Source organism: Hippopotamus amphibius, chromosome 14 (assembly GCF_030028045.1).
Source record: "Hippopotamus amphibius kiboko isolate mHipAmp2 chromosome 14, mHipAmp2.hap2, whole genome shotgun sequence".
NCBI classification, from domain to species: domain Eukaryota; kingdom Metazoa; phylum Chordata; class Mammalia; order Artiodactyla; family Hippopotamidae; genus Hippopotamus; species Hippopotamus amphibius.
Window position 1 is genome coordinate 6,307,274 of NC_080199.1, and position 72,089 is coordinate 6,379,362.

The window sequence follows — 72,089 nt, forward strand, 5'->3', positions numbered from 1 at the left end:
GTTGAGAAAGAAAATAAAAAGTGAGAAATTCCAGTGCCTGGATATTCCCAGGCTAATTTCTAGACAAGTGAGTTTTGATAAGTTCAAGTTTCAGATAAGAACATTGTTTTTTCTTCTCTTGGTTTCTCTAAATGGTGAGTAAAAATATCCCTGGAAGGGCCGGAAAAAATTAGTAATAGATTATATCATTGTGGAGAATTATTGAGATAAGGTTTTAGTAAATTGGCATAAGGGTGAGAACCTCCAATGATTATTATTTAGGGTTGTTTTAATTTAAAAAAAAAGTGCATGTATATATTTGTATGTGTTTCTAAAAGATTAGTGCAGAGTTCTTAGTTTTTCTTTATGGGAGATACACGAAATGTGAATAATTGAGGCCATTATACAGACACTTTTCCATCAAGATTCAACAAGTAGATATTCCAATAAAAACAAAACGGATATCCTACCTTCTGCCTTAAACATAATAGACAGTATCTACAAATTTAAACTTTTTTTAAATGAAAAATGTTTGGATTTCAAAATGTCTTAAAGGTTTATGATGTAACATTTTTTAGCTTAAATTACCCAGGTAATTTCTAAATCAATTCTTCTCTACTTTGCTTATATAAATACTGCTTTTTTATTAATATAATTTAGCTGTTGATAAATCTGAAACACTTTAACCTCCCTGCATTAGAGCATGCCATGGAATGAAAATTTACATTATAGTTCTCAAATGTACCAAACAGAGTTTCTGTCTCTTTTCGAACTTGGTTGGGAGGACCGCAGAGGACATAAGTCTCTGACAAGGGGACCATTTTAGCACCAACATTACAAAAGCTCTTCTGTTCATAAGGGAAATATCTTCCCCTGCATTAAATTTAACCTCTTTAGTACCTCCATTTAGCCACCTGATAAATCCACTTGAGCTATCTTCTGGGGAGAGAGAGGTACATGGGAACAATTACACTTCCTTTTTGAGCAGTTTAATAAAGCTTTGTGCGGGTTCAAGATGAAAGATAAGGTGTAACGCTGATAGCACCCTCCACAGCTCCGCGTTCATGGATCCAATTACTTTTTTTGTCTTGGTAAAAGCCACAGTGGACATATTACATAGGAGTGTGGCTTAGGAATTAAGGCCCTGGAGTCTGAGTATCCGGTTTCTGAGGTTGACTTAACTTCTGCTTTCTTATCTAACTGTGGGTGTGCAGCTTAACTTCTTTGCCTCAGTGTCTCCTTCCATGAAATGCTTAGCAAATATCTAAGAAATGCTTTTAAAATGACAGTACAAATTGCCACGTAGACTCACACTGGAATTGTCCAGAAAAAAAATGAGGTGAGTGTTAGTGAAGGGAAATATTATCTTCTGCTTAATTTTAGATTTATCATAACTTTTCCTTTTTAAAAGTCATGAGATTTCTAGAAGAGGAATGACATTTTCAAAGCCTTAAAGACACTTGTAAAAGAATGCTCTTTCAACTCTTCTTTCTTTCTCACCGAAGTTTTGACTCTGGCGTTTCTCCAACTTCCTCTCCTCCCCACCTCCCCACTCCAAGTTGAAGAGAGTAATTACAGTGTTAACTTTTCCAACTCAGGAATATTTTCTTGGGGCTGATTCTTTCATATATTTTTTATAAGTGGATGCATAACAGATTTCATGACAGTATATTTGTATATGTGGTTACAGACTTTAGATATTCAAGTCTAAAACCCTCAGATTGATTCACTTAACTGTGAAACAATTGATTAGAAATTTGTAGAAATATCTAATTCTACTTTATAAAATTTGAGTGCATAGGCCATTGTCATGCATTGATTAATCTCTCACCCACTGTCTTGAGACCATCTTGACAGCTGAAAGGGGGCCCGTAAGACAAGACTTCTGAACTGTTAAAGATAAACTGAGACATATTACACATTGTAAGTGTTTATTTGGGCAAATTAATTCCAGTTGGGGGGCATCACACAGGAAGTACTTAGGAGCACACCACCGATGGGAGCTGGGGGAGAGACTTTTAGAGAGAAGAGGTGGAAGCAAAGCACGGAAATGATTTAATTGGCTGTAGCACAGGGAGTTGCCTCATTTAGGGAGATCTAGCTGGCTCTTTGTGATTGATTGTCCTTAGATTTTTCTTTCTTAACTTTGAGGCATTTACAGGTTTAGGTTTGGGTTTCCTTATGGAGCTACTAAGGCATTAAATCCACCCCTGTCTAACGGCCTCATTGTTTAATTAATTTAACAGTAAATATGACCATGCTCTTAAAATACGCATGGCAAGTGTATGTTTTGCTAGTAATAAGCAGTGTTCTGAGTATGCATTTTCTAAAAGACATCTAGACCACTAAAACAAGTTCTTTCTATAGGGTGCCTGTGATTGTGTCGTTTAGGTATTTTGGAGGGGCTGTTGTGAATCATCACATGGACTATTTTCTCAATGAATCAAAGATACAGAGGATAAGTATTTGGCAACAACACATTTATTCAGTATTTCTAAGTACTTTTCATTATCTATAGTGAATTAAATGTTACCATGCAGTATTCAATACAGGCAAATTAAATATAAATATTTTAAAATTAGGCTAGCTGTTCTAGAATTGAGAATTGTAAGTTGGACTCTTCCTGCCAAGTAAATTTCTAGCATGTGAATGATTTTCACAGGGTTGTTATGTACAATGTGTTTTTGCCTAATGCCTTGTTCCAGAGGAAATTTTGGTAAGAAAATTGGAGAAATTAGCTTCATTTTGGAGCTATGAGAATTTATTTAATTCATTTTCCTGTAGTGCAAAGATTAGGTAGCTCTGATTAGAACTGTAGACTGAGAATGAGGAGAAATAACCTCTTACAGAACTCATCTAAATTTAACTTTGCTTCAAGCCAATAAACTATAGCCTCACTCCTTTGTAGACAGATTATAGCTCATCAGTATGACTAAAAAATCACTGTGGAATTGCTCTGTAATAGTTCTGTTGCTGTGCCTATAAATATAATTTCACTGAGTGACTCTTCCATTTTCTAGCTGCTCAGCTACACTTTGCTGTGGCAAACTAAAGGGCCTCAGGAATATTGTAAATGATGAATTAAAATAGCCACAGATAAAACAAGAAATGTCAACACTAAATTATCAGTAGTTCAAAGAAGAAAAACAAAAGCAGATCAGTGAATTTCAGAACTATTTTTAAAAATCTTATTTTGCCATTGATTCTGGCTTACTCACTTTTTTGTACAAGTCTAGAAAGACAAAATGAAATTATTTAAACTTTGCTCATAATCTACTATTACTAACATAGAAAATTAAAAAAAAAAAAAAAAGTTAGGCAGAAAACAGCCCCTATTTCCTAACTAAGGAATTAGTAAAAATCAGCCATAAAGGAGAAGGGAAAGATTGAATCAGATATGAAAAAGAATCTAAAAAAAATGTTTTAAGTATCTTCTATTAAAACAAACAAAAAAAGGGCCAGAGTGGGCAGCCTGAAATTCACACTTCTCTTCCGTATTAGCACTGTGATTTGCATTTTCTACTTATTTTCCTCTTCCTCTGTAGCCTTGTTGCTTTCAAAGTGTAACTCAGCATTAAAATCACCCAGGGTGTTTGATAAAGATGTTATTTTATAGAGGACCCAAATTTACTGCTGATATAGGGCCTGGCCATCTGCAAATTTAACAAAGTTTCCAAGTAATTCTCTGAAGGAATACAGTTTAAGAACAATGACTAGAGAGAGTGTGATGAGAAAGATACAAGGAAGTCAATGAACACCTTCTTTTTTTTAACTGACTTTAAAAAAAATTTATTAAAAGTATGAAATTTTTATAAACACACAATAAATTTTAAAATAAATTCTTAAATAAATGTTTTAAAATTTTCTCAGTTCTAATATGGCAAATATGAACAGATACCACCCACATAAACAAAAGCTCTTTGACATCCTCAATAATTTTTAAGAATTTTTGTGAGCCTGGGTACCAAAAGGACTGAAAGTCACTACTATAGATAAACCAGCATGTAGTGTTATAGGTATTTATTTAAAGGCATGGCAGTGATTACTAAAGAGCTAAAACCAGGAGCATTTAAAAGTGGTTTTCTCAAGGGGAGTAAGATTGGAGGTGGGGAAAGATAAAATAAAGGATTGTTTCATTTTATTTTTAGCCTTTGCATGCCTTTTATTTTTTATTTATTTTTTAGCTCTTTATTGGAATATAATGCCTTACACTGGTTTTTTTGTTTTGTTTTGTTTTGTTTGTTTGTTTGTGTAGAGCAGTTTTCGGCTCTCAGCAAAATCAGAGGGAAGGTACAGAGATTTCCCATGTATTTCCTCCCACCCTACATGGATAGCTTCTCTCATTATCAACATAACACACCAGAATGGTACTTTTTTTTTTTTTTTTTTTTTTACCAAGAATAAACCTACGTAGACACATTGAAATCACCCTAAGTCCATCGTTTCTGTGAAAGTTCACTCTTGGGGATGTACATTTCATGGGTTTGGACACGTGTGTAATGCCATGTGTCCATCATTATGCTAGCATACAGGGCATCTCCACTCTCCTGCAAGTGATCTGTGCTCTACCTGCTCATCTCTCCCTGTTCCCAACCTCTGACAGCCACTTATCACCTTATTACCTACGTAGTTTTCCTTTTCCAGAATGTCACATGGTTGGAATCCTACACTGTGTAGTCTTTTTAGACTGGCTTCTTTTACTCAGTTATCTGCATCGAAGTTGCCTCCGTACTTTTCCATGGTTTGAGAGTCTTTTTTCTTTCTTTTTTTTTTTTTGGCCCTGAATAATATTCCATTTTCTGGGTGCACCAATTTATCTATTCTTTCACCTATTGAGGGACGTCTTGGTTGCATCCAGGTCTTGGCAATCATGCATAAAGCTGCTATAAACACCCACGTGTGGGTTTTTGTACGGACATAAGTTTTCACCTCCTTTGGGTGAATACCAACAAGCATGGTTGCTAGATCGTACGGTAAGAGTGTGTTTTGTAAGAAACTGACCAATTGTCCTCCAAAGCGGCTACCCCATTTTGTATTCTCACTGGAAATGACTAAGAGTTTCTGTTGCTCTACATCCTCACCAGCATTTGTCCGTGTTCCAGATTTCTGCCATTCTGTTAGGTGTGTACTGGTAGCTCAGAGTTTTCAGTTGCGTTTCCCTGATGACACACGATGTGGCGCGTCTTTCATATGCTTATTTGCCAGCTGTATATCTTCCTTGGTGAGGTGTCTGGGTCTTTGGCCCCTTTTTTTAGTTTGGTCATTTGTTTTCTCACTGTTGAGTTTTAAAACTTCTTTGTGTACTTTAGATAATAGTCCTTTAACAGATAGATATGCTTTTTGGAAATAGTCTCTCCTAATCTGTACCTTATTTTCTCATTTTCTTGACATTTTCTTTCACAGAGCAGACATTTTTAATTTTAATTAATCCAGCTTATCAACTATTTCTTTCACAGATTGTGTCTTTGGTGTTGTATCTAAAAAAAAAGAAAAATCACCATACTGAAGGCCATATGGGTTTTCCCTGTGTTATCGTCTCATAGTTTTAAAATTTTTAAATGTTGTGTTTTATATTTAGGTGTGTGATCTATTTTGACTTAATTTTCTTAAAGGATGAAAGGTTTGTGTCTCATTCATTTTCTTACATATGGACTTCCAGGTTGTCCCAACACCATTTAGACTCTCTTCTCAATTGTATTGCCTTTGTTCTTTTGTCAGCGACCAGCTTACTGCACACATGGGTCTAGTTCTGGGCCCCCTAGTCTGTTCCATTCCTTATTTGTCTATTGTTTCATCATAATACTCTGTCTTGATTATTATAGCTTTATAATGTCTTGATGTACGGTGGTGTCAGTACTCCAACTTTGTTCTCCTTCAATATTGTATTGGTTCTTCTGGGTCTTTTTCCTCTCCATATAAACTGCAGCATCAGTTTTTCAATATTCACAAAATACCTTATTGGAATTTTGATTGGGACTGCATTGAGTCTATAGAGCGTGTTAGGAGAACTGACATCTTGACAATATTGAGTCTTCCTACCCATGATTATGGGCTATCTCCCTATTTATCTTTATCTTGTTCTTCCTTGATTTTATTCGTCATAGTTTTGTAAATACTTATTTTAAAAAAGAGTTTTAAAAATGGATATTGTATTATAGGGAAATCAAGAACTTTTGAGCTAGAAAGTAATTAAAAATAGTTTATTCTGATATAAAAAAAAATCCTTAGAAGTTGCTTTCATAAAGTCCAGGATAAGCAATTAGTTTTCTTATGCTTCAGTTTAAAATGAAGTAGGTTTGTTTTCTGTGCAGGGCTGGTATATATGGAATCCAAAAAATGGTACCGATGAACCCAGTGACAGGGCAAGAATAAAGATGCAGATATAGAGAATATACTTGAGGACATGGGGTGGGGGGGTGAAGGGGAAGCTGGGACGAAGTGAGAGAGTAGCATAGACATAGATACACTACCAAATGTAAAATAGATAGCTAGTGGGAAGCTGCTGCATCACACAGGGAGATCAACTCGATGATGGGTGATGACTTAGAGGTGTGGGATAGGGAGGGTGGGAGGGAGTCGCAGGAGGGAGGGGATATGGGGATATATGTATAAATACAGCTGATTCACTTTGTTGTACAGCAAAAACTGGCACAACAGTGTAAAGCAATTAAATTCCAATAAAAAGCTTTGAAAAAAAAGAGTAAGTGATTCAAATACATAATCTTCTCTGTAAATGTTTCTGTGGCATTTTGGAAATAAGTGTCTGGATGTCCTTCCTTCTTTCCTTCCTTCCTTCCTTCCCCCCTTCTTCCCTCCCTTCCCCTCCTTCCTTCCCCCCTTCTTCCCAGCTTCCCTCCTTCCTTCCTTCCCCCCTTCTTCCCAGCTTCCCTTCTTCCCTTCCTTCCTTCCCTCCTTCTTTTCTTCTTTTCCTCCTTCTTTCCTTCCTTCCCCTCCTTCCCTCCTCCTTCCATCCTTCCATCCCTCCCTCCTCCTCTCTTCCTCCCCTCTTCCCCTCCTCCCTCCCTCCTTCTTTTCTTCCTTCCCTCCCTCCCTCCTTCTTCCTCCCTTCCTTCTTCCACCCTACTCCTTCCCTGTCTTCTTTCCTACAGCACTACTTAAATTGACAAATATGGATATTAGCTATATCATCTTTCAACATACATGCCATTTTAGTGATTGTGCAAAGATTATAGGAATTCTGTAGTTCACTTAATTTTGCAGAAGTTGTTCATTACAATAAAATTTCTACAAATAAAGACTTTAATCAATGCAGCGTGTTGCTTAAGATCCCCTTTTTGGAGGTGATCTTTGGTAATCTGGGTATAAATAATTCTTTTAACTTTGATGCATAAAGGAAATGAAGTATGATATATGTAGGGACAAATTTAGGAAAATTGAAATGGACTTAAAAGGTTAGTAAATGACCTGTCCAGCACAATCCTCCAAGATATCTCTGCTTTTCTGCTTTTCATAGTTTTTGAGCTATCCTATAAGTTTGTAAATCATAAGAACATAATATTGATGCAAATGAGTGTCTTTAAAGATTATAAAGTTATTGTGTCCAGTGAAATGCACTTGATCGTTGCCCTGTGAATAGACCTGTTTTACCTAAAATGTGACTTTCAATTCCCCTTTGAAATGGTTGTAACATCTCATTGCTTCTCCCATTAATTAATGATTTAAGTAAAATGTTTATTATGTGTTCATTTCACATCTATATGAACTTATGATTAAACATTTTAATGTTATCATTTATCATTAATTTACCTTCCAGATAATAAACACTCTCTACTTTTTAGTAAGTGGCAAAAACATTTGAAATTCTGCCGCATTGACTTGTTTTTCATAACAAAGCATGAACACCTCCTAGAAGTCTGCTTGACAATATCATATCCAATCTGCACTAACATCCTTGTTGCTCTAGGACTGGCACCTGCCCCAATCTGTGTACCATTTTATCCAGGCTCATAGTCTTCACCTTGGTAGATACAAAGTCCACTGCCACACATTTGATATGGCCACTCTTATTCTTGATGTAGTTGCTCTAATTCACGTATCAAATAGAATAATTTTATGGTAGAAGGGATTCTGGCTGATTTTATGTTTGTACGCTTTATTATCTCCATGTAGATAGCATTTCCTCATGAATTTTACTTTTAAAAATCTAGTCTTCATAATTCACAAACATCTAATAAATAGTATAGTCAATATTAATGAATGTGCCTTTTGGTATTTTGTTGGTTGATTTAAAAATGAGAACAATAAAAAGGCATGAAATTAAAAGCAACTTTTATTTATTAGTCATGGTGATTAAAAAAAAAGAACATAACTGAGATAAGTTACCAGAATTGCTGCAAATACAAATGTTAATTTCCTAAAAATCTAGAAAGTAAGAACACTCTAGTCTGCTTAAAGATACTGGCTTTATATTTAGAGATCATTTTTGGTAAAATTCTTAAGAGATTATTTTTCCTCTCCGTAGTTTTCTCTGATTATGGACAACCCCAGCTCCTCTCCCCCAACAAAAATTTTTAAATGAAGAAGAGGATTAATTCAGTAAAGAAAGATGTCAAGCCTGCAGACAAGAAAATGGATCAAATTATGGTTAGATTAACCAACTAAAAATCCAACAGTTGGAATTTATTATAAAAGCAAATAATAAGAGATTATCCAAGAAATAGAAAACTTAAAAATAGTTTTTAATGTGGGAGAAAAGGGACATGGAGAGATTTTCTTTGCATTCAACAGAAACTGGGAAAACACAACTGTCAGAAGATTAAATGTTACTTGTGAATGCTTAGAAATGGGATGAAAATAAATTAGGTAATTACAGAAAATTTTCTTCAGTTGGTTCCCCTGTACATCCCAGAAAAACAGCGTGATATTTCTTTTTTCTTTTTTTCTTTACAAATTTAGGGCTTTCTTTTTTTAAAAGCTATGACAGAGAAAGAAGGAATGTCACCCAAAAGTCAATTTGAATCTATTTTTGAGTAGTGAAACCATAATAGGAGAGTAATTTATAACCTTGAGTTTGTAAAATCTGTTACTTCTCACTCATTGTCAACATTAGAACATAAGGCCCTAATAAAAATATGAGATAAAAGAATTAGCTTTAGTGCAGGGAAAGTTTGTAAGATAAAGCAGAGGAAATGCAGCCGGAGCACACAGCAGGATGCACCTAGAAGGTTAAGACTGTGTAAATGATAAGAGAACTTCAAAGAAAATTCCGCCCTTCAGGTATTTTGGCTTCAGGATTCTGTCTGGCACTAATATTATTGAACTATATGGTATAGTTCTTAACTATCTAAACAGAATGATCAATCTCTCCTGCCTGTAGATAATTGAGATGTCTTCCCTACTTCTTTCTATAGGTACTAAAGCATATTGACTTATACTTGTTTTTAACGTGAGGCTTGATTGGATGAAAATATACATTTGGAAAAAAATTTCTCCATTATCCCAACATTCCTTATTCATGAATTTGTGCAGTGGTCAAGATTAGCGTGAAAGAGGTATTTATTCCAAGATCTTGCTTCCTTTCATGTCTGGCTTCCCTCTGTTTATTCACAATTATTTTCATAATATTTTATTGTGATGGCACAAACTAGGGAAAACTCTCTGGAGGGAATAGTGTTCCAAGGCATGGCCACCATTAGAAGACAATAAGCTTGTTTCCATTCCAACAGTCTTAGCTTTGCCAAAGGCTAAGTGGAAGAAATTAACATACTGCATGCCTTACAAAGAAAATTGTGTCTCATTATTTTGCTTCTCAAATTATCCCGTGAGGCACTGATTGGACTATAAATATGTTTCATTTCACTTACCCTCAGCTAACATTTATAATTCTCATTGTGGTTAAAGATAGTCTGTTAATTGAAATAAGATTATTCTACTAAATAAAAGTAAATAAAATTACTTGAGGCCAGGATATTCAAGTAACCGTTCATTTTGGTCAGAAATTAAAAGAAGGATGAACCAACTATCAAAACAACATCGAAAACATAGCTACCAAATATCGATTGCACCTCTCAGAAAAATAAAATTCAATTTACAAAAATCTTAAGAAAACCTGTGTTGATTATGCTATCAAGGGCTGTGGCAGGCAGTATAATAGCCCTCAAAGATGGTGAGGTCTCAGTCTCTGTAACCTGTGGATATACTACCTCACACAGCATAAGGGTTTGGCGGGTGTGATGAATGCTAAAGACCTCAAGGTGGGATGAGTAGGCTCCTTTATCCAGGTGGGGCCAATCACATGCTTCCTTGAAAGCAGAGAGCTTTTCTCACCTGTAGTAAGAGAGAAAAGATGGTGCAGGGGTGTTGAGAGACTCGTCATTTGTTGACTTTCAAGATGATGAAAGGGGCTGGGAGCCAAGGGGTGCAGGCAGCCCTGAGAAGCCGGGAAGTAAGTGAATAAATTCTCTCCTAGAGCCTCGGGGAGGAACGAGCCCTGGCCACACCTTCCTTTTATTTGGCGAGACCTATGTCGAAATTCTGATGTATCGCATTGTGACATAATGAATACGTGTGTTTTTTTAACCACTAAATTTATGGTAGTTTGCTCTGACAGTGATAGAAAATTAAAAACAAGGCCTTATCTTGGCACATAGTAAGTTAACTATGGGAGTTTAGAAAAGCCCTATGAAGCGGCTATGATTAACTTATGTCTTTTTGAAAAAATTATAACTCTCCAGGGATTTAACCAAATTAAACATTGACAGATAATTAAATGAGGAACTACAGACCTAGGATTGGGTTTGGGCATGCAGGTATTTACCAGGTGCTCTTTTCCACATTTTCGTGTGAAAGCGAAATCACTGCCTTAAGTTCCTTACATTCTCTGCTTTTAAGGACGGGCGATTAGATTGGCCCCACCTGGAAATCCAGGTTACTCTCCCCACCTCAAGAGTCTTAAAAATCATCACACCTGCAAAGTCCCTCTTGCTGTGTAAGGTAATATTTTGCAAATATTGAGAGAAAGGATTTAAATTTTGGCTTTTCATATTTGTTTATAAACTTTGAAAAATCTTCTATGTTTCACAAGGTGCGTTTCCTGAATGGTGACTGTGAGTGGTTTTTAACACTCCAGCAACCAAAAGTTATATTTTAAGTGGAAAAATTGGAGCCTGTATCTTGCAAATTAATTGAAGTCTCTCTACTTTTGATTGTAAGTCAAAAGTATTGTGCAGTTTTACCACAGTTTAATTTCTTCAAGAATCTAAATATAAAGATTCAAAGTAGCATAGCAATGGCATTTAAAGAGTTTTTAGATTTTTGCAGAAGACTATGGCTTTGGAAATCTACGAAGTACTTTGTTCAATTTGCATATGAATTAAAAATTAAAGAAAAACTTGTGCAGGTTACTTGTCCTGAAAAAGGGAATAAAAATAAAAAACACTAATGGCATACATAACATGTATGAGGTATGTCACATAGAATGTTTCTAACCTTCTTTACACGTCCAACCAGGTAAGTATTACGTTTCCCTATTTTTACAGATGAGAATATTGAGGTTCACATTTAGTTATAACTGGCGCCATCACAGAGTTGGTAACAACAGGAGAATTCACTGCAGGTTCTACTGACTCCCAAACTTTTGCTTTTTAAAAATCTCCAACCTAGCGCCTCTCCCTTTTAACTGAAAAAGAAGCACAAAGCTCACCCCCATGTCTACACGATGCTACACGAGTCCCTGTGAACAATTAGTACAGGCAGGCAGAGTGAGAGTCTATAGCATGGAACTCCCCCTGCCTGCTGTGGATCAACATCACAGACTCTTTGAGGCTCCTCCCAGGGAGATGTGAGGGGCTAGGTCTCCTCTCCTGATCCTGGGTCATCCTTGGGCAGGTTCCGTGATGATTAACAGACTATGGCAGAAGTGAGGCTACGTCAGTCTGGGCCCAGGCTTCCCACTGTGACAGCGTCTACAGCTCGTCTCCTGGGACTCTTGCTCTGGGAGCCCTGGGCTCCTGTGGGAGATGGTTTACACTGAGGCCACCATGCTGTGAGAAACCCCAACTTAATGTCCTACAGATGTTCAAGGGCGAGAGGAGGGGAGAAGCCCAGCAGCCTTGCACTTTTCCAGCCGTCTGTGTTGTGAACAGAAAGGAACCTCCCCTGCTACATCCTGTCCAGATTCCTGACCCTCAGAATCACGACATATAATAATTACCTTTGACTTTAAGCCACTAGATTGGGGCACAGTTTGTTATGCAGCAAAAGCTAATCAGAGCACTGACTATGTAATAGCTGAAAATTGTGTTCTATGTCTATATGCAATAATCACACACACATTACATAATTCACTCTACTTTCTGGTTTCCTGGTAAATTTTAAGAAAAGGAAATGTTGTCCATGGCTTCATCGTCTTCTCTTCATTCAAACTGATATTAATTCAAATGTCAATGGCCTTAATACTTGGAATCTTTTGAGCCAAGCATTGGTCACTTAGGAATCACCAGGCAATTAATGGCTTTCATTTTCATCCCAATGACTTGCAGTTGCAGACACACATTTTAGGATGATTTTAGGCACACTGACTGTCAGCTTGGTGAAAATAATGTAGTATTTGATACATCCAAAATCCTCCCTGAATTGGGAAACTAACTCAAATCCAGTACCATCGTGGTTCATACCTTTGTAAATGGTAAAATATTAAATGAGTATTAACCATTTTCATTTAAAGCCATTTGGTTATTTTATTCAGTCCCTACATGTAGACATTCAAGACTGTGGTGATGTGTCTTGTCCAGGTTTCTAGATTTTTAAAGTGATAGCTTGCTACACCTGATGCCAACTTTTAGGATATAAATCTGTGAGAAATAAGGAAAAATCAGGAATGATTAAGCCTGAAGATTTTGTAAGCAGGAGGGATTGTTTGCAGACTGGATGAGTTTATATTCTTCACAACATAGAATTTAGTAGGAATTGCAGACATAGCAGGGACACATCTATGCAGGTTTCCGTTCCTGCTCTGGGCTGATGACAAACATCTCAGTTAGTGTCTTGCTAGACCCAGAAGGCCAGCTGCGGGTGGCATCAGTTAACAGCTGGCTACAAGCCAGAATTAAGAGCACCAATGTATTCTCTTAGCAGGCCCACCGAAGAGACCCTCATGAGGCATGCGGATGCTTTGGGACTCCCAGGGCGTGGGATACACTCCCTTAGTTGGCATGTGGGAAGCTCATTCACCTCTAGAGACTGGCCTTGGTGGAGCTCATTCACAAAGCTCTGTGGCAAAGGTACAGCACCAGTTAGTGATGGAGGACCAAGGAAAGCACAGTGGCCAGAGAGACTCTAAAAGTGGTAGACCTGGGCGGGGAGGGAAAAAACCAAGGAAAACAAAAAAACAGATGTGGAAAACCAACCAGGTATTCATGTGGACTGGGGCCTTATCCAGCAACCTGAGGATCTTATTCTAAGTTTCACAGAATGTGGAACTGGTTAGCAGAGTGTCTTTTGTAGGCTCTAAGTCTCACACCCATGATAGGAGCGATGGCCAGTCTCTCGTTCAGCAGCATCATAAGACATGACTACGACGAGGGAAAAATAACTCTCGAACCACACTGTCCATTATGGCAGCTCCTAAATTAAAATAAATCATTCAGCTCCTGAGCAGTACTGGCCACGTTTCCAGCCCCCAACAGCCACACGTGCCCAGGTACCATACTAGACAGCCCATGTAGACTGTTTCCATCACTGTAGAAAGCTCTGCTTCACAGTACTTTTCTAGAACTAAGTCGGGCTTTTTTTGGAACCTGGAGGATGGAATACTACATCTCAACGTGATACTCTGCTAAATGCTTTTAGTTGAAAGGCCTGCCTGCCTGTATAATTGTTCCAGAGAATCCTAAAAGTGGCCCAACAGATGTGCTGGACCTTGAGAATGGACAGCAGACAACTCAAGAGTGTTCTTGTGGTGACCCTTCATCCACTGCTTTGTTCAAACTTATCCTGGGACTCATCCCTCCATCCACAAATGTTTCCTGAGACCCAACTCAGGCACCAAGATTCTATGGCGAACAAAACATGGGCTCTGCTTCTATGGCGATCACATTCTATGTGGTTGATGTGGTTAAAAAATCAAACACATTAAGATAATTTCACACTGTATTAAGTTCTATGAAGAATATCTTTAAAAGGTGATGAAGTGGGGAAGGCTGATGTTCAGGTGACCAGAAAAGTCTTTGTTGAGAAGGAGCTGGTCATGCAAAGCACCAGTGACTCATTTGTTCCATAAATACATATAAATATAGCCCCTGTTATTAGCCCTAGCTATTGTACTAGATGACCAGTGGGGTGTTTTTAACACCACTGAAGCACCATAAATCATGTTAGAAATTCAGGACACAGGTCCATTCCGCAATAAACTGAATTGAAATGTCAGAGATTAGTAGTATCTTTAAAAATCACCAAAAGTATGAGCCTCCTAGATAGCTTCCTCCGCAAGAGGGCAGAGAGCAGTATCAAGCAGTATCAGCAGTACTTCGTCTTGTGGAACTGAAAACCACAGCCACAGAAAGACAGAGAAAATGAAAAAGCAGAGGACTTTGTACCAGATGAAGGGACAGGATAAAACCCCCAAAAAACAACTAAAGGAAGAAGAGATAGGCACCCTTACAGAAAAAGAATTCAGAATAATGATGGCGAAGATGATCCAGGACTTTGAAAAAAGACTGGATGCAAAGATCGAAAAGTTTACCAAAGACCTAGAAGAATTAAAGAACAAACAAACAGAGATATGCAACACGATAACTGAAATGAAAAATACACTAGAAGGAACCAACAGCAGATTAGTTGAGGGAGAATGGCGAATAAGTGACCTGGAAGGCTGAATGGTGAAAATCACTGATGCAGAAAAGAATAAGGAAAAAAGAATGAAAAGAACTGAAGACAGCCTAAGAGACCTCTGGGACAATATTAAGTGCACCAACATTCGCCTTATAGGGGTCCCAGAAGGAGACGAGAGAGAGAAAGGACCTGAGAAAATATTGGAAGAGGTTATAGTTGAAAACTTCCCTAACATGGGAAAGGAAATAGCTACCCAAGTGCAGGAAGCTCAGAGAGTCCCAGGCAGGATAAAGCCAAGGAGAAACACGCCAAGACATATCGTAGTCAAATTGACAAAAATTAAAGACAGAGAAATGTTATTAAAAGCAACAAGGGAAAAATGACCAATAACATACAAGGGAACTCCCATCAGGGTAACAGCAGATTTCTCAGCAGAAACTCTGCAAGCCAGAAGGGAGTGGCATGATATATGTCAAGTGATGAAAGGGAAGAACCTACAACCAAGAATACTCTACCCAGCAAGGATCTCATTCAGATTTGAAGGAGAAATCAAAAGCTTTACAGACAAGCAACAGCTAAGAGAATTCAGCACCACCAAACCAGCCCTACAACACATGCTGAAGGCACTTCTCTAAGCAGGAAACATAAGAGAAGAAAAGGACCTACGAAAACAACAACAAAACAATTAAGAAAATGGTAATAGGTACATACATATCGATAATCACCTTGAATGTAAATGGACTAAATGCACCAACCAAAAGACACAGACTGGCTGAAAGGATACAAAAACAAGATCCATATGTATGCTGTCTACAAGAGACCCACTTCAGACCTAGGGACACATACAGACTGAAAGTGAGGGGATGGAAATAGATATTCCATGCGAATGAAAATCAAAAGAAAGCTGGAGTAGCAATAGGCACATCAGATAAAATAGACTTTAAAATAAAAAATGTTACAAGAGACAAGAAAGGACATTACATAAAGATCAAGGGATCCATCCAAGAAGAGGAGATAACAATTATAAAAATATACACACCCAATATAGGAATACCTCAATACATGAGGCAAATGCTAACAACTATGAAAGAGGAAATGTAAGGCAGAAATAGAGACACAGATGTAGAGAACAAACACATGGACACCAAGTGGGGAAAGCGGGGAGGGTTGGAGGGGGATGAATTGGGAGATTGGGATACCAAATTGTACACTCTAAATATATGCTGTTTATGGTCTGTTAACTGTATCTCAATAAAAGTTCTTTAAAAAAAATCACCAAAAGTAATTTTTAGGCATAGCCAGAATGATACCAAAGATATCTGAACACTCTCTTGAACTTGACTTACTAGAAAATGGGAAAAAATTAAAAGAAAGCAAATATTATGATCAAGGTTGCATTGGCCTCAAAATAAATGAGGGATTAGAGAGGACAGAAAGTGAAGTATAAAAGATAATTAGGAAACTCATTAATTTATGTTAAAAGTCGCAGAGGCCTAAACTTGAGAAATTAGAAAAAATAGTGTAATTTTTTTCCGCTATCCAGTTATACAAAACAAAACAAAACTGTGAAATTAGAAAAAATAAAAATATTTAAGAGCCAGGAATAAAGAAGGGTCAACAGTAACCCTGAGATTTTCAGTTTCATGTCTGATGTAAATATAATGATGTTTTGAGATATAACCAAACCATGAATAATAGGAGGAGGTTGGGTTTGTTTTCAGACGTTGTAAATTTGTAATTCTTGTCGCAATTGCATACTTTTCCTTTTTTTAAAGTTCTGAGACACGCGAAAATAATAAAGAAAAACATGATTTCATGCCAGAGACTAAGCTAGAAAAAAATTTCTCATGCCCAACATAATTTTAAGCCTCCCACGTTATCCAAAATACATATGCTGTAAATTGGAATTTCCAAATTAGATCCACCTTCTTATTACAGATAAAGATGAAAAGGAAACCAGGCTCTGTGTTTTTTCAGAATCATTTTTAGAACTTGCATGATGAGGAATATTCTTCCAAAACAAAGTCATTTAACATCAAAGTCCAATTAAAAAGTAAACTGGACTAAATGTATTCGTATATTAGCTTGACCTAAGTCTGGGAACTGGGCCAAACTTTTCAAATTATACTATCATTATTTACAAAAAGAAAAGGAAATGTTAACTAACATTATTAAATAAAAGCACATATACACACACGTAACAGGAACCAAAATAAATGCTAATGTTAATGAATGTTGAAGATGTGTATATATACACACAGCAACGTTAAAATAGTGTCCTGAACAGTGCTGGAAATAGTGTCTATGCCAGGGAAAAACTTATAAAATCTCCTTGGCTGTAGGGTACACATTTATTGTGCTATACAAATATATGAAAGTCACTTCCACAGTTGCCTAAAGCAAAATAGAAATCTAACATTTTGCATTTAAAGTTCTTTCCGTGTCTCTATTTCTTGATGAATGGCAGTTCATGAAACTTAGGTGTTTGCAAAAATAAATGTAGTATAAATGATACCTTGCTTTGTGCAATACAAACTCTTTGTGCTTATTTAAAGAAAAATTTACATCTGTTCATAAACTTGATTTTCTTAACAATCCCACTTTTATCTTTCAATAGATATGAAATAAATGAAATTCCTTCATTCCTTCTCTTCTGCCTCTTTAGCCCCAGCTCTGCAGCCACCATCAAGAGATCATGTTACATTCTTTTATACTTTATTCTTTTTTTTAATTTTTAAATTTTATTTTAATTTGTTTATTGAAGTATAGTTGATATATAATGCTGTGTTAGATTCAGATGTAAGCACAGGATTCTTCAGATTCTTTTCCCTTGTAGGTTATTACAAGATACTGAGTATAGTTCCCTGTGCTGTACAGTGGGTCCTTATTGTTTATATGTTTTATATATAGTAGTGTGTATATGTTAATCCAAAACTCTGTTCTATACTTATAGGAATATACATTTTTGTTGTTTTTTCCCAAATAAAAATTATTTTTTTAATAATGTGCTTTTTGGTTTTACTTCCAAGTCAGTACATATGAATCTATAACTTTCTTTTTAATTGCTCTATGAATTTCCTTTAAGATATATTCTATAATTCATTGAACTATTTTTCTATTAATTGAGAGTTTTCCCCCAATTTTTTGGCTAGTAAACTACACTGCAACGAGCATCCCTGGACATATTATTTTTGTTTGCAAATAAGCTGGTATTTCTGTAGGACAGACTCCTTGAAGTAGAATTTCTAGTGAAATTGCTGGGACAAAGGTCATACGTATTTTAATTGTGACAGATAATGTCAATTTGACTTTAGAAAAGCTATACTAACTCCCATCAGTACCATCGTGAGAGTGCCCATTTTCCTTCACTCAAGGTTCATGTTATCAATCTCTTGAAATGTTGCCAACCAAAGGGGTGAATAAGATACCTTGTTATTGTTTAACAGAAAGTTGGTACTTTGTATTCATCATGGACCCTGTTTTAAGTCCTATTTTATTTCCTACATTCCATTTGGTCCAGGGTAGATACTTTCATATTTTGCTTGGATTCAATAGTAAAGCAAGTTATACTTTGTGCTTAACAGAGTTTTCCTAATCAGACTAGACCTTTAGGCCACCTATCTAGACAGACATCCCACTTTTCTATCTGAAATATTTGATCTCTCTAGCCCTGTCATAGGGTTTTGTGTGTGTCTGAGATGATCGCCTCCGTGTGGGGTCCTGATTTTCCCAGTGACTTTGAAGCATAGTAACTTGGCTAAAATGCTGATGAGTCCAGACATGAAGGAGGTGATGGTGACAGAAAAGGATAATTGGGAAGTACCCCCCTGGGGAAGAAATAGTTTGTGTCTGGGAGAGAAGGGCTTGACCACTCTTTCTCAAATGACATTCCTTTCTGAAAGACAGTGCTAAGTGTGTGCAATTCCAGAGACAACTCAGGTATTGCAGAAATATCTACCATGGCATGCTTAAACTTGTTTTCTTTAAAGGTTAAAAAAATAGAAAAATGTGCATCTCTTGAAGAGATTTCCATACCTTCATTGTGAACAGTAATCCAGTAGTTCAGTTAAACAATTGAGAGGATTTTAAACATGAAGCAATTATTTCAGGCAGAAAGCAAACATAAATGCCAGCAGTCAGAAAAACCTGTGAAAAGATATGATTAAAACTGAATTTTTAATATATGTTTATATGTAGTTCTTGACTTTTAAAGTCCACAGACATTTTCCCTTAAGAAAAGAATAAGAAACATTAAAATGAAGAAAGGTGTAAGAACACTTCAAAAAGAAACAAATTAAGAAAATATTAATATTGTGTCACCAACTCCAAAGCCAAGCAGAAAACACTTCTCAACATGATTGGAAGTTAGTTTGAGGGAGAAGAAAATCATTATTATTATAATAATACTAAATTTTACTCTTTGTACTTTGGAGGCACTGTTATTTGCCAGTCAACTAATACATGATAGTAGATTCACTCTTATTTATTACATAAGAAAGTTTTTATCTTTTCATTTTAGAGGAAGGTTTTAACAAAATTGTCTGATTATACATTATAAATGCTTCGAGACCAATTCAAGCCATGCTTCATTGGAAAAATCTCAGGACCCTTTAACGTTCACCTCCTGCCCTGATTTTTTAGAGGCCCTGTCAGCTCAGTGCTTTTGCTAAAGTTGAGAAATATTTTAAGAAGCAAATTCAGCATTACCAATTCAAATATTATCTCAGTGTCTGAAAGTAATGAATGATATATGTTGTGTTAAATACTTGTCTGTTTTTAGAGGGATGTCTCTATCTATGCAGATAATGTATATCTATATATAGAGAGATTTACTCTTTCCTTTCAATGATATATAGTATTTCCATGTATAAATTACTCTCAGTGGTTATTTAATGTTTACATTTTTCCCCCAAGACAAAGATGCCTTCATGAATATTAGCCATGCTTCTATTTATTGGTCCATGCAACAATTTACCACATTCTCTACCCGCAGATATATTACATACTACTGAAGATGAGTCTTCAAAATTAGGCTGCTTAGTTATGCTCAATATCAAAAACATAGGATAGCATTTCTAAATGCTGTACAAATACTATGAAAATCATTTGCAGAAACTTATATTCTCATTTCTTCTTTATTACAACTATTGTCACAGAAACTCAACAGCGCTCAACAAAATAATTTTTGTTTTTGAACCTAATTTTTCTCAGAAATAGCATCTTGGCATTTTTATTCATGTTGGCATTCCTGGTATGTTTTGTGGTGTATAGTTAGTACTTAAACAATATTTGTTAAGTGAAAAAATAAAAATTGGCTATTTTGGAGGTTTTTATTTAACAAACAACACACTGATAAAAGAAACATTTGGACATTTGTGTAGTATGAACAGACATATTAATGGAGATTTTTTTGGTATTTGTGAAATGTTTACAAATAATTTCATTATTAAATGACTAAATAATAATCGTTATTTAAAAGGATCGTATTGAAATGGGCAAACAGATTCCTCTCAATCACTATTCGTTTTTGTCAATGTAATCATAGATGTTATTTATTATAAACTGATTTAGACTGAACTATAAAAGTTCTAGAGAGATTAGATAGTAATTGTCACATTAATATAAAAATGTGTTGCATGTTAAACTGATATATTTGGTTCAAGATTATATCAACCAACAGTTCATTACATTTGCTCTGTTCACTGTCAATCTTTTTCTCATGTTTTTAATAATGAAGTCTCCCTAAATTTCATTGGGTCTTTCCATATACTAATTTGCATATATATATTAATATTTGGTCATTTGATTTATAGTTTCAAGTATTCTTTGGCTAGTTTTAAATAAACTGAAAATTCATTCTTAGTCCTCTGTGTGAACAACCCAGTTGACAGGGAAAGCAGTGTCTGGAGTTCCAAGTCAATCTGGTTGTTTAATAGCCTTCTCTTCATGAGCACATAAAGGAAAATTTTATAACTAGTCTTTTTAATGCAATGGTTCTCTTAAATTCACACCAGTAGTAATTCTGCACAGAAATATGACAGCCAAATGTGTGGAAATAAATTCCATTTGTGTATAAAATATCTAAGATAGGAAAAATTATACTTGTAAAATTTAAAGCTAGCTAAGGGTTCATTGAGAAATTTTCATATGCCAACTCTCCAAATCTAGTTTTAAAGAGACTGTAACATAATTCCAGGAATAAAGACCTTCTGGAATTGGGATTTATGGAAAAGAGATTACAGCCCCTTAAGGTTCGAGAAATGAAAAGGGCCTAAAAGATCGTCTAGGAGAAGATGCTTTTCTTTCCTTGCTGAAGACTAAATGGGGGTTCTGCAAACACTGCTTTCTGGGAGCATACATGTCTTCCATTGGTGCTGTATTTCATATTGATTAATAGTTACCATTTGTTTCCTCTTTGGAAAGAAAACTTTTAGGGATGAAAATCACTGTTCTGCTCACATTAAACTCCCCTATTGATTTTGAGAGGTAAACATTGATTGTTGATGGGAGGGTGCAACTTACTGAAGAAAGGATTTGAACCGTTGGTGAGCTGATGCTTCTGGGATATAGTTAGTTATGTAAGCAGAATTTGTCTAATGTCAGTGTGAAGAGTCGTATGCCTTTAGATTTTTACATTGATAATTTCGGTCGGACATTTTGAGACAGAAAATTTCGTTCAACTTTGAAAAGGAACTTTTAAAAAAGAAAAAGACTATTTTTGTTCATTCTTTTGAAATATATCTGAGTTCAGGAAGCAAAACTGAACAGCAAGGAGTGCCGGGCATAGGGCTTTTGACCACTTTAGACTGTCAGATAGTGTTTCAAAATTCATCAGGCTCTGGAAAATCTATCAAGGTTTTAGAAAGTAATCAAGTAATGGTTGAGGGTGCATAAGCCTGAATCATCTTATGTGATATTCTGTGTCTTTTGTGGGGGGAGAGTCATAGCTGAATGTGATGGGGACTGACTGGTGCAGGCTTTTAACGCTCTCGACATTTTCCTACTCCTCTGTCAGGACAAAATTGTAATAACAAAGCTCACATCAGCTGCCTACACTGTGTTTGGTTCTAACTCAAATGAGAACATTCATCATGTCTCTGCCCTTCATGAAGGCACATGCATGCACGTTTTCAAATATAACGTCAAAAGACATTTCAAGATTTGGATAGAGTCCTTCAGACTTAAAAGTAATCCAAAAGGACAATACTTTGAAAGTTTACCAAGGATTAAACAAATGGCAGGATCTTGTCCATTTAAATGCGTGAGTCCTCAGGTCTGTCAGGTCTTACAGAATTGCATTTTTGATATAAAAACGGCAGGCTAAATTTAACCTATGCAAGGTCATGCAGACTCCTGACTAATCTCTTTTACTGGTTTGTCCTAAAATCTAAAGTAAAAATAATTTTGCAATTTTATTTATAGTATAGTATTTGAATAATAAAAAGCCCAATGTTTCTTTAATATATTACGTTCTTCTGCAGACCCTCATATATACTCAATATCTAATGTGACACTTATGGGTAAGTGAGTTAATTTTTGTAGTTTTGTTTACGTGATTTATTTAGGACTCCACTGAGGATTTAGAGGGAGAAAAAACCCTATTCTTTCATAATGTTATTACCCTGTGCTGTTCCAATAACATTTAATAGATGGCTAACATTCTCCAACATTAAGCTTGTAGTATGGGAGCTTTGAAAATATCACATATATTTGGATTTCTCTTTAGCACTTTAGAAAAATCACAATGATAATTTAAAATGCAATTTGAAAAATGGTTTTCTAAAAAACCTGATATATGTATTTTTCTTGGTGGCGGGGGCACGGAGGGAGGGATATTCCTTTGGTATACCCTGTTCATCTTCATGACTTCTCGGTTACTTATCAGCTCAATCACTGCATTTCTGAATTTCAGAATTAATGTGTTTAATGGAACAAATCAACCACAGTTAAAATTTGTTTGCAAAGATAAAGTCAGTTCCTATATAAAAACATAATTGATTAAGATGCTGTAAAAGCCTGCTTCATCATAGGACATTTGATAGAATGTATACTGATTGAATATCTTATTCATTCCATGTAAAAACTTTTGCAGGCTCTGAGTTTACAGTAATGATCAAAATGAATTGGTTTCACATAGAGTCTATAGTCCTATCTGGGAAAACAATATCAATAAAATGATCACATTAATAGATGTATACTTGATTCAAATTTAGAATAGGATTCTGAAGAAAAGAGACTTAAGTCAATGAAACTGGCTCAAAGTAGAGACCAGGGACATTTTCCCTCTTCCTGAAGAATTATTGATTGAACTGAAGGGAACCTGTAGGATACGTGGCCACCTGGGCAGGGTGCGGGGGGCATTCCAAGAGAGATCATAGTGGAAAAGACCAGGAATGGGACCAACTCAAGGAACGGAAAGAAGTGCATGCTTGAGGAGAAAGCAGAGAGGGAAGGACAGCAGTTTGAGATGACGCTCAAGAAGGCAGGGGCTTGATTAGCCAAAAAGCCTGGAATTTATCCAAAAAAGAACTGGGAAGCCATTAGGACCTTAGGCCCTTTCAAAAGTCCAGGAAATACTGTATATCGTAGGGAATTACATTCAGTATCCTGTGATAAACCATAATGGAAAAGAATATGAAAAGGAATATATGTATATTATATTCATATATATATATATATGTAAAACTGTCACTCTGCTGTACCGCAGAAATTAAATACAACATTGTAAATCAACTATACTTCTATTAAAAAAAAAAGAGTCCAGGAGAGAGAGAACAGCAGCAAGCACTGGGGAGAGGACTAGACAATTACTTTTTTGTTGTGTTTTTACAGGTGGACAAATATTTCAAAGCATTTTCCTGGTGCAAGGATGGGCAGTAACCAAACAGCGTGGGAGACTACCCAGCCAGAACCCACTCCAGTATCTGCAGGCTGAACATCAGCTCTGCGTGGTAATGTCGCTCTAAGACACTCTCTCAAATTTATACAAAGTAAAAAAACTGAAAGATCATTTCATGCTGTTGGCTGTCAAAGGGTTTAACTTTTAGTAGCCTCCATGACACTGCAGTTTGAGGAGATCTGCTTTTAACTGCAACTTTTATTTCTCTCAGCATAAAAAATGACAAATGATAGCTGTCCTTCTTAATAAGCAAGACTGGGTTAGGATCACCAGAAAGTCAATACTTACACCAAAGAGCATGTTGCCAGCAAACCCAGAAAATATTGTCTCTTTTGCTAAGTGAAAAGCATCTCCCTGAATATCTGGAAACCTCATTGTGTTCCCACTCCGGCTCTTTCATCTGTTATCATAACTCAGATGTAGCTGTAATGTAACTGACCAGCACTGATGATGAAATCAATAACCACTAAAACAAAAATAAATGGTGTTTGGGGTGCAAGAAACAGCCATTTTTATCTTAGGGAAAGTACATTTGACTTAAATGTACTCTAACTCCTAATATTTCACATATATTTTTTAATAAACTCCAATTTTGCTAAGATTTCTGCAGTGTCTAATCAATATATGTAATGGTGGGCCCTCTCTTTGTGCTCAAATAGAATCAGTGCATCATTTAGATAGGAAATGCTATGTCATTTAATTCCATTAAAAATCATTTCCTGGTGGGAATTTATTTTAAGCTCTCCCTATTATTCAGCTCAAAAGCTTTCACACAAGTAAGCTTTTGGGAGAATACAATCGAGAACTCAGTTTCAAGTCTCGAAATTTAGGAGATAAATGGCAAAGGGATGCCTCTTCACCCTCCACACAAAAGTAACTTTAAATATGTGACTATTTTAATGCAACATTTCAGTAGAAGAATGCGAGATTATACCACTTTTAAAGCCTCAAGGTCGTCAATTCATTTCTCTAAGGGTCTCAGATTCTTAACTTTCTGTGTCTTAACTGATGCACCTGTTACAGTGATGGAAGTGTCTGGGGACATTGAGGCTGTCATGATATGTGCAGGTTGGTCCTTTCGGAGGAGTACGGCCATCCCTCCTATTTCTATTTTTCTATTTCTTCAACATAGCTGACTATGTAAATTGCAATGAGCTTTGTGTGTAAGCTAGGAAAGCTGTTGGAATAAGTTGAGATTTAAATAGGAGGAGTAATGGAATCACCAGTAACAGACAAAACAGTGTAGCAATAAGTTTCAGAGGAGAAGGCTAGGTCCACAAGATGGTATGACTTGGGACCTCGATAAAGGCCAACATAAGCCTCTGGTAATGGATAAAAAGAAAAAAAAGAGCATGAGCGTATGAGCGTATGTGGTTGTCTATAACTTACAATATTTATAGACATGTATGAAAATTGATCTATCGATGTCTACTTTTTTTATAAATTTATTTATTTATTTTATTGGCTGTGTTGGGTCTTTGTTGCTGTCCGTGGGCTTTCTTTAGTTGCGGTGAGTAGGGGCTACTCTTCGTCGTGGTTCACGGGCTCCTCATTGCCGTGGCTTCTCTTGTTGCGGAGCACAGGCTCTAGGTGCGTGGGCTTCAGTAGTTGCAGCACATGGGCTCAATAGTTGTGGCTCATGGGCTCTAAAGCGCAGGCTCAATAGTTATGGCGCATGGGCTTAGTTACTCCGCGGCATGTGGGATCTTCCTGGAGCAGGGATCGAACCCGTGTCCCCTGCATTGGCAGGTGGATTCTCAACCACTGTGCCACCTAGGAAGCCCTCCATATCTACTTTTATCTATTTTTTAAAAATTTATTTTACTGAAGTATGGTAAAATTTACAATGTTGTATTAATTTCTGCTGTAAAGCAAAGTGATTCAGTTATACATATACATACATTCTTTTTCATATCCTTTTCCATTATGGTTTATTAAAGGATATTGAATATAATTCCCTGTGCTGTACAGTAGGACCTTGTTGTTTATCCATTTTATGTATAATTGTTAGCATCTGAGAATCCCAATCTCCCAATCTATAATATCTATATATTATTTGCTTAAAATTTGTAAGTTTGACAAGGGAGGCTGCATTTCACATTGTCTATTCCCATTAAAATGTGGAAGTATGAAGAGATTGTGATTAGAAGCATTTATGATTCAATCAAGTAGTAAGTACTGTCAAAATGATATATCCAATCAGGTATTACGAGGGGCATGTGATTGCAGAAGATTATTCTGCTGTCTTAAGAGATAGGCTGTGGATATTTAGGTTATGATTTTAGAGTTTAGGAAGACAACGCTAATTGCCGCTGAACTCATAGTCGTATTCGAAAGAGACCAAAAGGCAAAGGCAAACAGGCATGATCATCTACAACTGCCTTGACTGGATCAGACGGAAGCACAGCAGGAAAGTCCCATGATTGTCACGCCCGGAACTGGGTTTTGCTCACTCCTCGGGTGCACAAGTCTTGAGGGACATACTTGTGAATTTGGAAAGTAGATGAGTGTGTAAAGTCATATGCATATTTGTAACTATCCGGTCCTTTTCATAGCATATTTATTAACACCAAAACAGTTTTAGATGGGCTATCAACAAAAAATACTTAAACCGTGGTCGGTTTATTTCACACGTATTGGTCATGATTGGCCGTGGAAGGTACTGTGCTGCGATAATACACGACAGACGCCCCCCCCCCCCAAGAATGTTTAATCAGTTTTACCGCACTGGTTTTTAACAAAATCGCTTTAAATGCTTTATCAACAGTTTTACATACAAACACACAGTGGCCAAGCTTGAGTATAAATGAATGAATTTGACTTTCTGCAAGACCATAGACAGACAGGATGCTGAGGGGACTGCAGGGAACTGACAATGGTTGTAGAGGCTCAGTTTTACTTGACCTCTATCAAGTAGGAATACAGCTCCTGTTAACAGATTTTTTTGAATTTGTTTGCTAAAATTTCCAACATGGTAAAATCAGCAGCTGATCTTGGTATTTGTATAACACTAAACTGCGAGACAATATGAGTATGCAACTGGAAATGACCTGCCCCCACCCCGCTCCCCCACACCCCGATGTGACTTCCTCTGTTCCAGTATTGAGAAAGTTATTCAGGTGCAGAAAACCCGTGTAAATGTCACTAGCTCTAAATATTGGGAGGGCAGTTGTCACTAGAGCCCACTGTTTCAGAATCTCTTCTTACAGAATGGCCCAAAGCAAAACCTCAGAAGCTTGAATTTTAACCATAAACATACACAGTATTTATACTCTCTATACTGATGATACTGTCATGTTGAATGACAGCTTGAGAAAGCTGTTCATTTGAAGTTTTTGTCTCCCTTTGTAAGTAAAAGAATCATTTTAGTTGCTTTCTCTCTTTTTTTTTTTTTTTTTTTTTCTTATTTCAGTGAGCAATTCTACCTCTTCTGGCCCACGTGAGGCCTGCCTATTTCACTAAGCTGAGCCTATTACAATAACAGAACTCTCAGGAGCATTTCTATGTTAGAAAGTCATCCCTTCCTTCAGAGTATTATTAAAGTTGATTAAATCAGCTATATATCAACTTCTCGTTCTCTGACTTCCTCTGATTTATGGCCAAAGTTGTTGTACACCAGGTGCGTGAGTAAATAGGGTACCTTTTGCTCTACTCATCTTTTTAATGCAAAATAATTCCATTGATTATAATAGAGGAGGAATAAGAGAAGAGAGGGGTCCTTTTTGAAAAAACAAACAAACAAACAAAAAACCCCAAAAGAGCTCAGTACATATTCTTGGCTTCTCGGCTTGCTGCTTACGTACATTTGGGAGTGCTATTCAAACACTGAAGCTTACAGTCCAAAGGACTGGACCATTCTGTATAATGTATCTGAAGGCAAGCATCTCCTTTGTTGGGTTCTTTATTTATTCATTTTGCCAAATTATCTGCAAGTAAGAATCCTGAAATAAGAACTTTCAGCAACTTACTTTAGATGTCAGTTTTCTTTTGAAGGACAGTTATTAAAAAACTCCTAGGACTGCTCACTTGCTTTATTCTCTTTTGTACAGAGCAATGTCATCACTTTTTTTGAGTATTATATTTCTCTTCAATAATTGATATGTTACATTAAGGAACACAAAATGGTCTTAATTATGCAATGATGATCAAGGCTAAGAGTGTTTCCTGGGAACTAATGGTTGCCCGAGAGGACATGATGGCTTGAGGTCCAGCTGGTTAATAAGCTGCAGGAAATGCTGTGGGCCAAGATTTGTATTATTTCACTGAGATGAAAATGAACCCAAAAAAAGGGCAAAATGGATTTTTTTCCCCACTAATGGTAAAATGGCCTCATTTTGGATGTAGAAGACTTTTTAGTAGAAGGGATGTGTTTCAGAACAGCTAAATCACAATTTTCAGTGATCTCTTTTTTGTTTTTAATACAGACATAATATTCTACTCTTGATTAGAAATTTTAATGCAGCTGAAAATAGTATGCAATGTTGGAGTTTTTTTCTAGTCTTGTACGTGCCGTAGAACATCTTGGCCAACATTTGCTATGATAGTTTCTTTTTGTGAGGTAGGAATATATTTTATAAACGTTCAATACTAAAAATAGTTACTTTTGAAAACATACAGAAAATAATTATCTAATAATAATCAAAGAAAATACAGCCTTTATTTCCTTTTGTTTCCAAGATTCCTCCAAATATTAGGGAAAGATAGCTGACCAAAAAGATGGCTTTAAGATCTTAAGTAGTTTTACTTAAATTATAATAAAAGGTAGTCCATAACAAATACAAAGCTGTCTTTCCATATTTCTAAGTGAAAGTCGTGAATTCTGGCTGAGTTCACCTATGGGGCTTTTGGGAGAGGAGTTGCCTTTTGAATATCTTAAAAGATAGTCTCCATCTGAACAGCTGAAAGGGATGTCCAAGTGGTCAGAGTCGGTATGTACAGAAATGCAGACTTCCTTAAAAAGAATTTCTAAGTTTTTTACGTTTTTCAAAAGCATGAAACAGTTTGAACAAATATAACACGTGTAGTGTGAACATTTATACCCATTTCACTTCTGCAGAATGGATTAGGGCCCAGCGGCAAGGTCAGATTCACACCTGACCAGGTGCTTCCTTGCACAGGGCAGAGTAAAGAAATCCCGAAGTCTCCACCGCAGCAGGATAGCTTTGCCTCCCTCAGGAAATTCTTCCAGGTAGCGATTTTTTGGAGTCTACCAATGTCCCCTTTAAAATGCATTGGACCCCTTGGTATATTATAAGCACCATTGAAAAGTCACCTTCATTTTAACATGAGGTGGCTTAAAAATAAGATTACTCTTCTCCATACACCTGATATAATTTCCATTAAGGAAATAGGAATTTTGATAGTGGTTGTTAGAGAGAAGTTATTTTGGCATAAAAGGAAAAGTGTGCCTGGGAGGAATACCAGAGCAGAGAGCTGTGCGTAATCACAAGAGTTTTAGGGGAGCACAGGAGAGGGGACCTCAGAAGATGAGAGAGGAATGCCAGAATGCAGGGGATATAACAAGAGTACATTTTAACCATTTTGAACGTTACCACTCTTTGGCCCTAAAGAGTTATTCTGATAAGATGAATCTACTAAATAATAGTCTTTGACCCAGTTTGCATCTTCAGTGTATCTTAGATTTTTGTTTTCTCAATCACAGGGCTACACAGATCAAGTGCAGTGTCCATCAAATCAAACACCCCCATTCAAGTAGGCTGTAAAGATGTCACTAAAGAACGTCGAAGCCCGTGTCTGCACATAGATCCTCACCTCATTGTACTTGAGCCGTATTGGAGGGCTTGTGTCTTCTATGGAAGACTTAGAACATTATAGGATAAAAGATGGCTTTGTTTCTCTTGATAGCAAGTAGCCGAGGACAGTGATTGCAAACCCACCTCTGTTTTCCACGTATGCGTTCCAGGTTGTGTGTAAAACTCACCACACTGTAGATCAACCATCTGAGCTTATCTACTCCTCACTAGACAGCAAAAATTTGGAGGCAACAAACTCCTTCAGTCTTCCCTATCTGTCTAGAATTGTGACTAACACGTCCATTACTATGGAATGAATGGATGAAAAAATGACTGCATCTGAATGTTTTGCGACTAGGCTAGCCATTCTCTTAGCACTATATTTAGATACTATTTTTCCATGGGAGTTGAAGATTATCCAAGCAATTTCTTCCTTTCTGTTTTGCTTTTTTCCTAAAAAAGGAAAAAGATTAGGCCTTGGACAGGAACACCACAGCCAGCGCTTCTAGATCTAAATATTCTCTCTCTTGATCTGGAGTGTGAGCTAAAAGTAGGGATGGATTAGAGATTAATCAAGCTGGAAATCAAATATAAAACCTGATACTTCCCAAAATTCCATAGTTTCAGCAGACTCTACCCCATTTTTTATTCCATGAGAAACGATCTCTCAAAGATAAATGAAACATATGATGTTGTTCTGTCTCTGTTTAGAACTAGCTGGGAGATTGGTGAGCCGTGTGGTAAAGCCTGACACGTGACTTCTTCAATAGTTATATTTTTGGTAATAACTAAAAATTGTGGAATATCATCTCTTGGCAGGAGTTCAAGATACTCAGCATGACTCAGTTTTCCTTTGTTAAACCTGTACGTTCAAATTACATACCAGTAAGACTTGGGAATTTTGTTTCCATCCAATATGTGCATATACAGAAAAATATTATGGGCAAAGTGATAATTAACAAACTTTCTGGAATGAATGCATAGTATATTCTGGTGTGACAGGTTTTTTTTTTTCTTCACAATGTTAATTTTCTGTGCATCTTTCATGTGTCAGATACTCCATAGATTCTGTGGTAGATACAAAAGCCTTACCCAACATTTTTCCACAAAGAAATTATATTAGTAGTGAGAGGATAAGCCAAACACATGTAAAAGATTTCTAGAGAAATGAAAGCAAGTAGTAAAGTGTTGAATTGAGTGAAACAAGAAAAATAGCCCTTTCTGCCTTTAAAGAAATTAGAAACAATGATTATGGAAGTTGATATTGTTTCTTTGTCTAGTTTTACTCAGGATGACCTGAAGCTTTCTATCCAAGAATAAGCCTGACAAGTTTCACTGCTTATGGTTGTTAAATCCCTTCTCTTATTAATTATGTTAATTGGAGTCATTACCTGGTAGGACCCAGTCTGGGTACTTGTCCTACCTAATTCATCCTAAGGTGCCTTGGGCTAAAGAGGCAGTATGCCTTAAATGAATCTGTAAGTTTCATTTATGCCAGAATTTCTATAAAAGTATAGTCAAGAGTGTTGATGGAAAATTAGGATGATATAAATATATAAGAACTGGGAATATATAATCTTAAACACACCATGTTGTTTTCATTCTCTCTCTTTCCCACAGCCTTATGAGGCCTTGGATAGTAATATAAAAACCAAAATTAGAAACTTCTCCTCTGTGGCTGTTTACTGCTCAGTCTACAGTGCATGCAGTCCATTCTGAAGGTCTAACTCAAATAAGGACATTGTTTGACCCTCTGACATGTCAAAATCAGAACAGAAACAGACTCACAGACATGGGAAACAAACTTATGTTTGCCAAAGGGGAAAGGAGGCGGGTAGGGGGAGACTAAACTAGAAGTATGGAATTAGCAGATGCAAACTACTATATATAAAATAGATAAGCAACAAGGATTTACTGTATAGCACAGGGAACTATACTCAATATCTTGTAATAACCTATAAAGGAAAAGAATCTGAAAAAGCAGGTAGATAGATGATAGATAGATACATAGATAGATAGATAGATAGATGATAGATAATCTGAATTGCTTTGCTGTACACCTGAAACTAACACAATATTGTAAACCAACTATACTTCAATTAAAAACAAAAAACAAAACCGAGCCCAATTATTACAGTGATTGTGAATTATGAACAAATGTATTTTCTAAGATGATGTATTTTCCTTTTAATTTTCATTCCTAGCTCACAACCTATATACACATAGAGGTCACCTCTGACTTTACTATACTCACATCTTCACACATACACACATGCACCCATGCTTTCAAATATAAACACACAAATACGTAAATATATATATTCATTCACAATCAAATCTTTCCTGCCATGCTTATAATTAATATCTACAACTAGCCAGGGTTGATTTAATTTTTTTCACAAGGTTGAGCTGAGCCAAAGAGCCAGAATCTTCTGGTGTTTCTAGAATAAGAAGCTTCTGAAAAGACCTGAGGTTTTGACATCCTGTCCAAAGTGTTCCTCGTTGAAACATAAATATAAAGAAGCATTCATTACCTAAAAATAGAAATATCTGTAACTTTCAAAACTACTTCTCATGGAATACATGTTGGGGGCCCGGTTATTTACAGGCGGCATGAATGAGGGAGTCACCCACATAGTGCCGCTTGTGAAACCATCACGTAGAGAAAGTGATTTGGCACAGGTTGTGCAGGTGGTGGGGGGGGGGAGGGCTCAGTTCTCAATCACTTTTATTCCAAAGCCACAACAGTGTCCATAAAAGCAGAAATATCCCCACTCCTTTCACATGCTAACTCCTTCTGCTATACTCATTGAACCTTATACATGTTTTATGCTTGGCATAAAAGTCACAAAATGTTAGTGCCAGAATGGACCTTATTTTAGTAATGGGGTGCTGGGCTGCATTTCTCTCTTTGTGAGTTCCCTGTTCTCCAAAAAATCTATAAGAATCGATAGAACCATCCGTTGACTTTCAGGTGGGCTTTAATTTTCTTAAGCCTTTAACCTCCAGCCTTATCTATAACCCATCTGTCTTAAGAAGCAGCTACATTCCAAAGGCACAGGTAAGGTAAAACCCATGGGAAAGTGGGCTTCGCTGCTATCGCAATGGGCCTTTCCCCTGGCCACAGGTGCAAAACGATCAGGCTTTCCCAGATTATCTCTGGTGAAGAAGCAGCCTTCTTGTGTGCATGGATCCCCACTGTGTTGTGAGGCGACATGACGAGGTTTGCTCTAGCACACAAGGCATGTTTGCAGCTTGTAATGCATACAATTCACCAGGTTCAACCAAACCCTGACTAGTCTCCAACCAGCTCCATGAGGCCAGTCCACGGAGGCACGGGTGTGATGGCAATGCCACTTTTCTATTAAGGGGTCCCAACATCTTACTTTCCATTTCTAAATGCACATCAGCAGTGTCTGTTACAGTTTTTGGTCTGATATTGGTGAACAGACCACACTTGGAGTAGAACTAAAAGAAACTTTCTCAGTAATTCATAACATCGAAGCTGCTAGTCCACTGAGAAAAACTGAAGTTAGTGCAACATTTGTTTGGCTGGAGACGTATATTATAATCTGTACGTATTGGATCAATGCGTTAAATATTTAAATAATGAATTGGAATCGCATATTATTTGGGAAAACTTTTACAGCCTCTACCCTTAGAGTTCTTAAGTCACTAGGACACATCAGAGAAGTAAACATCACTGATCACCTCATCAGTGAGTTATGTTAGAGTCTGTACATCACCTCTGATGTGCAACTGAACTGAGATGTAAAAGGACTCAGCAGTGGGCGGAGAAAAAGCAAGTGCACACACCCAGTTGGTCGGGGTGATTGACAGCATGTGAGAACATTACTGTGAAACATGACGTTTTGCTAAGCACGTCACTAGAAGTGGCCAAGCCTGGATGTTTGTTAGCAGGTAGAGGAAGTCAAGTTTCATAGTTGTCTGGAATCAGTCTTAAACTCTGGATAGTACATGTACTTCAAGTAAACCAAAAGCATTCAGAGGAACGAGACAGATCTTGAGATGCTACATAGAAACGGCACGTGGGATGCCTCCTGCATTGTTAGTCCCTCAGAACTTTTTGATAGAATTTAGTACATTTTAACCCAAACTTTAAATATGTGCGTGTCTAACTGCTCATAGTCCACTAAGTACACGCCTGTTCCTACGTTTTCATTTGCACTGTGACAGACACCTGGAAGGCAGGCAGTTCCCCAGGGCCACAACCTAGGCTACGGTGAGCATCTTCAAAGACTGTGTGAGCTTTTGTCTTTCATCCAGAAGGAGACCACTGGGGCTGCACACACTTGATCTTGCTGCCAGCGTGATCTCTGGGTTACACTAGTACAGTCAGGACATAGAGCATCTTAATTTCCCTCATCCCCAGCCTCACGTGTTTAAAGTCAAAGATCACTGCTGCTTGTTTTTATGTTTCTGATTACTTACAAGTTAGAGAATCTCTCCACGCACTTATAAGCCTTTTAGATTTCCTCTGCTTCTGAATCCTTTCTATACTTTCTCCATTCATCCTTTGTTAGTTTGTGCTATTGCAAATATTTTTAAAAATATGCTGGTTTTGATCTTTGTTGAACAGAAACTCCTAATTTTGACAAAATTATTTTTACCTTATGCTTTGTCTTTTTAGGGTAAGGAATTCTAAACTGGTTTTAATATCATTATAATAAGCATAATTATTTTAATTATTAATAATAGTCATAACAGGCTTTAAATGTACAGATCTGCCATTCACACTTGGGTCTTTAGTCCCCTTGGAATCCAAATTTGTATACGGTGCTGTTATTTCCCTCCACACATTCCCCATCATATATTTAGTTTTCACGTATACATAGATCTGTCCCTAAGTTTTTTTATCTGGCTCCATTGGTCAATTTATATGTTTTTACCGTGGTACCATATTGTATGTTATTAGTGTAGCATTAGTGTTACGGCTTTGTAGTGTGTCCGAATAACCTTTTTAAAAGAATGCCATATTTTGTTATCTAATGTTTTATGTAGAATTATTTTTAGAGAAAGATTCATAGATGTATTGGGCCTACACTTTCTACCATCGATGTTTTGATTATTTCATCCTTTTCATTAATTTGCGTTTGAATTTGAACAATGAAGAAGGGCCTCATTCAGTTAAAAGTAACAACAGTAGTCATTTCTTTGACATCCTGGCATTCATAATCTGTTTTTAACAGAACAGTTTAGAGTTAAGATGGGGGTAGCACATCCAATGTATTTTAGTCAAGGTTTACTGAGCTCCTACTTTGTGCTCTGCACTAAGCAAGGTACTGGGTTCTTTGCTACCGTCATCATCTCGTCCAAACTTCACAAGTGAAGCAACAAGCGGGTTTATACCAGAAGATGATGCCCTAAGTGTCCTGTGAGCAGCTCAGTGGACTCTCCCCTCCACTGTGCTCTCACCAGGGTTCCCTGTGTCTCCATCAGGGCAGCACTGCTGCCTCTGGGCTGTCCTCTGCCCTCCCCAGCTCTCCGGAAGCGTGTGGCTGTGTGGACACCTGTGCTGAGTGTAACACGTTCTGAGAGGCTGTTAGAATTTAGAAGGTAGGGCCAAGTGCGCTGACTCTCTTTCACGTCTCGAGTTAGTTCTGCACAATGAGAATGAGGTCTTGCTCTGCGCAAATGCCAGTGTCTCCTTTGCTGGGAAACACTGCCACCAGAGCTCTCCTTCCTCAGCTCATGTATGTGTTCTTAGTTGTTCCAGACCAACCTGTAGTATCATAGACATTAGCATTATTACTAACCCTAGGAAGGCCGGTGGCATTTAAAAACAAGATTAGGGCAGTTTTAATTCAGGAGACACATTCCATGATGCAGGCATAGAGATTCCATACACCTGCCTTTGTCCTTCGAGCGGTAAGTCAGTCTGCATTGGAGCTTGTGGCAAGGTTTTTAGTTATTTTGTTTTGATTTTAGCTTTCTGGCTAAACAACCCCTAGCTCAGTAAGCACAAGAATCACCGAGCGGTGTTAGTAAAAATGTTTCTGGGACTCTGCCTCCAGAGCTGGGGAATCAGTGAGTTCTGGGTGGGCTCGGATGGTATTTTGAACCATTTCTCAGGTGACACTGATTTTATTTTTGGCTTAAACTGAGTGAATACAAATGAGTGAAACTCTCCACTATGAACAAAATAAAACCAAAAGCTTCATCTCAGGACATACCAGGAACCTGAGGATGTGGCCCAGCCTTTTCCACTCTCAGGTCTTAACATGGTTCTTATTCAGCTGTGAAATGCAGCATTGGCTTTTCTCTGAATATACATTTCTCTTTGAGGCTTCCACGCTTGACCTGTCTGCACCTCAGGGTGTCCACCCACTTTTATAGCCTGGAGATTGACCGCTTACCCTTCAAGGCCAAGTTCAAAGGATATTTCTTCTAAGTAGAATGCTGTTCATTACCAAACTTAAATGAATGAAAATGAGCACTTCTCAAAATGTGATTACAGTGATTTGTTTCATGATGTTATCTAAGAATCTCCTAATAATACCCTCATGGGCTTCTGTAGGCTCCTTCAGGGTTACAAGATTCAGATTGAATTTTGGATCAGAAAACTGTTTTCACTGTTCACCTGATACCTTTTTATTTATACCATGATTTTCAAGCAATAATGTCTTTCTGTCTCTAAACATTTTTGACACAAGTTTTAATCTGTCAAACCACAAAAAATTTTGCCCATAACATTTCTGAACACCATTCATTTATAGACACTTAAAATGCCAATAGCTTAGGTATGAGGAAAAGTCATTATAAAGTATATATATATTTTTTGTAAAGGTTGACTTTTGGAGATTTCACTTCTCTTACGTCCTGGAGTAAGTCTTTCTTATTGAAACATCTATTAATTTAACACAATGTAAATCAACTATATTTCAATTTAAGGAAATTGGAAAAAAAGGATATATTGATTTAAGCTAACAATTGTATCAGAGGCTGATTTTGTGTGTGTGTGAGATATAAATTTGTGTATACACCTAAATTTACAAGAGTTCAGATCTTCTCATGGATAAACACTTAGTGCTGCAGAGTCTGACATTACCGTAGAGAGCCTCACTAAAGCTTGAGACCTAAGTTTCTGCCAAAGCTGTACCTGGTTCATCTGCATCAAATAGTGGTGAATGCTTTCTCATTACCCAAGTGGGAAAGGCCTGGCTGCCACCAGCCTCCCTTAAAGGTTAAGGAATGATATATGGATGCTAAATAAAGGCTTATCAGGTTACTGTACATCAGAACACTGATAAAACTGCCTCAGGAAAGCACCAAATGGAACAAGGACCTATTCAGAAAATGTTGGTTTAAAGATAGGCCATCACAATGGAACCCATCTAAGTGACAGCATGGCTTAAGTATGGAATTTTTACTCCCAAGTCAGGAAATTCTAGGGCAGGAACCAAAGCCTGGCTCAGCTCTTGAGACGTGGCTGGCATCCAGGTTGTTTTCCTGCTGCCTGCTGGTTTTCTGAGACATGTGAGTTCTGGAAGATAAGAACAGAATAGCCTATTAACTCCAACATGTGGCCCTTGTCAGATGAACAAAAGCAGCAGGAGGCTTTGCACAAGGTTCCATATTCCCGGATGTCCTTATGAGCTGAGCACAATACAATGTTCAAACTCTAAATCCTGATGTGAGAAGGGGAGACAGAGTAAAAGATATGTGAGCCGCAGAAACAGATATCTAACTCCTTCTTTTCATTTTTTATAGGCTCACTTCAAGATCACAAGACCGTGTTTCTATATTTTGTTGTTTTCTATTTCATCTTGTTTTTTTTTTTTTTTAAACTGAGGTGTAGTTGATTTACAATGCTGTGTTAGTTTCAGGTGTACAGCAAAGTGATTCAGTTATATATGTATATACATATTCTTTTCCATTATGGTTTACCACAGGGTATTGAGTACAGTTCCCTGTGCTGTACAGGAGGACCTTGTTTATTGTATATGTAGTGTGTATGTGTTGCTCCAATCTTGTGCTTTTTAAAACTGTATTGTGTGTTATCATTTAATGACAGGGCTCCTTTAAAATGTAGCTGGGCCTTATCGTAGAAGGGGACATACGAAGGTATGCAGTCTTGTGAAAATCATCCCAGAGAATGGAACCTCTTAAGGTAATTGTGTCTTTCTCACTAATTCCCATCAAGGGTATGAAAGCCCTACGTCAGTGGTCTTTGCGATGCTGGGTGTAAGTATCCAGGAAGTCCTTTTGTTATCTAATCTAAGTCACTCTCGCTATAACTCCTCTGTTTTGTTTTTGATAGAGAAAATGAGCCTATTTTCATGCTATAGACAGTGACAGTAAAGTTAGAGTATGTTGTGAAAGACACTGAAAGCAAACAGGGAGGGCAGATGACAAATGTTTTCAATCATCATTTTGGTACTAGTGTTATATAGAGTGTGTGTGTGTACGGAGGAAACAACATCTTATAATGTAATTGGTAGATTGTAATTTGTAGAGACAGGTAAATTGTGGATTTGGGATTCAAACTTGGGTCTGACTAGGTCTAAAGTCCACATCCATTTTTTACCTATATTGTCCTCCAGAAAGCATGAAGGAAGAGAAGCATGGTTCATATAACCCAGACAGGTGTTATGATATTTATACAATACTTGGGGAAGGAATATTTAAAACAGGCTTTATGAATTTACTCATAGTCATACTGAGAAAAAACATCTGCAAGGGTCAGGGAATTGGAGGGTTAAACAAATCCACAAGTTCAATAAATTATATCATCGTGGTCTCCTTTGCGCATACACACGTTAATTAAATGCAATACGTATAAAATTATGCTACGCAAATGTATCACACACATTATTAGAATGCTTAGTAAACAGTTATGATTTGCATTAACAAACCCACATTTAACCATAAAAGAGGTTAGTTTTCCAGATGAAATAGCCGCTATAGCCATGTAAAGGGATAGGAAATAACTCAATCCAACTTTAGCCACTCCCGTGAAGTAATCACAGTAGCCTAGGGCGACACTGCTGTCAGCATCGCTTATTCTCATATTTACACAATCCATATGTATGGGCTGCCTCAAAGGAAAGATGGCACCTGGGCTCAGCTGTCTACTAGGCGGGAGGGCTATGCAAAGGCATGTTGGACCCAGTTGACATGGGAAATGGCAGCATTGACGTTGTCCCTCAGATTATCACTCTTTGACCCTCTGTGGATCACGGCTTCATCCTTTGTCTCTGATTGAATGTCCATGCTTCATTTGGGGGCAAAATCCTAAGAATTCTTCAGCTTTTTAAAAGTTTTTAAAAGTTTTTCATAACAACTTGCATTTGGTATTGTCATAACATGGATTTAAAAGAAGTATAGAGCAGAGTTTTGTCTTTGAGGAGGTTTGAATATCGTTGACAAGACAAGATAAATGGAAAAACCAATTATAAGCAGGATTGGAGTCCTTTCTCTATCATTAACGTGCCATTTTAGAGAAGCCTGTTCTTGTGTCTGGACAGTGTAAAGTGAAAGGGTTGGACTACACTGTGTCCTGCCCAAGTTCCATTTGAATTTACTAATTCCATCATTCTCCTAAATGATGTTGAGTGAACACAGTACAGAAGAAAATGTCAAGGGGTTTCAAGGAAGAAGGGAGGCAGAGAGTCAGATGGGTCAGAGAAGTTTGGGATTAGACAAGTTTGGGGCTGATATTAAAAGCAAAGGAAGAATCAGCTGAACTGAGAGGTCAGAGGGAGGAGGGGTATTAAAGGAAAAATACAGAATAAGGAAAACAGAAGTGAAAAAAACATGAGGTAGTCATCTGGTATTGAGAAGTTTGGCTTAACTCCTGGGCTGGAAGATGATTTTGTAGCAGAGGGTATCAGAAAGCCATGGACCTGGGGCTAGCAGGGCTGGGTTTGATCTCAAGGATAATGAGAAGTCTTTGCAAGCATCATTCAGGCATGCTTTCCTATTGGACACAGAGAAAAGGGGAATGTCCATCTGAGGCAGTTGGAGCTAGAGATTAAGCTGGTAGCCTTCGTTTCCAGATGTGAACCAGCCCATAAGGTATTTGACCCCCAAAAAGGAATCAAATGACACAACAAACAAATAAAAAACATTTGCAATCTCTTGAAATTGCAAAGACCTGGCAAAACAGACTCTGTAGTTCCACACGATAACAATTAGCCGGAGCTGGGTATCTACCCCGACCTTCCAGAGGGCCTGTAAGCTCCACGTTGTTACAACTAAGGCTGGGCCTGCCGCGCATCACCTCCCGGAAATAGGAGAGTGTTTATCATTAGTGCAGGGATGTAGATGCAAGGATGCTTCAGAAAACTCCTGTAGAGATCTCTTCCTCGGGGAGAAGGGTTATCCACGAGTTTTGTTTTGAAAGTACAGTAAATGTAATTGTGATGGGGTGAGTTGATATAGAAGATCAAGGGGAAGCCTACCTCACACAATGATGAAGCTTAAAAATTACTTAGTGTACATATTAATAAGCGATGATACGTTTGGAAGTCTTCAGACAACGGACATGTAATTGCATAATTTTCACATTATATGATGTGGCAAATTGAAAATATTATGCAATATTATTTGAATAAATGCTCATTTGTAGCTTCCTCAAATGTCGTCATACTTTGATTGACCCAGAATAGGTATGAAAGCTAAAGCAAAGTATGTCGTTCTACTTCACGCTTACACTATTTTTGAGTACACGGATTTCTTGCCTAACACATCGCAAGGAATTTTTTAAAATATGATGGATGTCCAAATAACCTATATTGAACATCTGGCTGGAGCGAGATTTTATAAATGAAACAGCATGTCTCACGGCCAAGTACCAAAGATGGTTCCGGAACATCATATCTGAGCATGAAGAGACCACTAAACATAACTGAACTGAGGTTAGGAAAGCAACGATGTCACAGTGATCCAACTAGACACTGATTAATGTGCGTAGTAGCCATCTAAGGAGAGGGAAGGGATGCTCAGCTGAAAGACGAATCATCCTCTATTCAACGCGGTTACATTTTGTGTTTGTTCCGGCTCAGGTGAATTCTGAGACCCTGAAATCAGAAAATTGTTTATTAATTTTCATTTGTATCACTATACTTAATTCAAAACTGGCTGCATGATAAGTACTTTTTGAAGTCAATTCAGTTCATACATGATTGGTAGTTTTTTAAAACATATTTTTGCATTTTTTCTTACTTAGTTTTCAACTCTAATCCCCAAATCCAAAGATAGCAGACACCTAGAACAAATTTGCAAAACTGAGTAATTTTGCTTCATTTGGCTGCTGAAAGTATTGAAGTAAAATCAAACAATTGAAACAATCAAAAATTAAAATAAAGGGCGGGAGAGGCTCAAAGTCACATTGCTGCTTAGTTTCCAGCAAATTTTGCATTTGCAGTAAATTTATGGAGACAGAGCAAACACACAATCATTTCACCAGACATTCACAGCATGTGACTCCAAGGCCATCGCGGGATTTGGTTCGAGTTTATTTTCTAAGTTGTCCTGGAAGCTTGCCTTCCCAGGTATGTCTTCTCTCCTGTCTCATGTATCATGTCTTATTTCAACTCCTCCGACAGCACATCAGGCATTAGCAGCAGAATAATCTGTACGCACAGCGGGGGAGAGAGACTAACCAAATACACATTGAATAGGGAACAAGAAGTTTCCAGCAGTGGATACATTATTCTCCCCAGTAAAAGAGCGAATCTGCTAAGCATATGGAAACATGCTCAGGGATCAATGGAAGAACTTCTAAATATATGGTCCTCCTGTGAAAATTTATATCTGGACTGGAGGATGTGTTTGGATAGCATAAGTAATATTCTCATAAAATTTTTGGAGTGACACGTGAGGAATGAGGAAACCGTAATATAAAAAGCACATGTGAGATCTTCGCCAGTGATTGAGCCATCCTCCTGCCTCATAAAGACACCGATCTTTATCCCATCCTGATTGTTTAGAGTAGCTCAGGTTTACGTATCTTGAGAATTGCTGTGATAATAAAACACAACTGAAATTAGTGTAATGAGCCTGGGTTAGGGAAAAGCAAGAGTCCCTGGATCTTGGATAAACACACTCGGTTCAACAAATTTGTCAAAATGTACCCACCGGGGATATCATTTTCCTTACAAAAATATGATGCATACCTTTATTTATTTGATATTTTTTCTTAACCTCAGAGCCGGTAGGATAAACTTAAAAAAGAAATTCTGCTAGACTTATGTTTTTAATATACTGCCTTAAAGGCTGGCAGTTCTTTCAGATATTTACCCCCAAGGCTCATTCTAGATCTATTTGTTATAGGAGAAGAAAGAGAAAGAGACCACATAATAAAGTTTCCTCTCCTCTTCCTGATCTTCTTAAAAAATGGAGAAAAGGCTTCTCAATTATCAAATATTCCACTGAGAACTCAGCAGGTGGTCCCAACTTAAAATCACAAACTTCCAGAATGACATTTTCCTTAGAAAATCCCAGGATATACTTTTACCAACTTGATGTGATTCAAACCCAAACCTCTTTGCTAGGAGATAAAACATAAACCATTGAATTCTAAAATCAAGAATAATACTTTCAGTGAAAATGTAATGGTTAAGAAGGAGGAAATAAAGTGCCAATATGCATTGGAGTAGAGAGAGATTAAAAGCTGTGTACAATTGATGAGAAGTCCTTCCAGTTTCAAGTTCTGTAGTATCAGAACTTAGTCCTGCCATAAACAACTGAATAGTCTGTTTTGTTATAGTTTCAGAATATTTGAAATAATCTGATGGTCTCTAGATAACACAGTAAAACTTACAGAACTTTACATTGTTAAAAATTATGTGAATATTGCCAAACATTACCAACAATTTTAATAGTACCCCACTATTTTGGCATTTGCCTCTTGAATATAAAAATCAAGAGAAAACCTCCAACCATGAAAGCTTCTAATAGGAGTGAACTAAACATGAGCTAAACTGTACCTGTAACTTCATAGAACTTTCTTCAGGGAAGTCAGAATGCCAGGGCTAAAATTTCTAAAAATCCTAAAATTTCTGGTTCTCGAACAGTCCTCTTGTCCCTAAAGATACAGGGCCAACACTACCATTCTAAAAGACTGTAAATTCTTCCTTCCATTTCCATTGTAGGGCTCAGTATCAGTGAATGGAAGAAAGGTAGTAAAATCACTCAAAATGATTAATATATTAAGAGCCAGTAGCCTTCTGTTCCATCCCCATTTCTACTTCTCAGACTTGTCAGCTGTTTGTAAGTTTTTATACCTGATATAGAAAATAAGAAGGTCATATTCCTTCCAGTTGTAATAGTTCACATTTCTGTGGAATAGTATTTTGTACTCTACCTACTCTGACTTTTATTCAGCACCAACTGGGCGAAGGGTTCTTCACATGGATAATGACATTCCATTTTTAAAATACTCATTTAAGCTAGGCATGAACAAAAATGACAGAGGAATAAAGGTTTATCCAAGATCACAGAGCTCAGTAAGTAAGGGGAAGAGATCACGTCGTTTATGGCTCTGAAAACCCTCCCTTTAGTACCAGGTCAGAAGGTCTCGGAGGAATCGCTTAATTCAAAGCTCACTTTTCACAGAGAGTTTACGGAGTCGCCTCAGGTAATTCACACATCTCACAGTCTTTCTGGGGTGAACTTTCTCTGAAAGGCCCAGATGTAAATAGTGTCAGCTTTGTGGGCCACAAGCTCTCCTGAAAGAATCCATGGGCAGTAGTGAACAGATGGATGGGGCTGTTTCAATAAAACCTTATCGATGGATGCTGTTTATATATTATATATATTTATTTATGGATACATATTTATAGACACATAAAGCTAGAGTTTCATAATCACGTTCACCTGTCATGAAATTCTATTCTTTTGTTTGTTCGTTATTTTCCGCCAACTATTTAAAATTTTAAAATCAATCTTATCCCGCAGGCCTTAGAAGAACAAGTGGTGCATGGAGGTCATAGTTTGCCAGCCTCTGTCGTGGAGGAGGATCCTTTAAATCCAAATGCCTCTTGCCGCGTGGAAGTTCTCTGATAACTTCAAGTGCTGAGCGCACCCTCTGACCAGAGCAATCTTATAATAGTGATGACAGACACTATTTACCAGACATTGCCTGGAATGATTCATACAGATGACTTCAGTCGACCTCACAACAGCCCCACGAAGTAGCTATGACTTATGTTACATAGAGAAGGAAACGGGGACTTTGTCTATTACAGTGACACCTCTGGCCCCACACGTGAGTGTGCAGAATCCAGATGTTTACCTCCAAACCTGAAAAACTTATAATTCTTCTCTACCTAACGAGTCAGGAAAAAGCAAGTAATTTTCCCGTTTCAGGAAGAAGAGGTAACCTAGACGAACCCACCCAATACTGATACCAGGGAGCACTAGTGTTCCAGGGATATTTGGAAGGCATTCTGATGTCTTAGTGATGAGAAAAAAAATAATTGTGCAAGTGCTATCCATGTTCTAATTACTAGATGCCTTGCTCTGCCTTCAGAATTGTGTTTTAATGACTTCGTATATCAAACACAGACAATAGCATAGGAGCAGAATATAGATCCATGGTGTTTTTGGTTACTGCAGTCAGTTTTTTTTCTAACTCTCATATACATCTTAAACTTAAACTGATAGCTACTTGGCTTAATTTTGGGAGGAGAATGAAGACAGATGGTGAGTAAGTGTCATGTACTCATGCTATATATTTAACTGCATTGTGCTAACCAGGTACTCTTCGGGGTGAAAACTGCCTGACCTTCCTTGATAGAACCATTCGGTTTTTACAAGAAAATGAGCTATGCTTCTTGCTTTTACAACTTTTCTTTTAAGACTGCATGGTGAAATTATAGCTTATCCACCACTGACTGGACAAAACTCCAACTGTGTTTATTGCTTTACATTTGTTTTATTTAACACTTGACCCTAGAAAACCTTGTAAAGTGTCTTCAGTTTCTACAGAATCTAGAAACATTGCACAAATATATCACTCTTTTCCCATACTTCAGGGGGAAAGCCATTTTTCCTTGTCAAAATTTTCAAACTTTGGGGCTTCAAATAATTGAAGTGAATGAGTATTTGTATTTTAATATTTATCTCATCAGTTTTCTAAATTCAATTTACTAAATGCTTACATCTGCCAATGTCGCTAAAACACACATTGTATATACCACATGTTATTATAGATTTAATAGCAGAGGGGAAAAGTCATGAAAATATTATAAATAAACTTAATGTACAATTCTTTCAACATTTTGCATGTCTTTCAAAAAGAGATACACACACACACCCGCTCAATACATGAGGTGATGAAAATACATAATTTGCTTTGCTAAGTAACATATAAAGTCAGTACATTGTGTAAAGTGCCAAAATCTGTAAGAATATGCCTTACAAATGAATTAAAATATATGTAGATTACAACATAGGCATTATGGATTACATATTGTATGTCATTTGTGTCCTAAGTACAGAGAGTCCCTAACTTAAGATGGTTCAACTTATCTTTTGACTTTACGATGGTGCAAAAGTGATATGAGCTCAGTGGAAAATGTACTTCAGATTTTGAGTTTTGATCTTTTCCTGGGCTTGTGATATATGGTGCCATCCTCTCGCAGGGTGCTGGGCAGTAGCAGTGAGCCACATCTCCTAGTCTGCCCCACACACGAGGGTCAAAAACCACAGGCTCATCACCATTCTACACCCAGACACCCCTTCCACTTCTCACTTTCAGTACCGTGTTCAATAAATTACAGGAGATGTTCAACACTTTATATACGAGGCTTTGCATTAGATGATTTTGCCCAACTGTAGACTAATGCAAGTGTTCTGAACACATTGAAGGTAGGCTAGGCTCAGCTATGAAGTTAGATAGGTTAAGTGTATTAAGTGCATTTTCCACTTAGGCTATTTTTAACTCATGCTGGATTTATTAGGATGTAACCTCATCATAACTTGAGGAAGATCTGTATTGTATCATGTAAGGGTTATAAGTATCAGAAGCATCTTACGGAGAAAACTCATTATGCTATCTCCATGAAGGAACAAGTGATTGTAATAGTGTGGCACAAAAGAGTTTGAATTAGTTTAGCAAAGATAGATAAATATACTGAAATAAAAGATTAACACCTGGCAAAATCCTTCTCCTAGAACATACCATATTGTATTCAAATAATCTCCATCCAGGTTTTTTACCATTAGAAGTGCTGCTCCCATCAGGAATTTCTTCCAATTTGTGTCTTTGTACATGTAAACCTTAGCCAAGTACTGATAAATTATTGGTGCTCAGTAAACATAGTATTTGTTTCAACTAACAGAAGAAAGCAGTATTTGCAATCAATAATAGAAATATAAAATTTGCAGAGTTTTCCAACTAATTAGAATCACACACAAAACACACAGAGAGAAGAAGGGAAGGAGCAAGGGGTCTCCCCCAGGAACACAAAATTATGGATAGATTGAGAGTTATATAAATGCATTGACTAACTTGTCTTAAGTTGTTTCCTTTTGCTAATTCTCCGGGGAGAAGGAGAAAAAGATCTGACATTTATTTAGTGTCTCTTATGCAAAACATATAGTGCAAGGGCATTTCATTCTTTATGTCTTTTTGTACCAACAGGTTTGGGAAAGCACTACACAGCAAGCTACATGCAGTGATTGATCTATTTTTACACTAACACTTATCACAGCATTTTGAAACATGTTACTATATGACAGTGGTAAATTGTAGCATTTTGACATATTTTACTATAGGACAGTGGCAAAAATTGTTTCCTACTTTCAAGCTTTCCATAATGTTTTTTCAGATTCATCCATATAATATAAATACTGTCATTAATTTTTGCAACAAAGTACACTACTAAATTTAATTGGAGACTATGGAATTACAATCTGATACTTAAAAGACTTTTAGTAATCTAGTATCAACATTTTTAGGAGGAATTATAGTATGAGCTGACTGGCAGGGATGAAAAATTCCATCCTGTTTTAATTGTTAAAGTGGCAATCTTACAAGTAGCAGGAACATTTCTGGAAAAAACAAAAACACGAGAGAAAATAAGAAATTGTTGACTGGTACCCTGGGTTGTTTTATGCCTGATTTCAATTCTTCTTACATTTCTTTAACATTATCCTTAAAATTTCAGAAAAGCCTTCAAACTTATTTTTCATAGTCATTTTCAAAGTTTCTTCCAAAATGTGGCCTAATAGGGTGCTTTTGTGCGTGTGTGGCATGATTCTCTAGCTGTAAGAGATGTAGTGCTTTCCTCCCAAAATGAAATAAAGGTACATATTGTTTTGTCATGTGACCATGTCTTTCAAAACTCACTCGATATATTTCTACTCACATAGAATTTTAATAACACATTTATATTTGCTTATTATCCGATTCTAGCCTATGTTCCAATAGTATTTAAATAAAACAGCATAATATACTACTTAGAGCCAGCCTCCACCGTATCTCAAATGGCATTAAAAATAAGTTGCTCTTCTGAAGCTTATGTAGTCACAAAAAAATTCTTTAAAATTTAAAACATTAAAAATAGAAATATGACTGCCGTTTAAGCTGATGGCTCTTCTTTTTTTTACTTTTTAACCCCTGAGTGTAAGTTATAATTTATAGTCATATTTTTTATAAGTCCATAATTGAAGAGTTTATTTTAAAGAAAACAAAAATGAGTAATTGTTGCATTACTATTTGTCAGGATTGGAAAGGCCTTGATTCAAAAATGCCTGCCAAGTTGTAAGTTTCAAATTCTACTTAGAGAAATACTGCTTATTTATGCACTATCCACTGTGCCTTAACTGAAGTACATATGCTGATGGTTTTGTTTTCGAGCACTTATATTCATAGATTCCTGCCATATGATTGCATTTTATAGTATAATATGAATGTAATGATTTCATTTGAATCTGTTCATAGTTTATATAAATGCTCAATGAAAATACTAAAATTTTAATATCAATTATATGAAAATCTCAAATCATCACTGATTACTCTGGTCAGTTGTTGAGAGATACTCCTCACTCGACATCAGTTTCCACATTCTGTCCATGACAATAATAACAGATATTTAGATAGCAATTTGCCATGTTGTTACACAGATTATCAGACCAGACCACAAATCTATGGCATAGTTATTACTATCCCTAGTTTATAAATAAGAGACGTGGGTTTGAGAAAGTTTGAGCCATTTATTTCAAAGTTGTGAATAAATGACCAAGAAAGAAATTCAATTCTGTATACAAAATCCAATATAATTTTTATTTATATTTAATATCAGCCAAAATTAATTGGAGGTTTTATGTGTAGGTAGGATATATGCAAAAGTCAACTTTAAGGAACTTGACCTACTGTTGTTTAATTCCTGAATTGTTAACTCCAGAATTATTTAATTTTAGAGGTGAAAAATTATTTTCTGATGGTATTCCACAAATGATGTGGATTTTCTACTTGGGAATATTTTAATGAGAAGATATAGGCTTTGGCTAAAATACAAGGGCTTTGGAATACATATAAAAATTTATTCTGACAGTGACTGTTTTGTCTGAGGGAGTCCCTCCTTTGAAGTCTTTAAATACAGGGTAACCCACTGGTGATTATGGAAGATTTATGTTTGTACTTGATAATGGAAAATTAACTAAATTATTTTCAATATTGTGGTCATAAGCTTCTCTAGGGAACTAAAAAAATGAGTGTGCAAACACACAATTTGATTAACTCCAAAGAATAATTTCTGATGGTCTCATGATCAATTTATAAATATAGACCTATATTCAAAACATCATTGCCATCTAATGTACAATGAAAGAGAGGCAGGGGCAGATGGAACGTGGTCTGCTAAACCATCCCTTGGATCCCAGTCATTTTATTGACTCCCAAGAATCAACTGAAGGTGGTACTTGGAAATTTTCTACCCTGACCCATATAGTCTCTTTATGAAAATCATATGGTTGTTAGTTTTTATTTGCAGATGGAAAACATGAAGGCCAAAGGAGTATTTATGTGGAAACTGGGTTCCTGGACTCCTGTATTGTGGTCATTTCACGTCTGAAATCTGAGGTCCACTCCTGTTATAGACTAACACATTCTTTATTTGATCACCTAATCTTTGTGCTTTGAATCCTTTGAAGATTTTTAATATTTTATTTAAAGGCATACCAGAACAAACAGAAGCATTAAAGGAGGAAAAACAAGGCATTTGTTCTTTTACAAGTAACTTCTTTCTCTACTCATCAGTGTAGGGCACTTGGTCAATAAAGGAATTTCTCACAAGCCCTCCCTCTTTCTCTACACCACCTAAATGGGCACACATGAAGTGTGGCTTCAAGGGACTGTATCCATGTCAGCACATCCCAAGAATGCTAACAACGCCATCGCAATCATTGCCCTACGTGATATAGTTTGAATAAAGAACGTCACCAGACTCGTGCTAATGATCAGATGACAAATCATATATTAGGCAAGTAAAGATTGTCAACTTTTATGAAACTAAGTTTCAGAAAAGCTTGGTGAATTGTCTAGCATTCCACACCAAAATTGTGTAAAGACTTCCTAGAACTCAGTTATCTACAAGTTGGTTGATGGGAAGCTGTTTGAGTGTGTTTTCCCCAAGATGCCCTGTTTATGAATGTGTTTTCCCCAAGATGCCTATATTTCCCAAAGAGACATAGTCTATGGAATTAGTTACAACATAGTCTGTGTTGTTATATTTAATTAGGTAAATACAACAACCAAACCAAAGTTCTTGGTGCATTAACTATTGCATCAGTTTGTGTTCTTTAGCTCCTAATTAGAAAAATCAACTATGCCTACCTGATTTAAGCAAAGAAGTTAAGGTTGAGGGGTAGCTTAGAGAATCAAAGAAACAGCTACATAGCGGCACTCAGAAAGAGCAGGAGAAAGAGAAGCCCTAGGTATCCTTGTACAGAATCTCATCTTGTCTCATTGAGGTCCTTCCCCAGGGATAAGTCAGCTGCACGGGTGTTTTCCTCCCTTATGTCCTTCTGGTTAAGGGTCAGATGCTAAGAAAGAGACCCTGGTGACCCTGTATGCCCAGGTCAAAGTGACTGGCCTGGCAGCTTCCCCAAGACAGCCCAGGGTAAAAGAGTGAGTGATTTCCCCTCAAGGAAACTCAGAGTTCTTGCCAGAAAAGAAGAACGTGATCACTGGCCATCAAATCAAGACCTTGCATTTTGTCAAAGCTCAATGTGAATGTCAGTTCCTCCAAGAAGCCATTTTCTAATCCCCTAAACCTTCCTCAGTGCATCCACTTTCACTAGACAAGCACGTGGCATAAAATGGAATGTACTGGAGACAGGCTTTTTCCTCAGGGACCACAAATTCCAGCAGAAAAAAGTATTTCCAAGCTACTATGTTTGTGCTTCTCTCAGGATCTCGATGCTTTCTGTGTTAGTTACAAGTCTTTCTCTATTAAGAGATTTTTAAGCTCTTTAGTGGTGACTTAAAAAAAACAGTTGATGTTTGGCATCTTCCATAACACTTAGCACATTGTGTGTCCCAGTGCACCTGCTAAGAAACACCTCAACATCCATCTGAAGGGCGCAGTGTCCTCACTGGGTGTCCTGCTTGTCCTGTCTTTGATGACTCTGCTATGTGTATAATAAAATCCAAATTCTCAAAATGGTTCTTACAGCTTTTCTTAACCTTCCCTTAAGCCACCCCCAGTTTTACTAGCACTGTAACATTTATGCGATTCACATGGTAATTCTGCCCTCCAGCCAGATTTAAACCCATCTTTCGCGTTGGTGTTCTTACATTTATTCATTATTGATACCTCTATGATTGCAGACAAACTCTGTGCCTTATATCGGAGTTGTCTGGGTGCATTTTTGTAACCGTCTATAGATTGTGAGCCTCTGGGGAAGGGAGCTAGATAGTTACAGCTTTCTTTCAAGTCTAGTGGAATGCCAGGCACAAAGTTAAGAGTTCAGTTACTCTTGTTAACTCTTTTTTAAAAGTGTTTTTGTTAATTGAAATGTATTTGTATAGATTATGTGCTAACATTATATTAGCCTGTAGAAAGAGAGTTGTATGTGGTACAGTTTTTACCCTTAAAGATATTAGAACATAAAATAATTGGAATAAGCTGCTAGGACAGAAACACAGAGGTATAATAGAGACACTAAGAAGGAAACGGCTCGTTATACTTAGATGGACAAAAATGATTCAGTAGGACAGATGAACTGAATCTCAAAGGATAAATGAAGGTATAATCCTTGCAGATAAGAAGGTATGTGTTTTCCAGGACAGAGAGGCAATAGCAGGATGAACACATACGTGAAGCATGAGGGATGTAGAATATCCGATTCAAGAAACAAAACTGTAAGATGTTAGAGAAGTGATCCGACAGGAAGATTATCTATATATCTACAGAGAGAGAATTTAATTATTTCGTGTAAAGGAGACCTACCTAAATGGAAGGCTTTTTTTTTTTTTTTTAGAACTTTTATTGAGATACAGTTAACAGACAATAAACAGCATATATTAGGGTGTACAATTTGGTGTCCCAATCTGCCGATTCATCCCCCCCCAGCCCTCCCCGCTTTCCCCACTTGGTGTCCGTGTGTTTGTTCTCTACATCTGTGTCTCTATTGCTGCCTTGCCTTTCCTCTTTCATAGTTGTTAGCATTTGCCTTATGTATTGAGGTGCTCCTATATTGGGGGCATATATATTTATAATTGTTATCTCCTCTTCTTGGATGGATCCCTTGATCTTTATGTAATGTCCTTTCTTGTCTCTTGTAACATTTTTTATTTTAAAGTCTATTTTATCTGATATGAGTATTGCTACTCCAGCTTTCTTTTGATTTTCATTAGCATGGAATATCTTTTTCCATCCCCTCACTTTCCGTCTGTATGTGTCCCTAGGTCTGAAGTGGGTCTCTTGTAGACAACATATATATGGGTCTTGTTTTTGTATCCATTCAGCCAGTCTGTGTCTTTTGGTTGGTGCATTTAGTCCATTGACATTCAAGGTAATTGTTGATACGTATGTTCCTATTACCATTTTCTTCATTGTTTTGTTGTTGTTTTTGTAGGTCCTTTTCTTCTCTTATGTTTCCCACTTAAAGAAGTTCCTTTAACATTTGTTGTAGGGCTGGTGTGGTGGTGCTGAATTCTCTTAGCTGTTGCTTGTCTGTAAAGCTTTTGATTTCTCCTTCAAATCTGAATGAGATCCTTGCTGGGTAGAGTATTCTTGGTTGTAGGTTCTTCCCTTTCATCACTTGAAATATATCATGCCACTCTCTTCTGGCTTGCAGAGTTTCTGCTGAGAAATCAATTGTTACCCTGATGGGAGTTCCCTTGTATGTTATTTGTCATTTTTCCCTTGTTGCTTTTAATAACATTTCTCTGTCTTTAATTTTTGTCAACTTGACTATGATATGTCTTGGCATGTTTCTCCTTGGCTTTATCCTGCCTGGGACTCTCTGAGCTTCCTGCACTTGGGTAGCTATTTCCTTTCCCATGTTAGGGAAGTTTTCAACTATAACCTCTTCCAATATTTTCTCAGGTCCTTTCTCTCTCTCTTCTCCTTCTGGGACCCCTATAATGCGAATGTTGGTGCATTTAACATTGTCCCACAGGTCTCTTAGGCTGTCTTCAGTTCTTTTCATTCTTTTTTCTTTATTCTTTTCCGCATCAGTGATTATCACCATTCTGTCTTCCAGGTCACTTATTTGCCCTTCTGCCTCAGTTAATCTGCTGTTGGTTCCTTCTAGTGTATTTTTCATTTCAGTTATTGTGTTGCATATCTCTGTTTGTTTGCTCTTTAATTCTTCTAGGTCTTTGGTAAACGTTTCGATCTTTGCATCCAGTCTTTTTTCAAAGTCCTGGGTCATCTTCACTATCATTATTCTGAATTCTTTTTCTGGAAGGGTGCCTATCTCCTCTTCATTTAGTTGTTTTTCTGGGGCTTTATCCTGTCCCTTCATCCGGTACAAAGTCCTCTGCTTTTTCATTTTCTCTATCTTTCTGTGGCTGTGGTTTTCAGTTCCACAAGACGAAGTACTGCTGATACTGCTTGATACTGCTGTCTGCCCTCTTCCTAAATGGAAGGTTTTAAGGTAAAGAAGTAGGTGATTGGCTATACATTTTAGACAACCCATTTTGACTTTCTATGGGGAATGGCTCTAATGTGGAAGTGGGTAAGTCAAAGAGCCTGAACTAATTTTGGCAGCAGCGGTAAATTTTTAAAAAGTGAATGCGTACAAGAGATGGCACTGTGTTGATTAAACTGAATCCACAGCAGGCAGTCACTGGTAACAGGTGCCGCGTGAGAGGGGTATCACCATTGACCTCGTGTTCATGGGGAGAGGAGACATGAATAGCTCTTCCCTGGCTGAGACTAAGGATGGGGGGACAGAAGCAAATCTGAGCAGATATGAAGAGGAGAAAAGGAGAGAGGTGAGAAGAAACGAGGGTGCTAGACAGAAGACAGGAGGGTGAGGGGAAGGATAGTGGGGAGAAGAGAACCTCTGTGTTTTCAAAATGAAGTGTGGACAGGAGAAAGGAATCTGTAAAAGAGAGGAGACACGGTCAGAAGGAAAGAGGGAGGTAGAGAATTTTGTTGTGTGGCATTTTGAGATCTAATATCACTGAGAGATCAAGTGAGATGAACTGAACTAGAAGCATTAAGCGAACATTCAAGTGACATTTAAGAACAGGAAAAACTGCGTAATGGTGACAGGAGTCGTAGGCCTGGTTGGAGGGTATTGACAGGGCAGGGGTGTAAGGAATCCTGGGGTGTTGGACACTATTTCTCAGTCTATGTAGTGATTGCATGACTGCATTTTATGTGCTTTGCTATACGGATGTTATGCTTCAATTCAAAAAATGTTACAAAAACCAAAGTAAGTGAAATAACGATAACACCTGAAGAGATAAAGATAAAATACAGATAAAGAAAATATGAAGTGACACTCCCAGTTCACCTGGGTACAGAGTCAGATGCAAGATTCAAACCCAGGTCTGTTTGTCTCCTGTGTACTTTCTATTAACCACAATGCTCTTCTGCTCCCAGCAAGCCTTTCTATTGGTTTCCACTGGATGGCAAAGCCGGTTTACTCCCCTCTCAGTCTTATCTTGGAGGCACCTATTTATTCTGCTAACCAACAGATTGAATTATTTTCTCTTTCAATTTTTGCTTGAATAATACTGTAAGTTCTGAGTTATCTGTCAAAGGATTCTGTAGATACTACATACAGACTTGCTAAAATCTAAAAGTATTCATAGGGCTTCCCTGGTGGCACAGTGATTAAGAATCCACTTGCCAATGCAGGGGACACAGATTCCATCCCTAATCCGGGAAGATCCCACATGTCGCAGAGCAGCGAAGCCCATGTGCCACAGCTATTAAGCCTGCATTCTAGAGCTTGTGCACCACAACTACTGGAGCCCATGTGCCTAGAGCCTGTGCTCTGCAACAAGATAAGCCACCACAATGAGAAGCCCACGCACCACAACGAAGAGTATCCCCCACTCTCCACAACTAGAGAAAGCCTGTGCACAGCGATGAAGACCCAACGCAGCCAATAAATAAATAAATATTTTTTTAATTTCAAAAAGTATTCATAGATCTGAATTTTTAAATCTATTGTCAGTAATGGTACATGATAATGAAATACTACTTCATCTTAATAATATTTTTTAAAAACTTCAGATAAAAAATTTGAATATCATGGAATAGAAGGAAATACTCAAAGAAAGTAAAGTTCATAAAGGGACAGATAAGTCTCTTTATCTTTGTAAAATGTCTTTAATATTTTAATTTGCAATATAGAGTCCTTCCTTTCCTGTTTAGTTTAATATCTTTTTTCAAAGAGTATGCATATTTTAATGGCATCTTTTTTTCTTTTACCTTTACAGAAGTATTGTGAGTTAAGCAAGGTAGATATTTTGACATTTATTTAACATATGAATTAATTGTTGATTGTCAAGTAATAAATACTTTACTGCAGCATAGATCTAGGTGGCTCAAATAGATATTTAAATGCAGAACAGCTGAAATGACCGCCTGGCTTGGCATACTGATTTCTCATTGTAAGCAAATATTTGCATTTTGGTGTAGACATTCTCCTGTGAGCTTTTCTGTTGTCCACCAAGAAACTGACATCTGGGTTGTCCACAACATGTAGAGTTTTTACTCTGAAAAGCTGAAAGCCATCCCTTGGGAAAAAGTGACCACATTAAGATGTTTCCCAGGAGGCCCCTCCCAAATGATGGTGTACAGCTGTAGTGCTGCTCTGGCCATTCCTTAATATTAGGAAGGGTACCATTTCTCCCATTGTCCATAACCTAAAATGTTGCTGTCAGTTTAAGGTGAGATCACATTTCACATGGATTTAAATATACACGTTTCAAATAGTGTGATAAAAATTAATAGATTTTCAGCCTATTTCCAATATATAAAATAATGCAATTCTCTCAAATTAAAAACATGTCAAGATTGCATAATTGTATAGCTTTTGGGCCAAGTGAAGTACAAAAACGATCTATTGATGCTGTATGACATGATTTCACAAGATAAATGGTGATATTGGCCATCCTTTGTCCGAATTTGCCTTGGCTTCTGCATGTAGAATAAATTCCGGGTCTTGATGCAGACCTCATGTAAAATGTGAACATCCCCTATACTGTCCTAGTATTAATTTTAGAAAGATATTCTGCAGACTCGAAAATATGACTTAATATCACTCTAAGCTCTAAATTCTAAGCTCTGTTGCCTCCGTAAGCAAAATTATGTGAACTATGTTTAAAAGCTTTTTGACTAGGTTTTATTTCATTAGCAATAGAAAGTAATGCCATGAATTTAAAAAAAGGATGTCTATTTTATTATGCATTATCTTTAAAATATTATTTTTAATAGTATTTTTATTAACCATAGGTCAGTTAATGATCCAATAAATCTATTTAATTTATATACCATATACATATCTTATGCCCATAATAATCTACAATACCTCAGTGATTTTTGCTTGACTTTACTAAACTGAATGCCTGTTTAAATATGTAAAACACTGTAAAAATATAAATATTCTCAGATATTAAGCAACCTATTAATATTTTTTGAATTAATAACTATGACAAAACTTTTTGTAAAAGCCATGGCATTTGGGTATAGAGATTGGATTCCATTCCCTTTAATTTTTCAAAATATTAAGAGATAATATTGTGCATAAAAATCATATCCACGATTTACTCACAGTCATTTTTAGAAACTATAATTTTTGATTCCAAAGAAATCTGCAATTTTGCAAAAATGAAGCTCAGTTTAACAATGTGTTTCCAAAGAAATCGTAGCTGCCTTTCTTCTTAGACAAGAGACTTGTGATAAGGAGGGGAAAAAAAAAAGGCAGAAAAATCACTGGGCCTGTAAATATAGGAGGTGGTCTTATAGTTGAAAGCATATTATCTGAAAGTGAGAATAGAACAGGTTCTTATTCTAGCTCTCCATCCAAACCTGCTATTGACAAGTCAGTGCAAGTCACTAGCCACGTGCTCTTGGATAAGTCACATTGTTCCTCTGGGCTTTACTTTCTTCCTCTGGACCAGATGAGCTCAAAGCCTCCTTCACTAGCTTAGTGCATGACTTTCTCTTTCCAGATTAAAATTTAAGCAGATGTGGTATCAGATCTGGGTTATTTTCTTTTTCCTTCAGACAAAATGGTGAAAAGGTCTGTTATCAATCAGATTATATCCACTTTTCCTACACAGTGTTCCTAACACAGCCCTGGATTTTCATATATGCCTCTAGTAAAAAGTGAAAAGTAAGACAATACTTCAGTAGGACACATCTGTTTCTTTACTATGACACTTGTACTTCTTAAAAAAACTATTTTATAAGAATCCATTTTTACGAGGTCTGGGTCTGAATTTAAAATTTGGTTCTTCAAGTTTTTACAAGTTCTGTGAATATCCTACAGTTTCTTTGGGCATCATTATTGGTGTGGTTGGTTATAGAGTCTAAGAAGCAGAATTGCTACAGCTAAAGGCTGGGCCCGATGGAGATCCTTCTGATTGCCTAAAAGCTGAATGATGTTCAGGTCGCCCTGCAGATGGTTCAAAGCCAAATACCCCAACAAGCACTCTGCCTAATTTTGAAGGACAGAGGATGTAAGCTTATGCAATCTGTCATTTCTTTTGTACAGGTTATCACAATAGGACCACAACCACAGGGAGCGTAAACTATTCCCAAAGTGGCAGACTGGGAGAAAAGGACAGAATCCATTAGAGAAAAAAAAGGAGGTGGGGGGCATGTGCTTAGCAGACGAAAATAGCTACCAAAGGGAGCTTTTCTGGCATCATTCATCCCATGACGAGTGAATAGTAATGAATAAACATTACAATTAAAACACTTGCTGGGGAAACTGCATATCCACCTACAAAATAACAAAAACAGACCCTTATCTCACTTCATACCATATACAAAAGTTGACTCAAAATGTATCAAAGACCTAAATGTGAGAACTAAAGGCACAAAACTCTTTGAAGAAGACACAAGTGAAAATCTGTGTGTCTGAAATAGGCAGTGGTTTCTTAGATATGACATCAAACTTACAGGCAACAAAAGAATAATAGATGTTTCCATCAAAATTGAAAAAATGTTGTGCATCAAAAGACACAATAAGAAAGTGAAAGACAGCCAACAGAATGGAAGAAAGTATTTGCAAATTTATATCTGATAAGCATTTAATATCGAGTATATGAAGAACTCTTACAACTCAGCAATCAGAAAGACAACCCAGTTAAAAACTGAGAAGAGTATTTGAATAGATCACTCTCCGAAGAAGATATACAAATGGCCACAAGCACATGAAAAGATGCACAACATCATTAATCACGAGGGAATGCAAATTAAAACCACAGTGAGGAACCACTTCACAGCTACTAGAATTGTTATAATAAAGAAACAATAATAAAGACTGGTGAAGATGTGGAGAAATCGGAATCTGTATGCATTGTTAGTGAGAATGCAACCTGGTACAGTAACTGCACACCACTTTGTAAGTTCTTAAAAATATTAAACATAGTATTACCATACGACCCAGCAATTCCACTCCTACATAAATGCCTGAGAGAAGAGAAAACATATGTTCCAACAGAACAATGTATGTGAATATTCACAGCAGCATACTCATAATAGTAAGTAGGGAAAAATATCCACCACCTGATGAATGGATAAACAAACATGATATCTCCATACAATGGAATGTTATTCAGTATAAAAAAGAATGAAGTACTGTTACATGTTACCACATGGATGAAACCAAAAAACTATGCTAAGTGAAAGAAATCAGACGCAAAAGACCACATATTGTATAGTTCCACTTACAGAAAATGGCTGCAAAAGGCAAATCCACAGAAACAGAAAGTAAATTAGTGGCGGCCAGGGGCTAGAGGAAGAGGAGAATTGGGCTTAACTGCTCATAGATACAGGGTTTCTTTTGGTGGTGATGAAAATGTTCTAGATTTAGATAGTAGTGATGGTTGGACAACACAATGACTATACTAAAATAACACTCAAAAGTACACTCGAAAGTGGTGAATTTTATGTTGTGTGAAATACGACTCAATAAAAAGTGTTAAAAAGACTCACTGAATTTACCAAACAGCCAATGAAATATAGGTATACATGTGTGCAATTAGTTATTAATAATCTGTTCTTGTTAAAAGATTGCTAGCTGTTGCCTACTAGAGAAAACTGAACCTATTACTTCATTTATTAAATATTTCTTGAGTGCCTACTGTGTGCTGGACACTGTCCTGAGTTCAAAGAAAGAGATAAGATTCCTCAAGAAAACATTTATTCTCAAATATTTTTATTTCAGGATCCTTTATACTCTTAAAAACTTTGAGGGCCCTAAAGAGCTTTTGCTTATATGTCATATCTATTACTATTCAGTATATTAGAGATAAAGCTGAGAAAATTTTTTATAATATTAATTAATCTAAATATAACAGTAAGAAACCCATTATATTTTAATATAAATCAGAAGTTACTAAAATATTTTTCTAAAACATATTAGTGTTAGAGTGTTATTTCATGTTTCGAAATTATTTTAATATCTGGCTTAATAGATGGTTGTTGGATTTTTACATCTGCTTCTGCAGTTAATATGTTGTAATCTTCTGTATTGGTTGAAGCACATGGAGAAAATCTTGCCTTCCAGGGATATGTAAAATGGCAGAGTATGTAAATTACCTTTTTCTAATAATTGTGAATATTCTTTTTTGGTACTACATCAAAACTCAGCAAGTGCTAATTTACCTGATGTTGCAAAGTGGAACCTGAAACCATGTCAACGAGCTTTTTATAACAGTACATTAAAGTTGACTGGTCGTTCTCACACTTTGGATAGATGTTTTACTGATAATTTTGCAGCATCCTATGTTGGTCATTTGGAAGATGTTTGTTCACCGAATTTTACAGATTTCCACATGTTGACTCATTTCATCATACAAATCACATGAAGATCACCGCTGATCTCATCGGGCCTTTATGTATTGGGGGTGGCCAAGCTGGTGGTGGCAGACACACATTTTCCAAAATTCTGCTTTCCACGTGACGGCTCCAATTTCACCATGAGCAACACATACTGTCAGATGTTTTCTTTAATGTAAGACTCAACTCTTTGTTTGTTTTTGAGAAAATGTCTACCAAATACCCTCTTCCAAATAACCACAGTTTGTCACCTGTTCTTTCAAGCAAAACTGAAATTTCATGAAAGGAGCAGCCAGTGAACTTTGCAACTGGAACAACTGCGTGAGTTCTTTTCTTAGGAGCCAAACATCCCCCTTAGGTATGCAGCCAGAGTACTCTATTTGTCACATAGGATAGGGAAAAGACTTGTACTCAAGGGCTGAAACGTAATACAATTAACCTTTTCACTGCTTTGTTTAGGACCCTCTTGGAAGCATTGTTTTTTGTGCATTTGTTTGCAGTGGATGCATGGTCTTGAAGACTTCAATGTCAATTAGTCCAGTAGCTCCTGCACCTGGTCTATGCTCCTGGGCAGTTGTGACCACTATTACTTTTGTGCCAATTGTGCAAATGTCAACACAGAGGGGAGAAAAACAAATAAATGACTTCATATTATTATGATGAAAATAGACTTGACCTTGCAGACTCTCAAAAGGATTTCAGCGACACCCATGGATCTATGCACCTCACTTTCACAACTGCTGCTCTAAATTCTAGTGTCTCGTCTGAGTTGCTTTCAGTGGTCCTTCTAAAATTTTCTCTACATGGTAGAGTCTTTCTCATTGTCTCTTGAATTTTTCCCATCATTTTCTATCAGGGCTTCCATAGATCTGCTCATCCTTAGATACATATTTTCTCTCTGGAATCTTCTCCAGCATGCCCTGTACTCTATACATCATGACCGTCTTCCCCACACATGTTCTTCTGGAATCTTTAGCTGGTCCATCTGGCCAGCCTTCTCTCTTGAGGATACAGGAGACCTTGTGAGCCTGAGAGTCTAGGTAGGGCTGCTGGAGCAACCCAGCTCTGCGCTCACATCTGCCTTCATTTTCTTGATGAAATACCCTAGTCTTGCATGGTCATTTCCTCTAAAAGCTATTCCCTGCTATGTTGAGGAGGTTTGGTGGCCTCTTAGGTTGTCTTCTGAAGTACTTGAGTGGTAGGAAGGATAATTTATTGGCTCATAAGCACACACTACCTCTTAAGTAGAAAGGAGTTGGCTTCTTGACAAAGTGCCATTAGAAGCGCCCTCCCCATCCTCCGCCCAGTTTATAATACTTATCAGTGTCTCACCTTTTACAGTCCTCAGTGCATCCTGCCAACATGGGGGCCCAATCCCAGGAGCCACCTGTCCTGGGAAGCAGAAATTTTCAAAGAAATCACATTTGAAAGGAAAATACGGAAATTTCATTGCAGAATATGAGCTTCTGCTGCCAATTGTGGTGGTCAGCTTGTCTGCTCTGCTTTGGTGGCAGTTATTATCATAGAAAATAGAGAAGTCAGTATATCTTATCTTTCACCTAAATTTGGGTGGATCAGAATGACCCTAACTATATTGTGTCTCTTATAATTAAGGTTGTCATTTGTAATCTGTTGTACCTAGTGGCTTCACAGGTAAAAGTCCTCCCTGACAATGGATGCAAGACCTCCTGAGGGTTTTTTCCCTCACCCCCCAACTACTTGTCATTTTTTGGGCAAAGATTTCATAACATCTTTAAGCTGATGGTGGTCCAGAATCTGGTAAGAATCACTTGGCATTGATTTAAAGTTTTCAGATAGATAGATAAGTAGATAGGGAGATAGGCGGAAATTGTATAATGATTTACTGTTTTCCACATGAACTTTGGGGCAATGTAGAACTTGTGATTAACCTATTTTCCTCTTTTCCTTTACTTTTTTTCCTTCCAAAATTACATGAAGGCAATGACTGAAACATAGTATTTCCTCAATAGGTTCTTATTGATTAATGATTTATTTTGAAGCCCCAAAATGAAAGTAATTGGTTAATGTACATTTTGGGTATCAAAATTCACCCCGATAATTATTTTTTGGAGTTGCTCTTCTATGGTATTCTACTTTGATTTAAAAAAATAAAATAGTGATTAGAAGAATTTGAGGACCTAAAGATAAAAATAAATAAAACAGAAATACACTCACTGCTGCATTTTAAATATATGCTTTCATGCCATAAGGGATCCTAAAATATCACAGATATTCGGGGGAAAATAAGGCTGTTGTTGCCCTAAAATGGATTCCTTTGTTGAGTTCATACTGCTAACCCTTTAGGGTATTGACAGCCTATTATTTTTTATATGTGCCATCTTTCTCCAGGAAACTGAAAGAATAGCTAATTATATCTTTTGCAAATGAGTGCAGCAGAATGGCTTTTGTTCAACACAATTTTAAGTCTGTTCAACAGGACTGTGGAATGACTTAAGAATCTACTGTGGAATGTGTGTGTGCGTGTGTGTGTGCACAGACGCGCACTTGCCACTTTACTGGCATGGGCTGTGATCGTGCACTACGCTTTGTTAGAAATTTAACCAGTTTCTTTGGATCCCTTTTGGAAGGTGTGTGCCCCGATGTCTTTCATTTAGCTGGTGTATTTTTGGCAGGACGGATGTGGTAATTACTGCTCTTAAAGCTGGTGCAAATGTGCCTGGGAAAGGGCAGAGGAGTGGACAATTAAAAAGAAGGTCGTGAAAATAAGCCTAGTAACAGAAGCATAAGGATTCCTGGAATAATCCCTTCATCTCTTCCCTATATCACCATACTTTCCCATAAGTAATTGTATAAGCAAGTCCACACATACCGTAGTCTGTAGAATTGTACTGCAGAACACATTAGGTGCCTTAAATACCAAGAGAGGTCTTGAGTTCCAAAACCTTCTTAAGGTGAAATTCCCAGTTGCCTTCCGAAGAGGAGTAAGGTAATGATGTATGTATCAGCTAGTAACAGCAGGTCTTTTTTTAGAAGACCGTACAGTAACGTGGTGGTGATTGTGGGTGGGAAGGTGTCAGAGTTAGAGCGTAAAAGTGGACCATACACATATTGGAGGCAATTTCTCTCCGCATGTAATTCTCGTCTTCACACTTCCGCAAACCTTCTTCCCCTCTCTCTGCCTCCTTTTCCTTTTCGCCCCCAATCATTGAATTGTGTTTGTACAGATTGAAAGAAAACATCCAAACTTGGGACCAACAAGCATCTTTCATCTGCATTTTTGTGATACGTGAACTCTTCTAAAATGTGTGCCCTCATCCACAAAAACGTTCAGATGACTCTCAAGCCACCAGATCACTTTGACCGCTGGGGAAACATTCTTTCTTTGTGTCATAGCCAAGAATGCGGAACTTCGAAGGACAGTGGATGAGCTGACATTACGCAAGGGGTAAAATGAAGATTGCAGTTCATTGTAATACCGCTGTGCTGAAGAAAAAGTTTGATGGTGTAGTGAATATTTGTTCTCTTTACTTTAAGGGGATTTTATTGCTGTTGACACTATTAACTATAACTAATTCCCCAGGGCCATGGTGTGCCTCAAAATTTTAACAACAATAGTGTGTAAAATATTTTAGCATTTTCTAGTTCACTAGGCATGTTAGGCATTTACGTCTCTTGATTATATTTTTATATTTACACTAATATTTAGGTCTGTTTCAATAATGAGCCACAGTTCTACCTTTAATGAGGATCACCTTTCCGACAGGGAGCTGAGGGGACCGCTGGGGTGCCGGTGTCATCCTTACTGCTCAGATTGCATTTCATTGGTTATAGTGATTGAGGAACAGCACAGGCTAAATTTCCTTTTTCCACATCAGACTCTTTGAAGACAGGGGCCAGGCTTTTTCTTTTTAATGTGTCTGTATTATAGCCTCAATTTACTTTCTACCTATGTTGCAGTACTCAATCAAAAACTATTTGTGGAATGAACACATAATGTTTGATACTAAGGCAGTTTTGGCTTCAGGTATTATATTCTTAATGAGAAAATGCACTCTGGGATTCTAAAATTCTCAAGACATGTCCTTGTGTAAAACAAGAGGGAAAACAGTATGTGATTGCTTTGGGGATATTCTCTCTCTGTCTTTCTATCTCTCTCTCTTCCATATCTTTAAGTATATTTGTAGTTATGTATCTGTATCTATATCCAAAGCTATAGCCATGCCTCTGTATACACCTGTACCTGTATCTATAGCTGCACATAGGTCCTGGCCTCCTTGCGGAGCATAGGGCCGGTTTATGTACAGCTGCTCGCAGTCACAAGGTTTAACACACGTTTCTGCTCTGTCCTCAAGGTTAGGGGAGTAATGTGTTCTCGCATCTTTGAGAATTGCGCCCAGTGGGGACGGCTCTTTTTCTAAGTCCAGGCATTGTGGTGACGGTGGCACCATCCTGACTTCTGAACTCCTTATGGTAGCCCCAGATGTGGCTTAAAGGATTATTAGCTCTGGAGTTACACATTCAAAGGCCAAGAGAAACTTGTGGAAGGGAACAGAGAGACTTTGCTGTTGTGATGACAGTTGCTCAAACTTTTTAGGCTTGAAATGTGACTGAAATTTACTTACCATACCCTACTGACCGATATATATATACACACATTATAATATATAATATTAACACATTACCTATATATATATATAGTTATCGACGCATATTATGTATATATGTATGATACATGTAAATATATATATATGTTTTGTAGTGTGAAAAATGTCTCCACCTAAAATCTGTAGATAATAAATTACCGATTAAATATGATGCTTTATGGGAAAGCTTCACAAATGCCACTCATCCTCAGCAAAAACCCCACTGGTTTCAATTTGATCTGAATTATCTTCCTTCTTCCACAGGGTGCTGTTATCCCCATCTTTCCAGCTTCCCTTCCCCCAGACTTCAGGATTGGAGGCTGCTCATTGTGGTCTATATCTGCTCTTTATGCACTAAAGTCTTAAGCCAGTGATCCCCGCTGGTGTATATTCAAGGAGTTGAGATGGCTGCCTTTAATCACAGAACTCAGAGGGATGATGGAGTTAATTTAATAATAGAATTTGTTAATTACACATCATGGGCCAAGTGGCTGTACTGTAGTTCTTTTTCTCCCCTCTAGGAAAAAAAAAAAAAAAAACTAACAGTGTACAAAATCTCATGGATTAAACCCCAGAAATTTAGGCCAGTGGTGAGCTGCTTGTAGTTCAGTGGCTAAAGTGGGCTTCAAGTGCCTGAGGATTATCTCTATTCATTTGAATGTTTTCTGGCTGGAAGGTTAACAGCTGAATGCATTTTGAGTAAAATACTAAAGGAAATGGCTGATAAAAATATCAACGTCATATATCTGCTTAACGGAGATGCATATCTGTTCTTTCTCAAAGCACTGTTAAGCTGTCATCTGTATGCTTATCATAGAAACAATTATCTCACAGTAGTTTTATCTCCAGACATTTTCCTGACCAGACAGAAAGAATCTGTGGAAGTAGTCGTTCCCCTAGTTTGTTTAAAGAGGGACTGTGTGGTTCTCATACGAGGAATCCACTTACACGTGATGCTAATATCTGCAAGCACAGTCCCTGAATGTACTTGCTATATAGAGCCTGACTCACAGAGAGAGTTTTAAATTGCTGGGCCAAATAAACAAAAAGGCAAGGACGTGATGCTAAACTTTCCTTTGAATATCGACTCAGTCTTTTGTTTATAAAACTGTCAACAGATAAACTTTTCGCAAAGACATATTTTTTACATCTCTTAATTACTCAGAGTTCCCTTACGAAATGTCTTAGCCCCATGGTGGGAAGGGACACATTATGTTGGAGATCAGGGAACTATGTGTTAAATGAGGAGGGTGCTGAAAACGTCTGGCTTGAATTGGGTGCCAAAAACCAATTGTGAGATAAGGGAGCAAATGTGATATAAACAGGAAAAAAAAATGGAATTCTAATATAAAGTCAAAAATATAATTTGCAGATTGTCTCTTGTGAACTACATATTTGCATAGGGAGCTTTCCAGGCTTAGCGAATGAGGCCAATCTTTTCTTTTTTGGACATCATCTGGCTACCAAATTTTAAAAACTTTTTATGGAAATCAAATGAACATTTAAAGTCACAGAGAGGCCTAGGAAGATTCAATATCCCACTGACTTCTTTCCTGTTACAATATGACTTACATCATTATTCAATTAATTTTGCTTTTACTTAACCAAAAAGACTTTAGAAGAAATATAATTACAAATGAAATAATGCACCTGCATGTTTATAAAGAACCTGTACAGAAGATCCTGGGTATTTATAAAATGTGTATGTACTTTGTAAATCATCAAATTTGTACATAACATTGTTGCACTTAATTTACTTCATAAACCCAATAAAATGTAATTAAAATTCAAAGTGATCCCTTTAGACACTGAATAATTTCATAAATACAAGGTATGATGCTACTTCATTGAACCTAAATGTCTGTTTTCAGCCCCCAAAGCCATACTTTCATAGAACATTTTACCTTTCCTTAACTTTCATCAGCAAAACTTGCAACTTATAATATTTTCACACAGAAAAAAATCTTTATTGATATGTGTGTCATTATGAAGAAAACCAACTTAAGATCTGTGGGATGAACCTATAATGGAAAAGGATCTGAAAAAGAATATAGATGTATATATTCATATATATACAGAACTGAATCTCTTTGCTGTGCTGTTCACTGGAAACTAACACAGCAATTATAAATTAACTACACTTCAGTTTAAAAAAAAAGATCTATGGGGTGGAGAGTCTCTCCACTTATTACTGAGGTGACTGACTTCCACACATCATCTCGTAGGATAAGAAATTCATGCTCAGCTATCGACAAAATGACACATCATTACACATAATGAAGCTTTAAAGTGGGTTTCTGAGCGAACGAAACAGTGAATGTTTCATCGGGCAGTGTCAGCTTTCTCTTCCACCTGTACTTAAAACAGTTAAGGGAGAGGCGTGCCCTTTGATGTGAGGAGGTGTCGTCCACCTTCTCTGGCCTCTCCCAACTAGAATTCCAAATGTGTGTATGTCTGTGACTTATCCAACATGGCCCAGGGAAGGAGGTGTTTATTAGCTTGACAGTCTCAGTCTGTGAAGACTGAACTTGATCTTGCTGCAAGACACAGAACGCATGAAGGAGCCAGCCCTGAGTTCCTGAATAGTTGTCAAGGAATAAAAGGAGTGATTATTTTTTTTTTTTTGCTATTCCATTCACTCACTGGAATAATAGCTCTTTCCAGAATCAAGGGCTGTTAACTTTCTTCCAAACCCCAGGGCAATTCTTGGCCAATATTTTTTGAGGGGTGGTGGCTTGAGGAAGCATGCCCACATGAAAAGGAGTTAATGTTCCAAAGCAGCCTACAGGTCCATGATTTGTGTAACGCGAGCCTCATTGACCCCACCACTGCCTTTCAGAGTTTACAGACGCAATTTCTAAAGACATTATCCCTGGAGAGTTCATGCCATGGTCCAGCACAATTCTTTATACAAATGGTCCTCAAAGTGTGGCCAGTCATTTGGATCAGAATTATCTGGGAATATTTTTTTTTTAATTCAGAGATAGAAGCTATAGTAGGATGTTCCAACTCCTGTGGAATTCCTAACCATACCCTGTATATTCCATTCGGATAGAGGCTATGTCTATTTTTTGCTAACTATTGTCACCCCAGAACTGAATACAGGGCCTGGCAATACGTATTTGTTGAATAAACGAACTGTTGTGCTGATTTCCACCACATCACCCCAAGAACGTTCAGACCCCAAAGAAAATCTTCTAGACAAAGGCTCAAGGAGAGAAAGTTACAGAATAAAGATATCAAAATAACTCAGTAATTCTTTTTCAAAGGAAAAATGGCTTATGTTTTCATTCATTGAAAATGTACTGAATTCTCTTTTATTCTTACTTCTAGTGGTTCTAGAAATTCTATTATTGAGGCATTTGTATATAAAATTCTTTCAAAAATCTTTATGGCAGAGGTGAATCTGATAATAATCTATAACAGCAATATTATGCCAACAATCTTAACATTTTAGGTGTATTTGGTAAGAACATCTCTTTGGGTATACAAAATTGAGGCCACAAAACATGTCACCGATGCAAAGATGTATTTTGGTATATTTTCTTAATTAAAAGAGGATATAGATTTTGAAAACTCAGCATACTAAAATTATGAAAAAACATTCTACTTAGAAATAGCTGTTAATCTCAGGATTTAAAGTTGATAATAATTTATAGTACCCTGGTATTATCCATTCATAAAATCTATTTTAAAATGTTAGTGCTAGCAGCTTAACAGAATATTTTTTCCCCATGAACCACAAAGAAAGTCTTTTTGAAAACTTTTTTTTTTAACTAATGTATAGATTAAGTAAAAACTTTAGGAATGGGCTTACAGATTTTACATTATCATGTGTTTGGGGTTTTGCTAACCGTGTCCAGGAAAAGAAGTACCTTTCAGTTAAGGTTGCCGGACTGCAACCTTGACATTTCACTAAGTCTTTGCTGCAGGGAACACAGGAGAATGCACAAGACTATTCCATTTAATTTGCCTTTAAAATCTCATTGTGTCTGGCAATTTAAGACATGGAATAGTAACTCTTCCTCAGTTAAAAGAAACTTTCTGTGTTTGGCTAGCAGGATGATGAATACCCAGACAGGCAGTGTGTTATCCTGGAAGTGCAGGAGCTCTGGAATTAACAGACAATGGTTTAGATTTCAAGTCCTCCAATTATTAGCTATGTCGGCTCTGGCAAGTTACCTTAACTCCCTAAACTCAATGTATTGACCTGGAAAACGGGGCAATAAAGTCTATCATTCATGGTTGTAAGGAGCAGTCAAATATCTAATACGTGTGAAAATGACTAGGCTAGTGCCTGACTATGTGAGATACTGTTTGCTTTCTTGTACATTCTGTGCCAGGGAGCATAACAGTCATTTTATAGGTTACCACGTTACAAGTATGAATATGAACACAAATGTGTGTACATATTTCCCATTTACAGAGTACCTATCCATGCGTGTGTGCACACATATACACACACACACACACACACACACCCCTTTGTTCCAAAATGGTCATAGCATAAGAATTTACTAAAATGAGTTATAACAGTGGAAAGCAACTTAGCATAATTGTTAAGAATGTAGACTTTGCAGACATACACAAATAAGATGGGCTTCTGATTCTGCTTATTTTCTGCATTATTTTGGGCAAGTTACTAAAACTTTTCTGTCTCATTTTCTTCACAGGAGAGTCCATACTTACAACATAGATCTGTTGTGTGGAGTAAAGGAGATGACATATATAAAAGCACTGTCACACTGACCAGCACAAAGGAAATCATCACTAGTCATTGTTACTGTACAGATCTCTTGAAAAGACATATTTTAAGTTTGGACGATCAGGTCAGAGCCCCTGCTTGGATGAAATGATAATACCTGTACATAAAGAAACGATCAATGGTGAGAATCCAGATGGATTTTCAGCTTCAACTCTTTGACCTTGAGGTTGAAACTTAAACCTCCTCACCTAGCTTTGAGACATTTCCTAAATTTTCTAAAAAAGAAATAACACTCTAAGTAGCAGGGTACCTCTGTCCTAACCCAAGCTCTCTCAGACCTTATCTGTGTGAACTTTGGAAAGAACAAACTCTCCAAGGTTGAAAGCTCTTTGGATAAATTGAAGGTGTTAGTATTTCATTTTATTAAAATAAGAGTTCCCTTGATAGCTTATATTTTTGTGTTTAATATATAGTTTTCAAGTTATTGAATTGAATGATGTTGACTAAATTAATGATGTCACCAAAGGGTGACTCAGCATAGGAGGATTTTAATAATCAAGTAGATAGGATACCCCACTCCATGGTCACCATCAGCCTTACCCGTGGCCACCTCTGTCATAGCCCAATGGGCTTATGAACAAATTAGCCATGCAGAGAGGGAAGGAGGTGGCTTTGGGCTCATTAACATGGAAATCCACTTACCAAGGCTAACCTGGCCACGGCCACTGCTGAGTGCAGTCTGCCAGCAGCAGAGGCCAAGGCTGAATGTCCAACATGGCCCCATTCCTGATGCTGATCAGCCAGCTACCTGGTGGCAGGCTGATTAAACTGGACTTCTTGCACACTGCCCTGATATTTACACCACATTGCTTCTGACCCTGGGACTCACTTCACAGCAAAAGAAGTATGACAAAAGGAGGCAAGAATATACAATGGAAAAAAGACAGCCTCTTCAATAAGTGGTGCTGGGAAAATTGGACAGCAACATGTAAAAGAATGAAATTTGAACACTTCCTAACACCATACACAAAAATAAACTCCAAATGGATTAAAGACCTACATGTAAGGCCAGACATTATAAAACTCCTAGAGGAAAACATAGGCAGAACACTCTATGACATACATCAAAGCAAGATCCTTTTTGACCCACCCCCTACAATAATGGAAATAAAATCAAGAATAAACAAATGGGACCTAATGAAACTTAAAAGCTTTTGCACAGCGAAAGAAACCATAAACAAGACAAGAAGACAACCCTCAGAATGGGAGAAAATACTTGCCAATGAAGCAATGGACAAAGGATAAATCTCCAAAATATACAAGCAGCTCATGCAGCTTCATACCAATAAAGCAAACAACCCAATCCATAAATGAGTGGAAGATCTAAATAGACATTTCTTCAAAGAAGACATACAGTTGGCCAACAAACACATGAAAAGATGCTCAACATCACTCATCATCAGAGAAATGCAAGCCAAAGCAACAATGAGGTATCACCTCACACCAGTCAGAATGGCCATCATCAAAAAATCTAGAAACAATAAATGTTGGAGAGGGTGCAGAGAAAAGGGAACTCTCCTGCACTGTTGGTGGGAATGTAAATTGGTACAGCCACCATGAAAAACAGTTTGGAGGTTCCTTAAAGAACTAAAAATAGAACTACCATATGATCTAGTAATCCCACTACTGGGCATATACCCAGAGAAAACCATAATCCAAAAAGAAACAAGTACCATAATGTTCACTGCAGCACTCTTTACCATAGCCAGGACATGGAAGCAACCTAAATGCCCATCAACAGATGAATGGATAAAGAAGATGTGGCATATATATATGATGGAATATTACTCAGCCATAAAAATGAATGAAATGGAGCTATATGTAATGAGGTGGATAGACCTAGAGTCTGTCATACAGAGTGAAGTAAGCCAGAAAGAGAAAAACAAATACTGTATGCTAACTCATATATATGGAATCTAAAAAAAAAAAAAAAAAATGGTACTGATGAACCCAGTGACAGGGCAAGAATAAGGATGCAGATGCAGAGAAAGGACTGGAGGACATGAGGTTGGGGGGCGGGGGGGGAGGGGAAGCTGGGACAAAGTGAGAGAGTAGCATAGACATATATACACTACCAACTGTAAAATAGATAGCCAGTGGGAAGTTGCTGTATGACAAAGGGAGATCAACTCGATGATGGATGATGCCTTAGAGGGCTGGGACAGGGAGGGTGGGGGGGAGTCGTGGGGGGGAGGGTATATGGGGATATATGTATAAATACAACTGACTCACTTTGGAGTACCTCAAAAGCTGGTACAAGAGTGTAAAGCAATCATTCTCCAATAAAGAGCTTAAAAAAAAAAAAAAAAAGAGGTATGACAGTGGGCCCATGTTCATGGACTTCACCCTTCTTACCATAGCCCCCATGATGCTGAAGCAGCTGGCTTGGGAGAATGGTAGTAAGACCTTCTCAAGAGTCAATTACAGCACCAACTCAGTGGTGCCTTGCAGAGCTGGGGTAAGGTTCTCCAGAAGGCTGTATATGCTCTGAATAAGTATCTGATATATGGTGCCAATAATTTTGTCAAACTGTCTTTACACACGTATGCTAAATAGAAAATATTTAAAATTGTCAATTTATCCTCACAGAATTGAACAACAAACGCTTTTAATTAATTTTAGTTTCAAAATGTATTCCTTATAAAACAACATATATAAATTACATATAGTAAGGAAAATCTTAAACAGATGCTTGTTTGGTAGAGAGTCATAAAAATTGCATTGCACAATAAATTCTCGAAATTACAGTACTGTCAATATTTTTATTTTTGGGGGGTTGATTCTAGTGGCTTTTGAATGTCTCTGCAGTCTAAAAAAATTAAACAGAAATAAAATTTAAAACAATTACATAGAATAGCTGAATTAATGTTACTCAGTGTCTTTTTCTTCATCTTTATAATAACCATTTGGTTGTAATTGCTTATTTTAAATCAACTGTTAAAACATAGGAATATATAATATCACAAGATTTGGATATAGGCATTCTGCTAGAAGCAAATCTAAATGATCCCAAATCTCTATGAACATTTTCTTGAGATGGATGAGTAGAGAATCAGTGTTTTTTAGAGTCGCTTGTAAAACTGCAAGTTCTCTAATTTAACATCCATGTAGAATACAATATTTATTAAATAACAAGTAATAAATGTATGCTAACTTGTTGTTTAAGCATATATTATGAAATTTAAGAGAAACAATGAATTGTTTAGAATTTAGATAAATAAAACATTTAGGGGAGGAGGACTTTTTAATCATGAACTGGGGAAATTTCCTTTGCATACTGTGAAGCAGAATTAAAACCCCTTCATGGTCCTTTGAACTCAATGTGATTCCTCTTTGACAGAGGGCTCTGCTTTTTCCCATAATTAAAATAAAGCTGGTATCTAATGTATTGCTTTTCACTAGTGCAAGTTACTCTGGTATATGAATGCAGACCCCTTTGCAGAAGGCTGCGAAATAGGTACAGGACTAACTTCTGATGTCGTCACAATATCTTTATTCAGAAGTATAAACCTGCTCTTTATTTAAAGGAGTTGATCTGTGATTTGACTCTAATTTGGGAATTAAGCGAAGAGCAAAACTCTATTTTGGTGGCCTGAATCAGGCTTCTATGCCCTAAAACTGGAATACTTTTTAAGAATAGAATTATAATAGTCCCTTAGTAAGCTGAGATTAATTATGATCCTTGGGAATCCATGGTCACTTTACAGCTCCGGTAATCCATGGCTCGTGCAGTTCTTATGACTCCAGTGGCCCTGATGTTTTTCGGGGCTACTACGGTCCTTTGCATCTTGCGGGTAAATCTGCGTCATTGGTTTCCGACAA